Source organism: Lolium perenne, chromosome 2 (genome assembly GCF_019359855.2).
Source record: "Lolium perenne isolate Kyuss_39 chromosome 2, Kyuss_2.0, whole genome shotgun sequence".
In the NCBI taxonomy this organism is placed as follows: domain Eukaryota; kingdom Viridiplantae; phylum Streptophyta; class Magnoliopsida; order Poales; family Poaceae; genus Lolium; species Lolium perenne.
In genome coordinates, this window is record NC_067245.2 from 223,222,200 (window position 1) to 223,287,935 (window position 65,736).

Sequence of the window (65,736 nt, forward strand, 5' to 3'; positions counted from 1 at the left end):
TTGTTAACGGATTTCATCGGGGTCCTTCTAGACCCCTCACTTGTTGAAAAATAAAAAGCTCTCAAGAGTGCTCGTTGTCGGTGAGGTTGATTTGACGCATTGTGCATGGTCAATGACAAGGTCATTTTTTTGGGATTTACCGATGTTGCATATGATGTTATGATTTGCTGCAAACTTATTTATTTTTTGGAGTGTATCCACATGTAAAATGTTGCAATGTTAATTTTGATTTACGCTAGAATAGTTTTCTAATGTTGGATGCCTTAATCATATATGTTGGATGCATTAATATATTTTGTTACTAACAATGGCACACCTTACCAACATTTTTCCTGTAACCTTGTAATTTGTTGGATAGCCTTTTTTTGCTACATTGGTGTGTTTAAAATGCTACAACAATTTTTCGCGGCCTTAATCGAGCATGGTGTTATCTCCATGGATATGGTATAGAGAGATTTGCACCAATATTACATATGTTATCGTGTCATGTTGGATAAATTAGACCAATATGTTGGATGCATTGCAAAGAATGTTGTATAAAAATATTAAGTTTTTTAAAATATTACATACATGGAGAAAAATATTGCACTCAATATTTTTTTGTACCATTATTTCGCGAATAAATGAAAATTTTGGGGACCGGTGTTACATACTATGAAAAAAAAGATACATACGAATCATTTTTGTACCACGATTGGATGCGTCGAGTTCGCTCACCTAAGTTGATCCGACGGTCGTAAAGGCGGTTGATGGTGGCTTTTTATAGTCGGCTCATGCCTAGCGCTGGTTTTTTATAGTACACGGGAAAACTATTAAGCTAGATATTTTTCGCAGCAATGATATGGGATCTTCCAACATTTGTAATCAAATAATGGTCTTTTGTTTTTCTACATAAATGTGTCAAAAATGTTGCATCATTTTTACACAATTCAACACTTTAACCTAAAAAACTGTTGCCACTAAACAGTACTTACATACTAAAAATTGTTACTACATCTGATCTTAATTAATTGTCGCGGATTGAATAAATTTAGGTTGCCTAAATCCACGACAGATAGTTCAGATCACAGGAGTACATACTTCTTTACTACATATTATGTCTCAATAGCTAGTGCTAAGAGCAACTCCAGTCGTGTCCCCCAAAGGTTTTTGGGGCGCGCCGGACATTTCTTCCGCTTCAGACGCGTGCCCTGACGAGGCGGTTCCTCGGCAATGCCCACCATGAGGGGCTTGGGTTTTAGAGAAAGACGACGACGGAAGTTCCGGGAGCGAGGCGGTACACGACGTACCCAGGTTCACGTCCCCGCGGTGGAGGATCGCTACGTCCTGCTAGCAATCCAGTATATGAATATAGGTGTACAGGGGGCCGCCATAGGCGGAGTTGTTGGATCTAGTCTAGATCTAATCCGCGGGTTGCGGTTTCTAGGCGTGTCGCCTCTATGACTTATGTTTTTGATTGTGTCCGTAAGGGGTGCCCCTGCCTGGCTTTATATATCAGCCAAGCTAGGGTTTACAAGAGTCCTAGTAGGATTCATATTGGAGTCTTCTTTCCTTGTAGTCCAAGTTGAGGCGCGTGCCGGTCTGGCTTGTCGAGTCCTCGTGTTGGTCCAGCTTCATAGTTTGCACCGGGTATGGCAATGTCGAGTACCTGAAGGGTTATGCCCACGACAGTAGCCCCCGAGTGTCTGGCCGAAGTGAAGTTTCGGGCAGGGACTCAAGTTGTCTTCATCGAATGTCTTGATTATCTGCTGAATCTTGTGCTTGATGTAGAGTCGAAGTTGCTTTCTGTCGGGTGCGCGAAGCGCTCCCGATGGGAGTAGCCCCCGAGTCTATGGGCGGGTGCTTGCAGCCACGCATAGACTCAAGTTGTACTACTCGAAGATCTTGATTGCTGATGTCTTCAACTTTATTCTTCTTTGTTGGCGAAGTTGCCATATTTTTTATCGGGTGCGCGAAAAGCGCTCCCGATGGGAGTAGCCCCCAAGCCTGTAGATAAATATGAAATAGTTATGTATAGGGTAAAAAATGCTAAGTTAAATACCGTACACATCCTCGAGTTCCGAGAACATGATGCTGATGACTCTGATGATGTCATCGATAGAGGAGTTGATGATTTGGCCCATAGGAGCCGATGATTCAGATGATAGCCCAGGAGAGCCGATGATTGGGATGATGGCCCAGAGGAGCCGATGATTCAGATGATAGCCCAGAAGAGCCGATGATTCAGATGATAGCCCAGAAGAGCCGATGATTGGGATGATGGCCCAGAGGAGCCGATGATTCAGATGATAGCCCAGAGGAGCCGATGATTCAGATGATAGCCCAGAAGAGCCGATGATTCAGATGATAGCCCAGAAGAGCCGATGATTGGGATGATGGCCCAGAGGAGCCGGTGATTCAGATGATAGCCCAGAAGAGCCGATGATTGGGATGATGGCCCATAGAAGCCGATGATTTTTATCGGGTGCGCGTCCAGCGCTCCCGATGGAAGTAGCCCCCGAGTGTGGGCACTGATGCTTGCAACCGTGAATAAACTCAAGTCGAAATAGGTATTTTGGCTACTTCATCCAAGTGTTTGGATTGCGTAGTCGAGACCTTTTGTTCGGTAGATACATGTATATGTACTTTTACCGTGTTAATGCCGTTGGCAAATTTTGAAGGAGCAAATCTTAATTGCCCGTTAGATGTATGTATACTAGTTGGTCAGCAAATCATTATGAGTGATCAGCTCGTGTTGCAGGTTTTGCTAAACCTGTTGTATGCGCAACTTTGCTTTCAACCGATGTATGTCCTTGACAGCAGCTCCCGAATAGATCGGTGGCACTAGATCTGTCGATGACTCCGTCGCTCTTTGATACTTCTGTAACGTAAGGCGTGGGTCGTTTTCGTATGTGTTTCATGATCCTTGCTATCTGCGGCACTCTTTGAGGCATCTATAGCAAAGGAAAAGAGCAAGGTCCCCGTTGCTTCATGATCCTTGCTATTTGCGGCACTCTTTGAGGCATCTATAGCAAGGGACAAGAGCAAGGTCTTCGTTGATTTTACATCATAGCACTCGTAATTTCAGAGGCTTTTTCATTATCCTTGCTATCTGCGGCACTCTTTGAGGCATCTACAGCAAAGGACAAGAGCAAGGTCCTCGAAATAATCTTCAGGGGACCGTGAGCCCAGTCAAATCTTCAAGGGACCGTGAGCACAGTCGAATCTTCAAGGGACCGTGAGCACAGTCGAATTTTCAAGGGACTGTGAGCACAGTCGAATTTTCAAGGGACTGTGAACACAGTCGAATCTTCAAGGGACCGTGAGCCCCGAGGTTCGTTGTAATATACGAACAAGGTTCCTGACGATGCAGTTCGGGTGTCCCGAATTACTGCAATTCTTCAAAACTTGAGTCTTCATATCTTCTCGGGTTCCAGCGAACCGGCGCTCCCGATGGGAGTAATAGTCTTCATGTCTTCTTGGGTTCCAGCGAACCGGCGCTCCCGATGGGAGTAATAGTCTTCGTATCTTCTTGGGTTCCAGCGAACCGGCGCTCCCGATGGGAGTAATAGTCTTCATGTCTTCTCAGGTTCCAGCGAACCGGCGCTCCCGATGGGAGTAACCGCAATAGCTCGAAGATATTCCAGGAGCCCCCGTGTAATTCCAGCGCTCCCGATGGGATCGCATCGGGTCGATATAATATGATATCCATTGAATATTCCAGATGATGAATCCACCGACCCGAGAGTGCATCGGGAGAAGATATATCCAGAGCCAAAGAAGATAAGTCCATCGAGTAATCATAGGTGATGGAGAAAATAAATCCACTCATTCGGGGAAAATAAATCCACCGAGTAATCAAGAGTATTGGAGGTAACGATGTAATGGCGCCTCCCCGATCATCGGGTGTGGCGAAAGAAAGAGGAACACTTAGTTCTGCGGGCGCAGTCGAAATAGTTGCACGGCAAAAGATAGTCCGTGCGGCGGGCGCAACCGAAATAATTCCGCGGACAGAGACAGTCCATGCGGTAGGCGCAGCCGAAATAATTCCGCAGCCAGAGATAGTCCATGCGGTAAGCGCAGCTGAAATAATTCCGCAGCCAGAGATAGTCCATACAGCAGGCGCAGCCGAAATAATTCCGCAGCCAGAGATAGTCCATGCGGTAAGCGCAGCCGAAATAATTCCGCAGCCAGAGATAGTCCATGCAGCAGGCGCAGCCGAAATAATTCCGCGGACAGAGATAGTCCATGCGGCAGGCGCAGTCAAAATAATCCCGCGGACAGAGATAGTCCACGCGGCGCCTGGCTGACGTGGCCGATGAAGAGGACGCGGTTGACATAGCCGATCCGCTGTGGGTGAGCATCCGAATATATCGGGTCCGTAATATCGGGTCCGCGGCAGGCGAGCCCCCGAGTAAGAAGACTGCGCGATGGCGGGCGCGGTCAGCCGAGCAGAGCAGTCGACGGGCGAGCTCCCGAGCGTGGCGACTGCGCGCGGTGAAACAGTCGAAGCTTGTTCCGATCTGCAGTCATATTACAGTGCAAAAAACTGTACACAAATAATAGTACGAGCCAAAGAATATTTGGCGAAATTAAATTTTGCATGTAGTAACTAATTGAAAAGGTAGCACCTGATATTTTTGTATCGGACGCTCGTGGCTGATGAGTTCGGATGGCTTGATCCATATAGGGTAGTAGCAATCGATGTAGCAGACCCGCGACAGGTGAGCACCCGAATATATTTAGTCTGTAACATTGGATCCGCATCCGTCGTTCGTTTGGTCGTCACGGCCATCAGATCGCGGATGCGTTTCATCAATGATCGACTGAACCTTAGTAGCTTAATCATGCTGCAATCTTCATGAAGCCAGAGCTAGTCCGTAATCAAGCCCTTTTACTCCTTGCCGGCTCCAAGCGCGTGTATGGATGATCCTTTTTCTTCTTCACAGTCTGAACTCCACAGTACGGATGCCGGCCGTGCGATGACCTCGGTGGGGCCTCTAGCTGTATTATGAATTCGCGTACGCGTCTTCATTGTTTTTTCTCTTTGGAACTTGATTCAAGAGCTTCTCAATGCCCTGCTGCCATTGACTTGATTGTCTGATCTTCCCTTTTCTCTAAGCGTTGGAATCTCCTGAGATGAATTAACTTCTTCTTGTCTTTCCGTACGGAAGTTGGACGTTTGTTGTTTTTTACCAATCGATCAGCTTAACTGAATTTTCCCTTTGACTGATTGATCCAATCCAGGCGTAGTGCATACATACAAACCCGAATCAAGCTAGGAGGTTTGATTGATTTTGCTTCTTCTTTTTGATCTTGATGACTGAGTCACGTGCATAAGGAGCACCTGCTGCCGAAGCAAACAACTGACCGGTCCTGCCAAATCTTCGGCTGCTGATTCAGGCTAGGTAACGAACACGCAGCGACAATACACGGAACTGTCTGGCATCTATCGACCCGGCGGAAGGAAGACTTTCGACGAAGCTGCGTTGCTTGTAGATGATAACGTACGTTTCATGGCGTGTAAATTGGCCAGATGCAATCTAGCCATTGTCGATGGAATATATCCCGCCCAGATGACAAAATCCAGCGTCGCTCTTCCCACAGACGGCGCCAATTGACGAGGCGGTTCCTCGGCAATGCCCACCATTAGGGGCTTGGGTTTTAGAGAAAGACGACGACGGAAGTTCCGGAAGCGAGGCGGTACACGACGTACCCAGGTTCACGTCCCCGCGGTGGAGGATCGCTACGTCCTGCTAGCAATCCAGTATATGAATATAGGTGTACACGGGGCCGCCATAGTCGGAGTTGTTGGATCTAGTCTAGATCTAATCCGCGGGTTGCGGTTTCTAGGCGTGTCGCCTCTATGACTTATGTTTTTGATTGTGTCCGTAAGGGGTGCCCTGATACGTCTCCAACGTATCGATAATTTCTTATGTTCCATGCCACATTATTGATGTTATCTACATGTTTTATGCACACTTTATGTCATATTCGTGCATTTTCTGGAACTAACCTATTAACAAGATGCCGAAGTGCCGATTCTTTGTTTTCTGCTGTTTTTGGTTTCAGAAATCCTAGTAACGAAATATTCTCGGAATTGGACGAAATCAACGCCCAGGGTCCTATTTTGCCACGAAGCTTCCAGAAGACCGAAGAGGAGACGAAGTGGGGCCACGAGGTGGCCACACCCTAGGGCGGCGCGGCCCCCCCCCCTTGGCCGCGCGGCCCTGTGGTGTGGGCCCCTCGTGCCGCCTCCTGACCTGCCCTTCCGCCTACTTAAAGCCTCCGTTGCGAAACCCCCAGTACCGAGAGCCACGATACGGAAAACCTTCCAGAGACGCCGCCACCGCCGATCCCATCTCGGGGGATCCAGGAGATCGCCTCCGGCACCCTGCCGGAGAGGGGAATCATCTCCCGGAGGACTCTACGCCGCCATGGTCGCCTCCGGAGTGATGTGTGAGTAGTCTACCCCTGGACTATGGGTCTATAGCAGTAGCTAGATGGTTGTCTTCTCCCCATTGTGCTTAATTATCGGATCTTGTGAGCTGCCTAACATGATCAAGATCATCTATCTGTAATTCTATATGTTGCGTTTGTTGGGATCCGATGAATAGAGAATACTTGTTATGTTGATTATCAAAGTTATGTCTATGTGTTGTTTATGATCTTGCATGCTCTCCGTTACTAGTAGATGCTCTGGCCAAGTAGATGCTTGTAACTCCAAGAGGGAGTATTTATGCTCGATAGTGGGTTCATGCCTCCATTGATATCTGGGACAGTGACAGAAAGTTCTAAGGTTGTGGATGTGTTGTTGCCACTAGGGATAAAACATTGGTGCTATGTTCAAGGATATAGTTACTGATTACATTACGCGCAATACTTAATGCAATTGGCTGTTGTTAGCAACTTAATACTGGAGGGGGTTCGGATGATAACCTGAAGGTGGACTTTTTAGGCATAGATGCATGCTGGATAGCGGTCTATGTACTTTGTCGTAATGCCCAATTAAATCTCACTATACTCATCATAATATGTATGTGCATGGTCATGCCCTCTTTATTTGTCAATTGTCCAACTGTAATTTATTCACCCAACATGCTGTTTATCTTATGGGAGAGACACCTCTAGTGAACTGTGGATCCCGGTCCAATTCTCTATACTGAAATACAATCTACTGCAATACTGTTCTACTATTTTCTGCAAACAATCATCTTCCACACAATACGGTTAATCCTTTGTTACAGCAAGCCGGTGAGATTGACAACCTCACTGTTTCGTTGGGGCAAAGTACTTTGGTTGTGTTGTGCAGGTTCCACGTTGGCGCCGGAATCCCTGGTGTTGCGCCGCACTACATCCCGCCGCCATCAACCTTCAACGTGCTTCTTGGCTCCTCCTGGTTCGATAAACCTTGGTTTCTTTCTGAGGGAAAACTTGCTGCTGTGCGCATCATACCTTCCTCTTGGGGTTCCCAACGAACGTGTGAGTTACACGCCATCAAGCTCTTTTTCTGGCGCCGTTGCCGGGGAGATCAAGACACGCTGCAAGGGGAGTCTCCACTTCCCAATCTCTTTACTTTGTTTTTGTCTTGCTTAGTTTTATTTACTACTTTGTTTGCTGCACTAAATCAAAATACAAAAAATTTAGTTGCTAGTTTTACTTTACTTGTTATCTTGTTTGCTATATCAAAAACACAAAAAAATTAGTTACTTGCATTTACTTTATCTAGTTTGCTTTATTTACTGTTGCTAAAATGGCTACCCCTGAAAATACTAAGTTGTGTGACTTCACAACTACAAATAATAATGATTTCTTATGCACACCTATTGCTCCACCTACTACTACAGCAGAATTCTTTGAAATTAAACCTGCTTTACTGAATCTTGTTATGCGAGAGCAATTTTCTGGTGTTAGTTCTGATGATGCTGCTGCCCATCTTAATAATTTTGTTGAACTATGTGAAATGCAAAAGTATAAGGATGTAGATGGTGACATTATAAAATTAAAATTGTTCCCTTTCTCATTAAGAGGAAGAGCTAAAGATTGGTTGCTATCTCTGCCTAAGAATAGTATTGATTCATGGACTAAATGCAAGGATGCTTTTATTGGTAGATATTATCCCCCTGCTAAAATTATATCTTTGAGGAGTAGCATAATGAATTTTAAACAATTAGATACTGAACATGTTGCTCAAGCTTGGGAAAGAATCAAATCTCTGGTTAAAAATTGCCCAACCCATGGACTGACTACTTGGATGATCATCCAAACCTTCTATGCAGGACTAAATTTTTCTTCGCGGAATTTATTGGATTCAGTTGCTGGAGGTACCTTTATGTCCATCACTCTTGGTGAAGCAACAAAGCTTCTTGATAATATGATGATCAATTACTCTGAATGGCACACGGAAAGAGCTCCACAAGGTAAGAAGGTAAATTCTGTCGAAGAAACCTCTTCCTTGAGTGATAAGATTGATGCTATTATGTCTATGCTTGTGAATGATAGGACTAATGTTGATCCTAATAATGTTCCATTAGCTTCATTGGTTGTACAAGAAGAACATGTTGATGTAAACTTCATTAAAAATAATAATTTCAACAACAATGCTTACCGGAACAATTCTAGTAACAACTATAGGCCATATCCTTATAATAATGGCAACGGCTATGGTAATTCTTATGGGAATTCTTACAACAATAATAGGAACACACCCCCTGGACTTGAAGCCATGCTTAAAGAATTTATTAGTACACAAACTGCCTTTAACAAATCTGTTGAAGAAAAACTTGGGAAAATTGATATACTTGCTTCTAAAGTCGATAGTCTTGCTGCTGATGTTGATCTTTTGAAATCGAAAGTTATGCCTAATGAAAATCATCATAATAAAATTGTTACTACAGCAAATGCCATCCAAGTTAGAATTAATGAGAATATAAGATTGATGGCTGAACTGCGTGCTAGGTGGGATAGAGAAGAAAATGAAAAACTAGCTAGAGAAAAGAATGTAGCTAAAGTTTGGACTATTACCACCACTAGTAATGCTAATGCTACACATGTTGCTGCACCTCCTACTATTAATAATAAAAGAATTGGTGTTAGCAATGTTTCCACTTCTAATGCAAAGCGTGAGAAACCACCTGAAACTGCTAAAACTGCTGAAACTGCCTGTGATAAAGCTGCTGAAATTTTTTCCAACATTGGGGATGATGATCCCATTGCTTTAGATTATAATGGTTTGAATTTTGATGATTGCCACATCTCTGAAGTTATAAAGTTCTTGCAAAAACTTGCTAAAAGTCCTAATGCTAGTGCTATAAATTTGGCTTTCACGCAACATATTACAAATGCTCTCATAAAAACTAGAGAAGAGAAACTAGAGCGCGAAGCCTCTATTCCTAAAAAGCTAGAGGATGGTTGGGAGCCCATCATTAAGATGAAGGTTAAAGATTTTGATTGTAATGCTTTATGTGATCTTGGTGCAAGTATTTCTGTTATGCCTAAGAAAATTTATAATATGCTTGACTTGCCACCGCTGAAAAATTGTTATTTGGATGTTAATCTTACTGATCATTCTACAAAGAAACCTTTGGGGAAAGTTGATAATGTTCGCATTACCGTTAACAATAACCTTGTCCCCGTTGATTTTGTTGTCTTGGATATTGAATGCAATGCATCTTGTCCCATTATATTGGGAAGACCTTTTCTTCGAACTGTTGGTGCTATCATTGATATGAAGGAAGGTAATATAAAATATCAATTTCCTCTCAAGAAAGGTATGGAACACTTCCCTAGAAAGAGAATGAAGTTACCTTTTGATTCTATTATTAGAACAAATTATGATGTTGATACTTCGTCTCTTGATAATACTTGATACACACTTTCTGCGCCTAGCTGAAAGGCGTTAAAGAAAAGCGCTTATGGGAGACAACCCATGTTTTTACCTACAGTACTTTGTTTTTATTTTGTGTCTTGGAAGTTGTTTACTACTGTAGCAACCTCTCCTTATCTTAGTTTAGTGTTTTGTTGTGCCAAGTAAAGTCGTTGATAGTAAAGTTCATACTAGATTTGGATTACTGCACAGAAACAGATTTCTTTGCTGTCACGAATCTGGGCTGTTTTCTCTGTAGGTAACTCAGAAAATTATGCCAATTTACGTGATTAATCCTCAGATATGTATGCAACTTTCATTCAATTTGAGAATTTTCATTTAACCAAGTCTGGTGCCTCGATAAAATTCGTCAATACGAACTGTTCTGTTTTGACAGATTCTGCCTTTTATTTCGCATTGCCTCTTTTGCTATGTTGGATGAATTTCTTTGATCCATTAATGTCCAGTAGCTTTATGCAATGTCCAGAAGTGTTAAGAATGATTGTGTCACCTCTGAACATGTTAATTTTTATTGTCGCTAACCCTCTAATGAGTTGTTCTAAGTTTGGTGTGGAGGAAATTTTCAAGGATCAAGAGAGGAGTATGATGCAACATGATCAAGGAGAGTGAAAGCTCTAAGCTTGGGGATGCCCCGGTGGTTCACCCCTGCATATTCTAAGAAGACTCAAGCATCTAAGCTTGGGGATGCCCAAGGCATCCCCTTCTTCATCGACAACATTATCAGGTTCCTCCCCTGAAACTATATTTTTATTCCATCACATCTTATGTGCTTTTCTTGGAGCGTCGGTTTGTTTTTGTTTTTTGTTTTGTTTGAATAAAATGGATCCTAGCATTCACTGTATGGGAGAGAGACACGCTCCGCTGTAGCATATGGACAAGTATGTCCTTAGGCTTTACTCATAGTATTCATGGTGAAGTTTCTTCTTCGTTAAATTGTTATATGGTTGGAATTGGAAAATAATACATGTAGTAAATTGCTATAATGTCTTGGATAATGTGATACTTGGCAATTGTTGTGCTCATGTTTAAGCTCTTGCATCATATGCTTTGCACCCATTAATGAATAAATACATAGAGCATGCTAAAATTTGGTTTGCATATTTGGTCTCTCTAAGGTCTAGATAATTTCTAGTATTGAGTTTGAACAACAAGGAAGACGGTGTAGAGTCTTATAATGTTTTCAATATGTCTTTTATGTGAGTTTTGCTGCACCGGTTCATCCTTGTGTTTGTTTCAAATAAGCCTTGCTAGCCTAAACCTTGTATCGAGAGGGAATACTTCTCATGCATCCAAAATACTTGAGCCAACCACTATGCCATTTGTGTCCACCATACCTACCTACTACATGGTATTTTCCGCCATTCCAAAGTAAATTGCTTGAGTGCTACCTTTAAAATTCCATCATTCACCTTTGCAATATATAGCTCATGGGACAAATAGCTTAAAAACTATTGTGGTATTGAATATGTACTTATGCACTTTATCTCTTATTAAGTTGCTTGTTGTGCGATAACCATGTTCACTGGGGACGCCATCAACTACTCTTTGTTGAATTTCATGTGAGTTGCTATGCATGTTCGTCTTGTCTAAAGTAAGAGCGATCTACCACCTTATGGTTAAGCATGCATATTGTTAGAGAAGAACATTGGGCCGCTAACTAAAGCCATGATCCATGGTGGAAGTTTCAGTTTTGGACATATATCCTCAATCTCATATGAGAAAATTATTAATTGTTGTTACATGCTTATGCATAAAAGAGGAGTCCATTATCTGTTGTCTATGTTGTCCCGGTATGGATGTCTAAGTTGAGAATAATCAATAGCGAGAAATCCAATGCGAGCTTTCTCCTTAGACCTTTGTACAGGCGGCATAGAGGTACCCCTTTGTGACACTTGGTTAAAACATGTGCATTGTGATGATCCGGTAGTCCAAGCTAATTAGGACAAGGTGCGGGCACTATTAGTACACTATGCATGAGGCTTGCAACTTGTAAGATATAATTTACATGATACATATGCTTTATTACTACCGTTGACAAAATTGTTTCATGTTTTCAAAATCAAAGCTCTAGCACAAATATAGCAATCGATGCTTTTCCTCTATGGAGGACCATTCTTTTACTTTCATTGTTGAGTCAGTTCACCTATTTCTCTCCACCTCAAGAAGCAAACACTTGTGTGAACTGTGCATTGATTCCTACATACTTGCATATTGTACTTGTTATATTACTCTATGTTGACAATTATCCATGAGATATACATGTTATAAGTTGAAAGCAACCGCTGCAACTTAATCTTCCTTTGTGTTGCTTCAATGCTTTTACTATGAATTATTGCTTTATGAGTTAACTCTTATGCAAGACTTATTGATGCTTGTCTTGAAGTGCTATTCATGAAAAGTCTTTGCTTTATGATTCACTTGTTTACTCATGTCATATACATTGTTTTGATCGCTGCATTCACTACATATGCTTTACAAATAGTATGATCAAGGTTATGATGGCATGTCACTCCAGAAATTATCTTTGTTATCGTTTTACCTGCTCGGGACGAGCAGAACTAAGCTTGGGGATGCTGATACGTCTCCAACGTATCGATAATTTCTTATGTTCAATGCCACATTATTGATGTTATCTACATGTTTTATGCACACTTTATGTCATATTCGTGCATTTTCTGGAACTAACCTATTAACAAGATGCCGAAGTGCCGATTCTTTGTTCTGCTGTTTTTGGTTTCAGAAATCCTAGTAACGAAATATTCTCGGAATTGGACGAAATCAACGCCCAGGGTCCTATTTTGCCACGAAGCTTCCAGAAGACCGAAGAGGAGACGAAGTGGGGCCACGAGGTGGCCACACCCTAGGGCGGCGCGCCCCCCCCCCCCCTGGCCGCGCGGCCCTGTGGTGTGGGCCCCTCGTGCCGCCTCCTGACCTGCCCTTCCGCCTACTTAAAGCCTCCGTTGCGAAACCCCCAGTACCGAGAGCCACGATACGGAAAACCTTCCAGAGACGCCGCCGCCGCCGATCCCATCTCGGGGGATCCAGGAGATCGCCTCCGGCACCCTGTCGGAGAGGGGAATCATCTCCCGGAGGACTCTACGCCGCCATGGTCGTCTCCGGAGTGATGTGTGACTAGTCTACCCCTGGACTATGGGTCCATAGCAGTAGCTAGATGGTTGTCTTCTCCCCATTGTGCTTAATTGTCGGATCTTGTGAGCTGCCTAACATGATCAAGATCATCTATCTGTAATTCTATATGTTGCGTTTGTTGGGATCCGATGAATAGAGAATACTTGTTATGTTGATTATCAAAGTTATGTCTATGTGTTGTTTATGATCTTGCATGCTCTCCGTTACTAGTAGATGCTCTGGCCAAGTAGATGCTTGTAACTCCAAGAGGGAGTATTTATGCTCGATAGTGGGTTCATGCCTCCATTGATATCTCTGGGACGTTGAGAAAGTTCTAAGGTTGTGGATGTGCTGTTGCCACTAGGGATAAAATATTGGTGCTATGTTCAAGGATGTAGTTACTGATTACATTACGCGCAATACTTAATGCAATTGTCTGTTGTTAGCAACTTAATACTGGAGGGGGTTCGGATGATAACCTGAAGGTGGACTTTTTAGGCATAGATGCATGCTGGATAGCGGTCTATGTACTTTGTCGTAATGCCCAATTAAATCTCACTATACTCATCATAATATGTATATGCATGGTCATGCCCTCTTTATTTGTCAATTGCCCAACTGTAATTTGTTCACCCAACATGCTGTTTATCTTATGGGAGAGACACCTCTAGTGAACTGTGGACCCCGGTCCAATTCTCTATACTGAAATACAATCTCTTTGCCAATCTTTGTTCTCTGTTTTTCTGCAAACAATCATCTTCCACACAATACGGTTAATCCTTTGTTACAGCAAGCCGGTGAGATTGACAACCTCACTGTTTCGTTGGGGCAAAGTACTTTGGTTGTGTTGTGCAGGTTCCACATTGGCGCCGGAATCCCTGGTGTTGCGCCGCACTACATCCCGCCGCCATCAACCTTCAACGTGCTTCTTGGCTCCTCCTGGTTCGATAAACCTTGGTTTCTTTCTGAGGGAAAACTTGCTGCTGTGCGCATCATACCTTCCTCTTGGGGTTCCCAACGAACGTGTGAGTTACACGCCATCATGCCCCTGCCTGGCTTTATATATCAGCCAAGCTAGGGTTTACAAGAGTCCTAGTAGGATTCATATTGGAGTCTTCTTTCCTTGTAGTCCAAGTTGAGGCGCGTGCCGGTCCAGCTTGTCGAGTCCTCGTGTTGGTCCAGCTTTATAGTTTGCACCGGGTATGGCAATGTCGAGTACCCGAAGGGTTATGCCCACGACATGCCCCAAACGCCCCTTCCGCCCTGCGCGGCCCAATATGTTGGCCGGCGCCCCGAGCCCGTCCACGCTCCACGGGGGACGCTCCGGCCGCACCGGACAGAGCGAGAAGCGAGGCGGGAGTAGCAGGCCCGACGCATCATTGACCCATTGAAATTTAACCAGTATCCCTCCACATCGCACCCTCCCGCCACTTCCCGCCGCCAGCCGCACATATCTCTACCCTGCCAAAATATTTCACCCCCGCCGATTCATTTCTCCCTCCCATCGCTGCTACTCTCTCCCTCCCGCCGCCGCTACTCTCTCCCAGCGAAGGCGCCGACAGGCCCCAAAAAACTGGCCAAAATCGGCCACCAAGCCCGTGGGCAAGGAGACAGTGACGAAGGGGCCGATGGCGCCCTTCGCGAAGCCGCGAAAGGCGCCGGCGGCAAAGATGAAGCCGGACGACTAGATCGAAGAAAGGTGGCAGGAAGAATGCATGCGGCGCAAGTTGTCGACGGCGGAGCGGATGGGGCAGCGGGTGGTGGAGCGAAGAAGACGGTGGCGTCGCTTGCGCATCAGAAGGCCGCGTTAGCCGTGTGTGTAGCTGCGACGAGGTCGTTGTGCTCGACGGGCCTACGTCGACTCAGGACGCACAGTCGATGTCGCCGAACCCCTTCTCTTAAATTATGTTCAATTTGCAACCTGGTCTAGAATATGATCACGTCAAGTACTTTGATCGCGGCTAATTTGATCGCGACTACTTCGACGGAAACAATCTCTTTTGAATGTAAACTATTTAAATTTATGTTTGAGGTGGTTTTAGTGAGCGCGGTTGGAAACGACGCGGCGCGAAAAAACAGCGTTCCTAAACGCTCTATGCGGAGGCGTTTTAGAAGACGCGGCCGAAGATGCTCTAATAGCATAGAGATGGGATAGAATGAGCGCCTACCCTACATCGTCGGGTGAATAGGAATAGTCACGTACGTCCGAAGAAAGGAAACATCACTCGGCCGGCCGGAAAGCAAACAACTCTTTACAGACTGGCAAAGCCTCAAAGCAACGCGGAGCGCGCAACATCCGAAGAAAGAGATCGCATCGAGCCGAGTCTGTCAGCCCGGCTAAGGCAAGACGCGTAAGTTTACTGTAAAAAGAAAGGGTGAGTCTAGGTCTCAGGCGGCTCAGTCATCTATGTCATATGACAAATCTCAGTTTCAATATAGTTGTAACTTATAAAAATAGTATGAGTACTAATTATCAGTTTCAACCTAGTTGAAACTCATTAAATTCTTAGTTTCAACCTAGTGGAAACTCACTATGTTCTCACACTGCACAAATCGCGAGGTAAAATCCAAAGGCTAAAACCATCGACTGATACATACTAAAAATCAGGCGCCTGATTTCTAGCCATTCCGAAAAAGAAAACATGTCCAACATGAATATCACTGATTCCCTTTTTCTTTTCTGAACGAAGACTATGATTACAGTCACGAATTCTCGATGATGCGTTGATCAGAGCTCCCCGCCGCGCCGGTCTCGAGATTCACATACCACAGACACAGGCCCCGATGAGTTTCGGATCCAGGGCATCTCCAACCGGGCGACCTAAATGGACGCGCTGAGTCGTCCGTTTTGGGCCGTTTGGGTGGCCGCGTGGACGCGCGGATGGAGCCCCGCGTCCGCGCGTCCGTTTGGGTCGCGCCCTGCGCCCAACGCAGCGGCCACCCATTTGGCCATTTGGCATATTTCTTTGAGAAATAGGCCATCTGGCCACGCATACTTATACTTATAAATAGTATCTCACAAATATAGAATAATATCTTGAAATTATAGAATAATATCAAATAAACTGTTGCATGATGAAGAAATGAAATGTGGCATAGTTCGAAGAAATATAAAAATTACAAATTGAGATTGTCAACTCAATTTGGGCGCTCTAGGATCTCCTTCTGCCTCTTCTCGAACCAAGCTCTCTTCGTCTCGCTCATGTTGGTCAAGTCGGCGTTCATGATCAGGTTGTCCTCGGCTTGCCGTTTGAGCTCAACTTCCTTCGCCTTCAACTCCACCTCTTGGGCCCTTGCCATTGCTATGAGCTCAATTTCTCTCTCTTTGAGCTCAATTTCTCTAGCTTTGGTCTTGGCCTTGACCTCTTCAATCTCAAGCTTCTTCTTTTGGACATCGAAGTAGTTCTTCATGTCCTCATCTTTCTCCCGGCGCCTTCTCTCATCCCTCTTGTCCGTGGACACCTCTCTGTCGGCATGCATCTCCTTCAAAGTGCCAAACAATAGCATGGACGAGGCATCACGCTTCAAGTCGGCTTTGGTTGCCTTGTGGCCGCGAGGACGACTTGCACGAGAAGCGGAGCTACCGCAAGGCTGCCCTCCATCAAGGTCAATGACCGTGGGATCTTTGGCGGTCTTGTTGCCAGTCAAGGTCGCCATGTACCCCTCGAACCCCTCCTGGAACTTGGGGGTGCCTTGGAGTTGCTTCCAACAATGAGGGAAGGCAAAGTTCTTGTCTCCATTGTTGCCTTTGTACCATTCCAAAGCTTGCCACACCTAGAGCAAAGCAAGATAACAATGATAAACATATGTGCAAACATTGGATGACTAAGTTGAGGTTTAAGAATCATACCAAGTCCTTCACACCCATGCCACTAACTGGGATCCGCTTCACGTGTTCATATGCCGCCTGAAACTTGTTGCATTCCGTTTGAATTGCTCCCCACCTCTTTTGGAGCGATATCTCGCTGCGGTCGCTCTCAAATGGCTCCTGTCCGTATTTGCGATGTTCATGGAAGTAATCATAGATCCGGCGCCAGAATGCGGTCCCCTTCTGCTCGGCACCCGTCAATGCATCTTGCCCGATGGTCAACCATCCATCGACGAGCACCTTGTCCTCCTTCTCCGTGTAGTTGCTGGTTCTTTTTCTTACGCGGCGACCTCCAGCTTGTGCAGCTGTGGCTTGCGTGAGCTCCTGACCGAACAACGGCTCGTCGTCGATGTTAATGCTGCCGGGACGAGCAGGTCTTTGTCTGGTGTGTCAATGGGAGGTGGCTGGGGAGCCTGCTCGGTTGAAGCATAGGGCATGGTGGTCGGCATTGTCTGCGTGTAGGACGGAGGGGCCTACATCGGAGGCGGCGCGCGCTCGGCCGACAAATCGTCGAGCAGGTTGCGTGCTCCGGCCATCGCTGCTGATCCCATGTGCTTGGGGCCTTTGGAGTTCGCCGGCGCACGGTTCAGGTCAATGGACGAAGGAGACGGCCCCGTGAAGGACTCGCCCACCTCCGGTGACCCATCCCTTGATGGGTACGCGTACCGCGCCGACTGCGCCCCCAATTCCTGCGCGCCAGGCGTGTACCCAAACGGGGCAGTCGGCAGGGATGTCGACCTTGGAGGAAGGGGCCGGGTCACGGACGAGGCCGAGCTCCCCCCGAGGCCGTGCCGGCGCCCGGGAGGATCAAGTGCTGAGTGAGCGCTGCGTGGCCGTAAAAGAGCATGGCATGCTCTTGCATGACGTTCGCCTTCGCCTCCGTCTTGAGTTGGAGGAGCTGCTCCGCCGCCCGCTACCGCTCCTCCGCGGCAGCGACATCCCTCTTCCGTTGCTCGAGCGCCCTGTGGCGGTCGCCCCGCTTCTTGCTCTCGATCTTCCTCTGCTCCGCGGTGAGGTCGAGCTTCGCCTTCTTCGTCGCCTGCCCAGGCTCCACGACCACCGGAGCGTCCAGTTCAGGAGCCTCCGACACGGGAGGAGCGGCAACGTCCGCGAGCTGTGCCTCGTCTCCGATGGTGGCGGTGCTGGCGGTGGCGGCGGCAGTCGGCAGGTCGGCCATCTCTAGGTTTTGGGACTGGAGTGGAGTGTTTCTGTTTTGGGAGACATACAGGCGGGCCAGGGGCGGAACAAGGGGGATGCGAGCGACCAGCATTCGGCATCCGCGGCCACGCAAACTCGTCCCAGATTTGGGCCGGGTTTGGGTCGTCCCGGACGCCGCGGCCATCCATTTTAGGGATGGGTCCGCGCGCTGGGCCGCGTTTTTGTCCGGTTCGACCCATCCGGACGCGCGGGCGCGGTTTGGGTCGCCCCGTTGGAGATGCCCTCAAGTGTAACACTCCCCACACAAGATCTAAAGAAAACAAGGCCCATTAGAGGATTCGTGCAAGCCTTGTGTCCAAGAGCCGCTTTCCAGAAGCACTAATCATCACACCAAACCCATTTAGACTCTATAGTTGAGAAATGTCAAAAAAAAAAAAATACTAGTTGAAAAAAAATACGAAAAAAAATCAATGTGATAGCTGAATCTGGCTCTCCCGTGGATCTAACTCTTTGCTTCAGCACACGTATTGCTTCTAATCTAGTAGTATACACGAGTTTTCTTCAAACTTCATTCGTCAATTATGAGACTTGCACTCTTACAGAGACACATCAGGCAGATGAAGGGCCAAACAACTCTTCAAGTTTCCTTCAGCGGGTGGTTGCTTAGCCCCAAAGGCTCGGTTAGTAGAGTTTCTCAACCATTCCTGTTGGGATCTCTTGGCTACAGCTATACTAGCCAGAAATAGTTGACAACGTTGCATGGCCCCTGTTCACCTTTCCTGTACACAAATAGTTGTAGAGTTAGGCAAGAGAATCTTCAGGTTAGGCATTTCATGCCGAAGCTTTGAAGTTTATGTTACAACAAAAGCACACAGCAGCTTTACCATGTGCTTCACCGACGTTCCAGCCTTCCAGGTACAAAAGGAGGAGATTCAACGATTCAACAACTAATGGTTCATGTTAGTTGAGACTAGTTCGTCATTGAAGAACTGAAATATATCAAGGAAGAACAATTATATTCCTTCATTGTACAGATCTTCCATAGGCCACCAGAAAATACTAGTGAACCAGCAACAGAGTATGATGTTTCCTTTTCATCTCAAGTTAGATTTGCATCAAGAATAGGGCATAGTGTACCTTTATGCGCTTTACCCCACAAATCAAGGTCAAGGATCCAGAGATTCAACAACGCCAGTCAGCCTAACTGATTGCATGAAAGGGACCTTCATATGAAGGGAAAACGTGTCAACAACAACAAAAGAAGCAGCCAAATAAATAAATAAAAATATTAACATATGGAGCACACAATGACAACATGCAAAAATATATAATTGTTTACAATACGAAAGATCTCAACATATGCAAACAGAAATATACGCAATATTTCACTGTACTTCTAACAGTTGTGCTCAAGGGACCTACACTAGAAAGAGATGAACTCTCATAAAGTTCACAATAATACAAGCGGAAAGATAGGCATCAACAATATGACAGTAACAAGATGTGAAGCTTCCAGTATACTCTCATGCTTCATTTGGCAGTTTTCCTTGTATAGGTATAGCTTGATCAGCCATACTTCTGCTCATTATGTATTGCCTGCCAAAAATATCTGCTTGCCCTTATGCATGACCATTGCCCAAACTTTTTCTTTCTGTTGGCCGCCCAACACTTGGCAGGCTGACAGCTTGCATGTTAATCCACAATGTTGGCTTCTTTTAATTGTATACGCAATGCTTCACCAATCCAGAGATTGCCAACATCCCTGACAGGATGTTAATTGCTGAACAAAATATATTCATAAAATATGCTATCAGATTCTACCATAGTAATGGATGAATCTTCAAGGAAGAAAAATAAAAGCATAATTGTAGGTCACTTGGGATTATGATTGCTGGTATAATACAGCATGCATGTACCCAGAGACCAGAAGTGCTTTCCCATGTACTCCCTCTGCTTGGATATGTAAGATGTTCGGGAATTTTCTTTGGTTCATCCACTTTAGTTTGTATCTATAGTCTATTTTTAGTGTGTAGGTTCACTCACTTTAGTTTGTATTGATGCACGGAGGAAGTAACATGGATACACAAGGCTAACTTTATCCAGAAGTGGAACCTTATAGTCAAATATTAACTTGCCCATATACTTCCTTGCATGGTCCTCACACCATCACACGCATAGTCACCACTCAGTACACACTTAGGAAAGATCATTAGAGATTTATACAAAGTTCTGTTAGAGTGGTAGCAAACATGTACTACCTCAGTTCTGTTTTAATCGACGCGTGAATCAACTAGCACCATGCACATACTCAACTAAGGCCCGTGTCGATTAAAAGCATCTGGAGGGAGTAGTAGTTTGAGCTGAAAAGAAACAAAAGAAGTGTAGTCCACAATGATCTGCATTACGGTGTACATGAGAAGCGCAACAAAAAAGAAGCATAAAAATGGACATTGTTTGAGCAAGAAGAAACTTCTGAGGACTGTCACCAATGATGATGCTTTAGAAAAGTTAGACAAGGTCTGTTCAGTCAGACCAGGCTTTCAGGAATCACTTTATGCGGGGAGAACTTGCTGTGACTTGATTGTGGAGAAACTCTTGAACCACCCACCTACTTAATGTCCTTGCTTCTTAGCTTGGGTGACTGTCTTATGTAAAACAACTGTCTGTGCCCCATTATAAGTACTCACCAGCTGGCCACACAAATGCTAGAGGCGAGGTAGACACAGAAACAGGAGTTTAGACTGAGTAATAGGGTCATCTCTCTTTGTTCTGTGAACAGTATTAAGTGAGATGGACGACAGCATGCCTGTAGTTAGCAAGATGTATTGCTTAAGCACTCCAGCTGTGCTGATGATCAGGAGGAGACCCATGGTAGTGAATGGTGGTGGCTTTGTTGTTACTGACCTAAGCCATAATGTTGTCTTCATTGTGGACGGTTGTGGTATACTTGGATCTAAGGGGGAGCTCATGGTGAAAGACGGTGATGGAGAACAAATACTGTTCATTTCTAGAAAGGTAATGGATCATAACTTGCGCAGTAGTAACCCCTGGATAGCTTTTTACTCTCTATTAAATGTTTTTAGTGCTTGCCTGAACTAAAAGTTAATTGATTAGGACTACAACTATTTGCTTATGAAGTTATTCTGATTCCCCTGTGCTTCTTATGTTATTCCAAATCTTTTGTGCCCAATCTTGCTCTTTAATTTTGTGAAGAGACTAAATAAACAAGGGTACGAATACAATTAACTTCAAATAAGTTGATAGTGAAGAACTTAACTGTCGACAGGCAAGAAAACAAACACAAACGATCTCCCCTCACATATCCTTGCATCCTATATTTCTTTGGAAATCTCCATAATAGAACTCTCCGGTCTCCACTGCAGGGAGGAATTGTCCAAGCTCTAAGCACTCGGAACAAATGGAATGGGTACTCAATGGACTATCAAGGGAAAAACAAGTTGGTCTTTAGCCTAACTGATCCAAAATCATGCATAGCAAAGGGTGCACCGGTTAGAATTCACATTGAACCAAAGAGGCACTGCAATAATTGGGACTTTGAGATCTGTGGATCTTTTGCAGATAGAAACTGCAGAATAATTGATTGTACTGGCAAAATAGTTGCACAGGTATGCCACCCCATACATTTGAAATCCCCTGCAAGCAAAAGTTCTACTACCTCCGATTCATATTAAATGTCACTAAATTACAAAGTGCATGAATCTTTCTTTCATGTGCATAAGTCAGTTGTGAACTACAGATGGCCCATGAGTTCTTCTGTAGAGTTCCTTTGTGTTACCACTAAATTACAAAGTGTGTGCATATATATCTTTCTTTCATGTACATAAGTCAGTTCTGAACTACAGATGGCCCATGACTCCATGAGTCATGAATCATCATTAACAGAATTACTCCATGACAGCAGGGGAAAAAAGCAAACACTATTCTAAAGTGCTAAAGTGATGCTGGTTAAATGGGTGTTATTTAACTATTTCCAGTGGTTCTGCTTATTGTGGTTCTACGCGTGTATGCAGGTGTGTTGTGCCTAGTAAAGTTGCATAAGCATTTCCCATGCACGCCACAAGCACATTACATATCTTTTGCAGATAGATACTGCCCAAGTGCACAATGATTGCGCTGGCAAAACAGTAGTGCAGGTCTGCAAGAAAATTTCTACATGTGCTTTTGCAACAAATTGTATTTATTTTGTAAAATACTTTTGCATTATCACTAAATTACTACACCCATATTTCTTTTTCTTTAGATTACAAGGGCGAGCACTCACACGCACACCCCACTCACACCACCACACCTATACACACACATGTGTGCATTTCCTGCCAAAACACAAGCTTGATCTAGAGCGGAGACACGCCAAAGCTTGATCGAAGGACTGAACCCTTTTCAAGAGTTCATGTGTGTTATCACAAACTAAGTGCATGCGCATCTTCCTCTCATGGATCACAATTATCAAGGATTGCTCCATGACAAAGGAAGAACAAATATGCTATTCTAAAGCGAGATGTTGGTTAAGAATGGTGTTTGATTTTTTTCCAATGATTTTGCTTGATTGCTAGTTTACACGTGTGTGCAAGTGTGTCTGGTAAAGTGTATAAGAATTTCCATGCATACAACAAACATAGGGATCTAACACATATTCTTCAAACTGTAGATGGGGAAGAAAGAGCTGATAGGGAGCAATGACTTCTACCACGTGACAGTGCAGTCAGGATGCGACCAGGCTTTTATCATTGGGGTGATGGCAGTTCTTGACAACATCTATGGAGAATCCACCAGATGCTAATAAAATGAATGGGTGAATTTGCTCACTTACAGGCTACAGCACCTACTTTAGTCTTGAAGTAGAGATCAAACCAATACATGTCCACTCACACCATTCCACTGTATCAGCTTCATTGTACATCAGATTTAGCCGGGTTTTAGAGGTTAGTGAGGTATTAATTGATGATGTATCAGTGCCAAGAGTTTGTCAAATGAGCTTATGTCTTGTGACTCAATTAGTAAAATATGAATTGTAACCGGAGCAAAGCAAAGAAGAAAACAAAACACAGGCTCACATAACATTCATGTGTCAACTTTATGAACCTACATTGACTATTGTATTTATTGACTAACGAGTCACTGAGTCACGAACTACTTACCCATTGAACTTGGGCAATGCAACGGGGTATGCTTATTTTTCGAGCTACCATGATCTTTTTTTTTTTTTTGCGAATTTAGCTACCATGGTCTTAGCTCTTAAATCTTACAAAATAAGGTGTTATTCCAAAGGTTTAGCAGATAAGCTGACAATATAAAAAAAAATCTTGTTAGATTTTCTGGTACCTCGTTTTATAAGACTTCTAAGCCAAGCTGCTAATCACCTCAACATGTCATATATTATGTTACGGAAACTAAAAAATTGCTACTCAATAACAAGTATGGTTAAGAAACGAGATAATAAGAATCACAAAAAAAATGCAACTGCCAAAACTGTATGCTCATACTTGTATTATTGTGTCGACATGGTTGTAGGAAAACAGCACACAATGTGCATGCCAGTCGAAATGATCAACTACCCTTTCCTAAAATATCTTCTGTACTGGAGTGAACAATGAACAAAAAGACGCAATACAAGTGAAGTACCTCTGTTAGAGGGTAAATTACTTCCATCACGTACTTCAGGTGTTGAGTCTTCAACAGCCGATTCCCCCTCATTCAGGTAACAGCTCCTCCAAAACAAAGAATGTTCTTCACAGGCAGACCAAAGTGACTTGAGGACCTTATGATCTGAAACCCAGGGGGTCAACAAATCATACATGAGGTGTTTAGGAGTGTGTCAAGTATCCATGGAGCAATTGCTGCAACATTACTGCTGCAGATCAACAGGTCCCTTGAAATTTGCAGATCCACCATTTGCTTCTCTTCATGGTATTCATCGAACCACTTCAGTGAATACATGCACACGGAGCACCAAACTGCTTGTCCTTTCCTTTCTTGGCATGAAGTTGCTTTGGATTAGTCTCTCGATAGTTCTGTAGCCTTAGTGAACCCAAGATCTTTACAGTTACAATTGAGTTCTTTTCGACTGAATGTTCTGCAAAACAACTATGTAAAACAAATCAGTATAATTTATTCAATTATATTTTAATCTAATACAACTGTAGTTGAGTTCATATGACTAGGCATGTATATAGAAATCAGGGATTTTGCCAGTGAGGCATCGAATGTCGATATCAGAATAGCAGGTGTGCGGTAAAATCTTGTTGGCAGTCTGTATTGACTCCAATAGACTATTAAACACAGCCACCGTCTCCGATTAACCCTGCTACTATGTCTAAGATGAATTAAAATGTAAAGAGGGCAATAAACAGGCTACTAAACCTTTTAATCAAACACATTTAGGAGAACTGAGATGATAAATATGAAGTTATACAAGTTTATATGGAAATGGTTCAAATGAAAATATATACTACTTAGTATAGTTGATGCAAGAGGCCTTCAAAAGAATAACTCACCAGAGCTTGTTCGTCTTATTTGGACAAGCACCAGATGCCCCGTCAACCACATCAGAAACATTGAAGATGATCTCCTTATATTCTCCATCGTATCATTCAGCTATACAGCTACTGAAATGTCTACTCTTCGGGTTATAGGACAAGGGTCTCTCCAACTCGATGAAGTACCCCCTGATGCAATACGCATTATGTGATCCACCTCACTAGCCATTCCAGACTTTAAAAGGCAGCTAATAAAAGAATTGACTGTAATACTGTCAGGGGTACACCCAGTCTCTACCATTTTATGGAAAAATGTGATGGCTTCTGCTATCCTTCCCTTCATGCAGTGTCCAACTATTAAAATAGTATAGGTATACTTGTCGGGACGACACCCTTTCCCTTCCATCTCCATTAGAACTGTGTTTGCTTCATCCACCTTTCCAGCCTTGCACAGTACATCAATCACAGGGTTATAGATGAATGCCTGTGGTGCAATGTCTGTTCTCATGTTCAATTCTTTCAGAAAGCGAAGTGCTTCCGCTGCTCTGTTCTGCTTACAAAATGTGTGTATTATGATAGAGAACGTGTGTGCGTTTGGTTGAATGTGACACTGAGCCATCTCAGTCCAAATCTTCATTGCATCATCCAGCTGACTGCACCGACAATACCCATCAATCAATGAACTAAATGTCACAACGTCAGGAGGGCAGCGACGCAATATCATTTGCTGATACACTGCGACCGCAGACCCCATATTTCCAGCCTTGCCATATCCATTGATAAGCACATTGTATGTGACAACATTGGGTGCTGTCCCACAGGCAACCATGTCATTGTATACTGCCACCGCATCCTCAATCCTGCCAGCCTTACAGTAACCTGAGATTACTGAGGTGTATGTCACTACATTGGGCGGGCAAACACCATCTCTTTGAAGTCTCCTCAACACCTCACGACCTTTACCCACCTCCTTTACCCTGCATAGCCCATTCACAAGAATGTTATGTGTGACAGTATCCGGGAAGCAACCAAACTGATGCATCCTTTCGACCAACTCAAGCGCCTTCTGAACATCCCCCACCTGGCACACACCCTTGATGACGACATTAAAGCTCCACACGTCCGGAGAATAAGCTCCCCCTTGGATCCACCCCTCAAACAACGCTACAGCGTCCTGCACCCGGCCGCAGCCGATGAACGAGCCCATGAGCTTGTTATATGCATACGCTTCTATGGAGCAACCAAACTGCGATGCCTTGGAGAGCAATGCTGCCGCGGCGTCAAGAAGGCCTGCGCTGGCGCAGGAACCGGCCAGAAACGAGAGGAAACGGGCGTTGGGTAAGTACCCAGACTGGTCCGTCATTCGGTCGAACAGTTGGAGGGCATCGACTTGGCGGCCGGACTGGCACATCAGCGAGATGACGTAGCGGTAGGAGTGCGCGGACGGGGGGATGGCGAGCGGGAAGGAGTGCAGGGAGGAAAAGAGTTGGAGCGCGGAGGAGGCGCACGGCGCGTGGCGGAGCGCGGCGGCGGCGGCGAACTGGGACGGAGCGAGGCGGCGGAATGCCGGTAGGCAGTGTGGCCGGAGGAAGGCCGCGGACGCGAGCGCCTTGGCGATCCAGAGCTCGGGGTCGTGCGGGGGCGGGTGCTGCGGCGGCGGCGGGCGGTCGTTGGGGGTGTGGGAGTGGAGGAGGCGGTGGAGGGGGTGGCGAGGGGGCAGCCGCAGCCTGAGGAGGGTGTGCAGGTCGAGGGGGGGACGCATCGGAGAAATCCGCGGCGGAGGAAGACTTTCGGAGGAGGTGGCGGCGGCGCGGCGGCGGTCATGGACTCACGCCGATGGGACGAGGAGGGGAGGCACAGGCTGCATCTCGCACATAGGAGTGCGTGGGAGGGAGAAGGGAATTGAGGGGTTTTGGGGTCAAATTCATGTTCATATTCTTGAATTTGAAACAGAAAATTTAGTTTATTTCGGTTGAATTTGAATATCTGTATACCTTCTTCTCAATTTACTATTGAGATTAATGTTACTCGCGGTTATCTGGTCTAAAAAAATTATATAGGAGTTTCAAACCCTAGAGAGCACCGCATTCTTTCGATGGTGAGGTCATCAACATCGAAACTCTACGACTTAGAGTCTTGTTAGGCATTGTGCGAGTGAGTGTGTGTGGTAATTGGGTGCTAAAGGCTCGGATATTGCCCTTATCACCTCCATTTTCATATTTTCAAAATAAATACAAATACATATGTTGCCAAGCATGAATGGAAAAGGTATGTTAATTCAATGCGAATCAGGTGCTCACTCAATTCGAAATAGAGGAGAATAGAATGTCGCTCTGCTCGTTAGGTGTGCGGGAGCGCACGCCAACCACCCAGGTTCGATTCTTGACAGCAACCCAGGGCTCCCGGAGTTTTCTTCTATAAAGAAATGCCAACGGAGGCTAGTGTCTGGGTTGGTCTCTTTTTTTAATTCGAAACAGGGATGAATATAACAATATAGATTTGTGTATTTTAAGTCAAATATAGGCTGGTATAGAGATAAATGTACTAATTTAGTGCGCAATGGCTTGTAGTTTGATTTAAGAAAACATGTAACCATATGTTAATGTTTTTGTTGGACAACTGTTGGCATTACTGAAATTAGCTACTCCATCCATTTCAGTTTACTAGTCGTACGCGTATCCATATATCATCAATTTGACCAACTTAATATAAGATATATATTACAAAAAATATACCATTATAAACTTTAGGTTTTATACTTTTAATGGTACAATTTTTGTGTTATATAATTTATATTATATGATCAAATTGATGACCTAGGTACACGTGCATGCCTAGTAAATTGAGATAGAGGGAGTAACTTATTTTATTCATATATGAATATGTTTACTTCAAAATTCAGTGTATTCATATTCTATTCGTATTTTTCAAGCAAATTCGAGTATTTTTTTTTCACACCCATTTATTTAGTTTGGAACTTTGGATGCAAATTTTCCACGAGAAAACCGAGGATCGAATGTTTTGGATTATCCACTTCCACTTCCCTACCCGTGGTAGTGTAGCTGTGTATACACCTGCTTTGTAAATGGTGCTTCAGAGAATACACCTGCTTAGAATTCGAGGCGAATTTACCAAATGGATGGAGAAAAAAGAAACGAGCCATTGCCGGCAGTATACACAGAGGTGAGGGTGCGATGTGCAAAAGCAGCACTCTACTAGATTACGGCCGGGTCCCGGGTGGGCCGGTCGATCGCTCCGCCCACCTCGCTGCCGCCGCCCCGCCGCCCAGCAATCCACCTGCGAAGGAAAGAGGAGCCCTCTCTCCTCTCTCTCGCGTCCGATGGCCTCGAGCTCGGGCGCCGGCGGCGGAGGGCCGCCGGACGGGGGCGTCGGGGAGGGGCCGACGACGCTGGACGAGCTGTACCACATCAACGTCGTGCCGGCCGAGCTGCACTTCAAGTTCCGCAAGGAGCTCCAGGGTCTCCGCGTCGGCCTCAACCTCGAGGTCCGTGCCTCATCCTGTAAACCCTAGTAAACCTCAAGCGTCGGGCAGGCTGCCCGTAGATTTCTCCCCAAACTGTTTTGCTAATTTCGGGAGATTTCGAATGGCCAAACTTTCAGTTCTACAATCTTGAGGTGAATGATTTCGAGGCGAAGGTGGTTCTGAAGCCCCTGGACTTCGACCGGAAGTGGAAGTTCCAGTACAAGCCCATCAGTGGTGACGTACAGCTGCTTTCCAAGAAGATACCTCTCTCCAAGTATCTCAACCTTCAGGTTCTTTGCGCAATTCAATCATGTTGTTCAAGCATCGTTTATGTGGTAGCAAGAACTGGTTACTTATCTGACACGGTTTTCTGAGCTAGTCCGCATTCGCACTATTCCTTGCAATAGGTCATGTAATGCCGCAAGTAGATAATAGTAATATGTTCAACTGGTCATGCGGGTTCTAATTATGCATTTTGGTGGTTGATAATAGTATGGCTGGTGATAGTTCCCATGGGAGAGATGTCAATATATTGATACACTACATACCTGCTTGCTTGATGCACAGAATTAATGCAAAAGGAATTTAGAAATGAGAACAGAAGTTGGGCCAGTGCATACATCGGGGTATTTGACAATTTGCCACACTTTTCTTTGCAATTTGATTATTTCGACACCCTGTGTCACTGACATGTGGTGGTCCTGTGGCAAATCATCAAAATTCAGAGAAAAGTATGGCAAATGATCAAATATCCCGCATACATCAGTAAAGTGGTCAAAAGGTATAACATTATGCACTTCTGCAATGGTTCTGATAGTGGAATGTTGAAGGCAGATATTTTGTTATAACACAATTATACCTACTTGTTTTCTATAGAACGTGCCGATTGCATATATCTCAGCTTTAATCCCAGTATTCTTCAGAAATGGCTTCTTGGACTCTTGGTACAACTTAATTGAAAAGAGCACATGTTGATTTCTTAGTTTATATGGAATACACAATTATCTAGAATGGAGTAGACCTTCTCTTTTGTGATGTAGAGATGTTGGGCAGATAAGAGTATATAAAAAAAACGAGACCAACCAGGACGAGCCCTTGTTGGCATATTTTCATAGAATAGGACTCCTTAGTGAGAATTCCGGAAATTCGCTCCCGACGGGAGTCAAACTCTGGTCGCTGGGTGCGCCACTGTGACCCTAACCACTGGGCTACGGCCCTGTTCTCGGCAAATCGGGTATTTAAGAATGTCATTTCCCCGCTGCATGCTTTAGTTTGGAACAAAAAGGCATGTACGAAGTATGGCAGTCAAGCTCAGAAAGGCTATATTGTTTAGAAACAAAATGCTCCTTTTTCAAAGTTCACTTCAATTATATGAGATTTCTAATAACAAATGTAATACAGGTTGGAATTGGTCACAATTTCCAACTGAAGGCAACTGGATGGAAATGGAAGCTTTCAACTTGCTTGGGGGGAGATGGTGTTTCTCAGATAAGAAACAAATCAAAACTCAGCGTGTTTCCAGGGTTTGATCTGAGGCTTGGATGGAAAGCTGAATATGTGCTTCCTGAGATTCATGGGTAAGTCTGAGTCAACACTAAAAAGATCCTGTGAGACAAGGATATTTATCAAGAAACATGCTAACATGACCATTGGAACTCGCTGACACTACGAGTCAACTCTTTTTCATCTTTGCTGCATGCAGGGCCGTTGGCACAGGAGAACCTGCCTTCAGTATGAACTATGGGCGATTGCAAGCATCCATAGACCGGATTGAGGCTATTGTGACCCATTCAGATCGGTACTGAACTTCGTAGGATGGTGATGCAGATATGGTCGCGTAGCAGTATGTTCTTTGATTGCAATTATCTCATCAGAATCCCATGGTTCACTCAGTGTCTTTTGAGGCTCTGCATCTGATGTACAGAAATGAGCAAAAACAATAATTTTGAGTTTCTCCGGGCTGTTTTGTGGCATTTCTTGTTGTGGAGGATATGATGAATAATACTCTTGCTGCTTGTGGGTTGGCACATTAAGTCTTTTCAGAATTCAGACTCTGAAGCTCATATTGCTCACTGGATTTCACATTTACATAGTAACCTAACGTGACTCTGAGATACGCCTGAGTAACATCTGATGTGAAGCTGTATGCTCTTAACACATGACCACTCAAAAAGTACCTGACTACACAGCTTGCATATAATCGTAGGGTAGAAAGGAAGTCTACGGAAGGTCGAAAAAGCCATCAGAAATCCTGGATAAGACAAGAATTTAAGTATAGTACTAGAAGAAACCCAAAATGCTTGTATACGCATCAATTATTTGATTTAAGTAACCATTATAGATAGACTTGTATACGAAAACGACTGAGATGGTGTATAATCTTAACGACACTTCATTCATCAGTCAAACAGTACTGTCATCAAAAACATTGTCTATTTCCATTAGACTAAGCTTTATCCTCATAATCAAAGACAAGAGTCACTAATTCATTTGCTCTTGCGCTCATTGTTGTAGTCATCAACCAGTCTCTCAACATCCTTCCAGAACAGGCCCTCCACAAGAACACCGTCCTTTGTAAACCTGCCCAAGAAAGCAAGAACGCTGTTAGTGCGAACAATGAAGCAAGAGTTATGATACAAAGGATGCCAATACGCAATAAAGACAAACTGTGAACATACAAGCTTATGTGCACACTTAAACTCATATGTTTTGCCAATACACTTGCAACATACATCTAACATCTGATAGTCAAAATAAACATTTACTAACTTCGTTCTTTCTAAAAAGGCTTATATTTTGGAATGGAGGTAATATCTAGTATTTGCAGACTAGGTGATATCTAAACATAGAAGGGGGTCTATAAAATGCACCGAAGCTTGTATGTTTTTTCCAGGTCATTTTCAGACTAGTTTGGATACTATGTGAACAATGTTCCATAACTAAAAGAAGGTGCCTTCTATATGGTTTAGACTTAATCATTTAAATAAGAAATGCATATTGGTGGCCTAAATTAATTCAATGTACAATACCATTTTGTAACACTCTTAGTGAATTGGACGGTCTTATGAGCAGAAATTGATTGTGGATCCGCACTGGCTATTGAAAGATTGTACATGTCCGAGAATCTTGGTAACTTTGAAGAAATAACAAGACCAGTGCTATTGAAAGAGCCCTGCAGTAAATAGAATCATAAGTTAACAAAAGCTATACACATGATGGCAACAAAAGTAAGGAACACGAATCGTAAAGAACATCTGTTTGCCATTAGGCTTGTTCTAATATAAGATGTGTTCATTTTCCAATGAGTAAAACATTCACTAAAGCATCCATCTTCATAAGCTAGGAACTCACATAATTGGTTTCTCTGGACCAACAACACTACAAGTACTTGACAAGTTTTATGCTTCAGTGACTACAAGTAACTGAATAGACAGGCACATTTGGCATTATGGTCAAGATGTAAAATAGTTGAACACCGTGCTGTTGCAGTTACAGTATCAAAATCTGAAACTCAAACTTCGTTTTAATTTCTTCTATTATGGACAATTTGTGAGCTGCAACAGCACATACTAGTGCTTGCGCGTTCAGTAGAAAATAATATACAGTAGCAAGTAAAAAATATTGCAAATATTCACTATCATATTAAAAAAAAACTGCAACTAAACAAGTCAACATAATGTATCTTGAATGACACAGGGTTCAGGCTTTCAAGCGGGATGCAACACAACATACTAAGTGGACAAACTGTTCCCACAGAGGCTTCATTTGCAACAGGAAAATTTTATGGCTCCTGAGAAAGTGCAATGTGGAAAAATTCTAAAGCATTGTTCAGATTTTACATCCGTAAGAAACATCATCGCATGAACATTTAACTGTAACAACTTCGCCGGGGGGGGGGGGGTGGATGAGGGGTCATATTTGATTAAAATGTAACCTATAAGTCATAATTGGGTATACGTCACATGTATGACATGCAACTTCAACAATTTTCATCTAATTCGGTGTCAAAACAGCTTCCTAATCGTATGCAACCATACTAAATGATGTAGCTACAAAAACTGACATAAGAGACCGATTTTTATCAGAAATACTGAAATCAGGACTATAGTAATTCATGAGATCGACAACTGAAATTCAGGAGCAACAAAATCAAATGAATATAAAACTCACCGCGGGAGGGTGGGTGAAGATGATGGCATCCTTCTCCTTGGTGTAGCTAAGGATCAGCAGCACCACATTCATCACCACATACGTATCCACCATGAAGTCAAGGACCAACAGCCACAACCAACAAACTCCAGGCAATTCTTAATAAAATACAGATCTAACGCCAATTCAGTACAACAGGGAAAATAATCACATCAAAGGATATAGCGCGATGCAGCCGAGCAGGAACTCGCGGTTCTGGGGGAACTTCTTCGGGTAGAACTGCGCGAGGAGCGCGACGCCGATCACGGCCGTCCCTATCAGGAGCTTCCAGTTGCCCAGCCGGTTGTCCTCCGCGTAGCCCTTGCTCTTCACGACCTGGACAAACCGAGGAACTGACCGAATCAAGTGGGGAAAACAGAGCGGGAGAGGGACGTAGATCTCGAGCGGGAGAATGGGGTAGGGTTTAGCGTGCATAGCCAGTAGTACCTCGGAGATGGTCTCGTCGAGGAGGTGCTTGATGGAGTGGGGGTCAAGGAGGTTGGCCTTCTTCGGGGTCACCTTCGCCGGCGTGGCCGCCGCGCCGTCGCTCGCCATCTGCGCCGTCGTCGAGGGGGAGGAGGTGGGCGGGTGCGGATCGATACGGTGGAGCGGGCGACGAGACGCCGGGGCAGGCCTGTCAGTTTATGCGAGATAGGTCGATGACGAGTGGGCCCTGTTTGTACAGGGGCCCGCTTGTCAGTAGCGTGTCGGGAATGGACCTTTGGTTGCCACGTAGATAATGGGCGGAGCCAATGGGAGAGAAGCAGCGCGTCACCAGAGTTCCATGTCAGCACTGAATAACTGAATGCAATGTGAAACGCAAAAAGGCATACGCAAAAATTTGTACCTCTCTTGATTAAATTTTTAAAAAATGAAATCCTCTGTCCTAAAAGATGAATCTACCGAGTTTTGTTTTCACTTGAGTTTCTGTTTGAGAAAGAGTATTCTAGCTCATCTGCTCATGCACATATATGACCGATACTAACTCTCGGCGAGCTTCAGAGCCTCCACGTTATTTGAACTTCTAAAGTGGGATAAACTTTGCCACATATGAATATTAATGGGTCTGAACTAAGTTTCAAAAAAATGGGTCTGAACTTGCAAGAAATCACGGTGTGACCAATAGGCTTGTAGATCAAACCTCTTAATAGCATAATATCGATCACTCTTTTTACACTATCTATGTTCTCTCGGTTTTATCTACTTACATATCAACTCTTCCATATGAATTTGGTGTTACGACTTAAGCTATGATCTCTTTGATTTGCGCGAATGCCATTCCTTCTTTCTGATTTGCATTGTGAATGGTCTAGGTATAATGAATTTTGTTATTTAGTACCACCTCCGTTCTTTTTTAATCTTTTGGGAGAAGCTATCCTAGAAGACAAAAAGAAGTCGTCCTAAAGCTAGAACAAAGCAACCGAAGAAGGTGTAAATCAAGCATTTGTTATAGGAGACCAAACGACCCACTCTTTTTAGACAATGTGGGTAAGTTTGTTGTGAATCTGAAGTTGTGATGGATTCTCAGGGCATTTTTGGTTCACATGATTCTACAAACATGGGAATAAGGAAAACCCATGAAACATACATGAACACATACACAAATAGTTGATTAGTGAAAACTATAGTTCCACAAACTTGTGTGCTTGGTTCACGGGATTAGAAAAACAACATGAATCATGATAAGCATAGCAAAATCAAAGTCAAACCATCTGAGATGGTATGATTAGGGATATAACTACGTTGTTAAAGACTTCAGTGTCGCGGTTTGTGTGTATGGGGTATAAAAATTGTCCAAGTGGATTGCAAAATTCGTGTTTTTCCTGGGAAGAGATCCCAAAGTTTTCTTATACTATCTCTGTCCCCGTGGGGTTATTGACACGATTGACAAGAGGCGTCGTGCTTTCTTCTGGACCGGGAAGGATACCTGCTCTGGTGCTCGTTGTCTTATCGCGTGGGACAAGGCAGTGTTGCCTGTGCAGGAGGAAGGCTTCGGCATCAAGGATCTCCACCGGCAGAACAGGTGCTTGCTGCTCAACTTTATACATGCCCTCCATACACCTAACCCCTTGCCTTGGAAGCGTTGGTTTTTCCCTGTTACAGGTCGTGATTTGGGGGAAACCTCCAAATCCCCCTCCTTCCTGGAGCGGATCGTCGACGAGTGCCTCCCACTCTACAGGGGCATTACCAGGGTCGAGGTTGCTGACGGTTGCACCACGTCCTTCTGGTTGGACAAATGGCAGCCGCCCCCCCCCCCCCTCGCCGAGCGCTTCCCCGTGCTCTTCTCCCACTGCACCCGTCGGCATGCCACGGTGGCTACCGTTGCCGCGGATGGCCTAGACCTGCAGCCTCGGCTCTCTTCGGCTGCGGAAGGGGAGCTCCTGGAGGTCTTGCGCATTATCGGCGCCTCGCCCCTCTGCCCCGGCCACGACATACGCTTCATCGACTCTCCTTCGACACCTCGGTTCTCCTCGCGGGAGGCCTACTGCATGCTCTCCCCTGCGCGCCCCAGGGACCAGTCCGCTTGCGTGGCTTGGTCACTCCGGCTCCCTCGGAAGCTGAAGATCTTTACTTACTTGGCGGACATCGACCGGCTGAGCACTAGGGCAAACCTCTTCCACAAGAGCTGCGCCCCCTCTGCGCTTTGTGTTGCCTGCCCGGATGTCGAGACTGGGAGGCACCTCTTCTTTGAGTGCCTCGTCGCTGCTGAGGTTTGGTCTCGGTTGGATGTCCCACTCCCAACGGGGCGTTTCTCTGTCTGGACCATCCGAGGCCCTGCAGATTTTTCTCCCACCTCTTGGCACATGGGAGTTGTGGCTATCCTGTGGTCCATCTGGAAGGCTCGCAACAACCTTGTGTTCAATGGTGAGCGCTCCCCTGCTCGCCTCATTCTTACTCGAGCCGGTGACGAGCTATCCCTCTGGCGGTGGCGGCTCTCGGTGCGTGACCGTGCTGAGGTGGATGCTCTTCGTTGTTATTTCATGAGTAGGGCTAGGTAGAGGCGTGTGCCTCCTCTTCCCCCCCCCCCCCCCCCCCGCGCTGTACCTCTCACATTTGGACATGTTGACTGGCTTCTTGGCCTCTTCGAGTTTATATACAAACGGTGGGGCGTCTTGCCCCCCCCCCCCCCCCCCCCCGTCATCCTCGAAAAAAGAAAAAAAGTTTGTCTAAATTCAAATGTACCTAGACACTTTTTAGTACATAGATACATCTTAATTTAGACGAATCATCTGACATCATCGATTAATAGACGGAGGTAGTTTTTTACTCTGTTGTTTCTTTGACAAAACAGACTAATGGAGCTATTAAAGAAAAGAATATTATATGTTCTTCCACTTTTCTATAAACTAAGTAGGGCCTTAACATGCAAATGATTTACCGTAGTGAACCAGGTTCCTTAGAGACCAGATTACTAATTTCGTTTGGAAGGATTCTTGGCATGTGAATGGCCTCTTATGTGACCAATTTCCTCGGCTATTTTCGTTTGCTCTTGATGAAGATATCAACGTTGCTGAGCTTGCCCACGCCCAAGACTTGAGCTCTAAGTTTTATCTCCCTGTGCTTGTCCAAGCGTATGAGGAGCTACATCAGATTCTATCTCATTTGGATGCACTGGTCTCTGGTCCACGTGTTAATGATTCAAGGATCTTCCCATGGGGCAACTCCATATACACGTCGGTCAGATACTACAACTTTGTTTTTGAACAAGCTCCTAAAGATCCTACCCTCCAAATCGATTTGGAAATCAAAAAGCCTGTCCGAGCTCAGAGTTTTTGTGTGATTGCTAGTCAATGACCATTTGAACACTAAAGATTTGATGCTCAGAAAACAATGGACTTTGAGGATGGTCCTGAGCATGTTCTCTGTTCACTTGTTCAGGTCAAGTTTTTGAGACACGAGATGACCTATTTTTCCAGTGCTCTTTTGCAGCTTCTTGTTGGGCCTATATTGGTATCCTTTAGGACTGCTCTCAGGCAATCTCCCAATGCTTCAATGTGGCAAGAAATGCATTCACAAATCCTTGCTTTATGGAAATTGTTTCATGTGCTGTGAAATATTTGGAATGAAAGGAATGACCTTATTTTCAAAGTTCAGAGACCATCTTTGGGGCAATGGAAAATTGGATTTCTAAGTGATTTATTACTTCATCAGTACATTTAAACCCTTGATGGTGCAACATCTGCTTCCTTGGATCCAGTGTACTTTCACCTAGAAAACTGAAAAATGTATTTGTCCTACATTGTACAATTCTTCCCTCGGTAGATTGCTTATAACCTTGTGCTTGGGGCTTTTGGCCACTTTCATTTTTATATAAAGAAAAATATATACCGTAGGTGATTCCCCTATGATCATGCTCTTAAAAAAATATTACTGTACTATTCGCAGTAATATGTGTCATATGTGTCAGATGTTTACGTATATAAGCTGTTCACTGAATGTATGAGGTATGACTTAATAAGTTGATTACTTAGAGAAGGCCACATGATCATACTGAAACTGAATGAATTAAACTTCCCGTCTGTGAGAAAATTATCTAAGCTACTCCACATCTTGCTAGTCAGAATACAAATGCCGAGAAGAACATTCCAACTCTTGGTCAAGTTGGCACACATTACCACTGTCAAGTCCTTCGGGGCTTGGATCTGATGCCTGAGGAATAAAATAAGATCAGATTTTCCCAGTTGTCCAAGATGCATATTACGGCATACTGACCATCTGGCTCTCACATGCATGACTAACGATCCATGTAGCATTTCAGATGCAAAAATCATCTGACCTGATATCTATGCTTCTTTTTTTCTCTCTCGAAGGAAACAAGCAAGAGATGATTTTCCTTATCCGGCGACATGCCCTTTCGATTGACTCTCTTTTTATGTACTCCGTATCACAGTTACACATGCTATGTCTGCCGGGAAGTACTTGGTCAGAGGAAGTTGACAGGTGGTGATAACATGAACAGCTGGTGAGTAATGGAGGAAATGGTAGCACGTATGAAAATGGATTTAGCATGTTATGCAGCAAGGCATGACAGATGTACGTACATCACTTCCTGCAACGAGTACAAATCTATTCTACCTATCATGTTTGCTGCATCTCATTTTGTAAGAATTTGCATGGGGATGTACATAACTTGGATAGGTGAAATGTAACATGGTTCCAGGGATAGCAGAAATGCTCCATAATTGACAACGCTGGATCATTCAGCCATTGTTAAGTCCTAGCTATAAGCGTTTGGGTTTGATCGAAAATAGAATTAAGATGCAATTCTGCAAAGAGATATCACCGTTATGTTCCATACATGCTTTGAATTGTGGTAAATATGATCTCATAAGTGAAAGGCAAAGACACCACAACTAAAATTGCAACTTGCACTAAACCATATGTCAAGAAATTCAGTGTGCAAGGCAATGTGCCCTTTTGTCCCCAAAGAAGCAATCTGAGAATTCCATCAACTCTATCACTTGGTCGTCGAGTGTTTGTAACAGCCTTAAACAATAACATCTGAATTCGTTGTTTTCTACGATGGATGGATAGTTTTCACCTCTGAATCTTTGATACGAATCGAGTGGCTAAGTGTAGAGCCATAGGCTAAAAGAGTACTAGAAAACAGAAAGTAGAAGCAGCTTGTTTATTTCCTAGGACAGAACCTTTACAATCAGCTTGCTGGTCACTAAGTTATCATAGCGGCAGCTTGGAGTGAGGTAGTGACTCATAAGTGCAACTTCATTGTGTGATCGTTGGCTCAATCATTCCACATGAAGCAACATTGATGCGCCATGAAGTGCTGCTACTCAATCGCTTTGTGCATTCGTGCATGCCCATCTATCGATCGACTGATCCATCTAGGATTTGGAATCTGATTCAATCAACGCAGCATCATCTCGGATTGGAATCTGGATCAGCTGGTAACAAAACAAAATAGACACACACTGCCTACATCTCTGATATCAGTACGTCACATGGCCTGTCTGTCTACTAGCCTGGACTCGGCAGAAGCAAGTTGTACACCCCAGTACAGCTAGGCACTGGCGTCGAACACATGCGATGCGAGCGAAAAGAACTCCCTCAAAAAAAAAAGTGCGAGCGAAAAGAATGGCGTGTAAAAATGGAATTAATGGAGAAGAATAATACTGTATGTTCATTGCTTTCCTTCCTTTACAACGACGACGAATTCTCAGATCGCGGACGACGGTTAACAGCAGATCACGGACCTGACGGGGTCAGGTGAGGGGCGTGGAGGAGGAGACCTCGGCCCGGTCGAGCCGGCGCAGCTGCCAGGCGCGGAGGGCGAGGAAGGCGGCGAGGAGCAGCTGCATTGCGGCGGCGACCCCGGCGAAGGCGATCCCGAGCCTCTCGCCGAAGTTGAGCCGGCGCTTCGGCGGCGGGGGCGGCGGGTGCCGGTGGTGGTGGTGGTGGTGGTGGCCGCCGTGCCGCGGCGGCGAGGGGAGCTGGTCGGCGTCGTCGGACGCGACCTGCGCGTGGCGCGGGGCCGGGGTCGACGGCGGCGAGTCCGCGGAGGAGAAGGGGAGGGACGGGGAGGAGAGGAGGAGGAGGAGCAGGAGGAGCGTCAGGGTCGCGGGGCGGCGCGGCGGCCGTGCGGTTGGCGCCATGGGCATGCGGGCGTCGGCGGCATAAAGGTGGAGGGCGGCGTGGTGTGGCGAGGCAAATCTGGTGGAGAGTGGAGAGGGGGAGAGAAGTGGTGTGGAGGGGAGGAGGAAACGGAGTAGACGGAGACGAGAGAGAGGTGAGCTGAGGGACGCGTGTGGCGGTGTGGGGAGTTCTTGCTCTGTGTCTGTGGTGTGGGGAGTTCGGTTTGGTGGGAGGAGGAGGAGGACGGGGATGGCTGGCTGGCGGTTGCGTGGCGTGTGCAGGGGTTTGGGGCCACGGAGAGCCACTCGCTAGCTCGCTCGTCCTACAATAACAAGACAAGGTTACGGCAGGTAGTCAGGGTACCAGCCATGGACAGCGAGGTGTAATTATTGGCAAGATCTGCAGTTTTTTTTTGAGGTAAAAATAAATATATTAAGCCAGCAAGTCGCCTCGGCAAATGGTCGTTCAGCGACCGTTTTCGTTCGTCGTGACCGGAAATGCGTTTGGGCCTGCTCCAGCGGGGCGACGCAAAGTGACCGACCCGTCCGCGGAGACGCAAACCTGGCCCAAATATGCGCTAGGTTTGCGTCTCCGCGTTCGCGCCGAGTGTCCGCCGAAAAAGACGTAGGACCCGCGCGTCAGTGACAGGGAGGCCGATATTATTCCCACCACTGGCCATTCCCCGCGCGAAATATCAAACTAGACCGGCGCGAGCAGTCCAGAAGCGATGGACGTCCTCGCCGCCGCAGCCACCGCCATGGATGCGGAGCAAACCCTGGCACCCGCCGCCGCCCCACACTCCCCCGTAGCCACGACCATAGCCACAATGGAGGGTGCAGCTCCGGCGGAAGCAAAGCTGGCCGCCACCGGTGGCGGCCGGGAGGCAAAGCCGAAGGCGGCAAAGAAGGTGCTCTCCAAGGAGGAGAAAGTCATCGAGGCCGCGAAGCGTCGCGGCCGGCGCAAGAACCAGAAGGACAAGACTGCCGCGGCCGCGAACCAGCAGGCCTGGCAGATGCATATCAAAGTCGGCGTCGCGCAAAAAGCCCTCCATCCGACCTTAGCGGAGAGCTGCATGCTCGTCATGAGAGAGGGGATCGCCGACGTCGCTCCTCCGGCCTCCTCGGTGAGCTCGGTAAGTTCCCAGCTGCGTCCTGGAACTCCCGCTCCCTTGCAGGCCCACCCAGCGTCGCGGTTCGCCTCCGGCCTGCCGCCGGTGCAGTTGACCGGGGCGGCGGAGCAGTTCAACGGGGCGGCGGTTCCCGACCTCAATCGGACGTCTAGAAGCGGTGACTCCTGCCCGGGCGCGACACAGAAGACGCGCCAGGTGTCGAAGGAGAGCATGCCACAGCCCCGCATCCTGTTCGACGAAATGGTGCCGCCTGCCCCGACGATGGACGACCCGGTACGTGAGCTCTGTCAATGTATGCGACTGTCGTGTATCATGCGTCTGATGTCCGGTCATTCGTAGAACTATTGGAAGGACCACCATGATTCAGACATCCAGGCCATTATCTTCGGCGGCGGCTTCGTTCGCGGTGATCGGGCCGGGACAGGCCCGCATGATGACTGGGAGGCAATGCAAGATGCGGAGGACATCGAAACCACACGACTGTTCGCCACCCAGCAGACGCAGCTGCTTGTGACGGTAAAGCACACGTCCGTTGGGAACCCCAAGAGGAAGGTATGATGAGTACAGCAGCGAGTTTTCCCTCAGTAAGAAACCAAGGTTATCAAACCAGTAGGAGATGAAGATCACGTGAAGGTTGTTGGTGAAGGAGTGTAGTACGGCGCAACACCGGGGATTCCGGTGCCAACGTGAAACCTGCACAACACAATCAAAATACTTTGCCCCCCCTTAACAGTGAGGTTGTCAATCTCACCGGCTTGCTGAAAACAACGGATTAAACGTATGGTGTGGAAAATGATGTTTGCTTGCAGAAAATAAAAGAGAACAATGATTGCAGTAGGTTGTATTTCAGATGTAAAAGAATGGACCGGGGTCCACAGTTCACTAGTGGTGTCTCTCCAATAAGATAAATAACATGTTGGGTAAACAAATTACAGTTGGGCAATTGACAAATAGAGAGGGCATACCAATGCACATACATATCATGATGACTACTGTGAGATTTACTTAGGGCATTACGACAAAGAACATAGACCGCCATCCAGCATGCATCTATGCCTAAAAAATCCACCTTCGGGTTAGCATCCGCACCCCTTTCAGTATTAAGTTGCAAGCAACAGACAATTGCATTAAGTACTGTGCGTAATTTAAATAATACAAATATCCTTAGACAAAGCATTGATGTTTGGACACGGCTAGGGAGCACTCGGATGCTAGATGGTCCACCAAAGCACTCGTCCTGAAATAGAAAGTCGGCATATAACACGTGCATTTAATGTCATGCTTTTTTAAAAAAAAGTCATAACTTTCAAACCATTTGTCAAAATTGCGATCCGTTTTTACCGTTGGGTCTCTCGCGACTAGATCTTCGAAACTGGATCCCATTTGTATATGTTTTGACAAACTTTTTTTCCGAAAACCAATTCAGATGTTGCGGAAAAGCAACTCTAGTATTATGGCGAAGCAACTTCGTACAAAGAGGAAGTTGCACTAATTTTTTTGTATATATTGTACAAACTTAATTTTTAAGATACTCAGTTAGCAACAACCGTCATCAACACTTGTATTGAGACATCAACTTTGCTCTACTAGCTGCTAGTCATACTTTCTAACATTGCTAGTAACTTGATTTTTGATGTATACAACTTAGTAGCAACAAAATACAAGTTCATATCAAACAGTGTGCAACTTTGATGCATCGGCATGCAACTTCACGATAATGCATTTGATAAAGAGTGATGCTAGCTGACTTAGTACTAGCGGTAGCAAGTTAGACATGATGTTATGAAAGTTCACGATAATGCAGCCCAACTTCACAATATTATTCCTAGCCAACTCAGTATTAGTGGTACACAACATATTTGTGGTGCTAGCAGATTTAGTGCTAGCGGTAGGCAACTTAGACGTGGTGTTAGGCAACTTAGTGATAGTGGTAAGCAACTTCAGTGCAGTAGTAGCCGTTCTCACTGTAGGAAAATTACGTGAAAATGCAACTTCAATGCAGGGTAGCCGAAGGCGGCAAAGAAGGAGAAGGCGGCAAAGAAGGTGCTCTCCAAGGAGAAGAAAGTCATCGAGGCCGGGAAGCATCGCGGCCGGCGCAAGAACCAGAAGGACAAGACTGCCGCGGCAGCCAACCAGCAGGCCTGGCAGATGCAGATCAAAGTCGGCGTCGCGCAAGTAGCTCTCCATCCGACCTTAGCGGAGGGCTACATGCTCGTCAAGAGAGAGGGGATCGCCGACGTCGCTCCTCCGGCCTCGTCGGTGAGCTCGGTAAGTTCCCAGCTGCGTCCTGGAACTCCCGCTCCCTTGCAGGGCCACCCGGCGTCGCGGTTCGCCTCCGGCCTGCCGCCGGTGCAGTTGACCGGGGCGGCGGAGCAGTTCAACGGGGCGGCGGTTCCCGACCTCAACCGGACGCCTAGAAGCGGTGACTCCTGCCCGGGCGGGACACAGAAGACGCGCCAGGTGCCAGAGGAGAGCATGCCACAGCCCCGCATCCTGTTCGACGAAATGGCGCCGCCTGCCCCGACGATGGACGACCCGGTACGTGAGCTCTGTCAATGTATGCGACTACCGTGTATCATGTGTCTGATGTCCGGTCATTCGTAGAACCATTGGAAGGACCACCATGATTCAGACATCCAGGCCATTATCTTTGGCGGCGGCTTCGTTCGCGGTGATCGGGCCGGGACAGGCCCGCATGATGTGTGGGAGGCAATGCAAGATGCGGAGGACATCGAAACCGCACGACTGTTCGCCACCCAGCAGACGCAGCCAACACCCGTGTCCGTCGACGACTTCGACGACGCGCCAACACAGCCTGTCCCCCACGGACATTGCTACGAAGAAGAAGGGGGAGAGCCGCAGGACACAAGGCTTCGTCGACGACGAGGATAAGTGTTTGTACGAAGCGTGGCTGGCAATGAGCCATGATTGTATTAATGGCGCGCAGCAAAAGGGCAAGGTCTATTGGGCCAAGGTCTTGCAGTAGTACAACGAGACCAGGATGCACCCGCCCTACCATATCACAAGCCCTCGGACAGAAGAGACCCTCCGAAAAAGATGGAAATACATCAAACAAGAGACAAGCAAGTTCTGCTCGGCGGTCGAACATGCTAGGAACCACCCTGTAAGCGGCACTGGCATCGTTTCAGTGGTAAACACGATACAACCATCATCATTCTACACTATTTGCATCATTATATGTACATCATTGGCGGCTATGATTGCAGGTACCCCGCGCCTTGGAGAAGTTCAGGGCGACGCATAAGAAGGGCTTCCATATGGTCCATTGCTGGGACGTGCTCAAGGAGACGGAGCAGTGGAAGACAAGCTTTGCGTCCTACAACGAAGCTGTGAGGAATGGGACAGCGGTCAACCTCGACGGCGAAGATGACGATCAAGGACGTCCATCCCTTCCACCTCATCCCCGAGGCTATAAGGCTACCAAGGCCGATCTAGCCCGGGAGGCGCAGGCCATTGCGTTCACGCTAAGCATGGAGAAGATAATGGTCGGGAATCTTGCCGCCTTGGCTGCTAGGGACGAGAAGAGGCGTCTGGAAAAAGAGGCCACAGCTGCCATCTACCACAACCTCGCGAAGGAGGTCATTGAGGTCCAAAGGTTGGACGTCGAGACCAAAAAGGCTGACGCCGAGGCCAAATTGCGTGCAGAAGACACAATGATCATGCTTGCCGACTTGAGCGGCATCGACGACGACACCAGGGCATGGTTCATGAAGAGGCGTGCCGAAATCCGCGCGCGAGACGCCTGATCGCCATCGCCATGCGCCCAACACCTTGGCCTCCTTTTGGACTTTTTTTATTGCTGTTCAGGCCTTGTTGTGCCCCTTTTGCTCCACTTTGCGCCCTACCTTGTGCAAAGTGTGATGAACATATTGCAGACCTCAAATTGCGGATGTAATTTCGTGCAAAGTTGATGCTAGTTCATCTTTTTTGAAATCTGGCCTGCGCCGAAAATGCGTCGCCCCGCTGGAGCAAGCCTTGGACGCAAACAGACGCGCGACCATTTCAGCGTACGCCAGGCGACGCAAACGGTCGCTCGCGGATATTTTGGATGTTTGAAATTCATCGCGTCGCTGGAGATATCCTTAGATCACGCAGCTGGTTCTGCGTGGAACACTAAAAACCGGAACAGCCAGCTTGACCGACACACGGGGAGGCACCGGAGCGCGCCGGCAGCCCGGCACCTCGAGGAATTGGTTGGCTGCTACGACCGAGAAGTCCTTTTTTTAGAGCATCTCCAGCCGCGTCCCCCAAAGCGTCCCCCAAAGGGATTTGGGGCGCGCCAGACAAAAAAGCCGTTCCAGCCGCGTCCCCCAAAGCCCATTTTTGTCCGGCGCGCCCCGATACGGTGTCCGGCGCCCCGAGCCCGTCCCCGTCCCACAGCGGACGCACCGGGCACGCCGGACAAAAGGAAAAGCGAGGCGAAGCGACGTGGGCCCGACGCGTCAGCGGCTCGGAAGCCTAAAACCCCGTCGCCTACCTTTGGTCAAGCGACGTTAATGGCGTCCCTGTTTTCCCAGGCGACGCAGGGACGCGTCTCGTCGTGCTAATGGCCGCGTGGCCGTCCGCGCCGGCGTTATTGCGTGCAACCACCCGCTGCCGCCGTTGTTTAAAGACGCCCTGCAGTTCTCACCGCTCACAAACCTTCTCGTCGCCGCCGCCTCCCCCCTCCCAGATCTTCTCATCGCCGCTCCAAAAATGTCGAGCTCGTCCTCCTGCAAGATCGTCGCGGCGAACGGCTTCGGCCGCGGCAGCCTCACCGTGTCGGAGGCGTGGGCGATGTACAACGCCCGGTATCCAGTCCCGCCGGACATGCGGCTACCAAGCAGCGGCGGCTGGAGGATGGCCGTGAACGGCGTTGGCGTTCCGCCGCCGCCGAAGCCGCGCACGGACCAATGGAGGGACGCCATCAAGGCCCGTCGGGCTCAACTCTCCGCCGAGGAGCGGTTGGATCCGACGTGGGCGGCCAACAACAACGACGCCTGGTGGACGACGTACTTCAAGGCGAAGTACGACGTCGAGATGCACAGCACCGACGGGCTCGTCGGCGGCCCCAACAGCTGGAACAAGGACGGCCGCGCCCTGTTCTGGGGCGTTCCGGGGCGTGATACGTCCAATTTGCATCACTATTTTATATCATAATTTGCTGTTATTCATTGATATATTTCACATTTGTAGATGATACTTATGTTATTTCATCTATTTTGCATGTTTCATGATTATTTGGGGATCGCGCACCGGAGCCAGGATTCTGCTGGAAAAAGCACCTTCAGAATGCAATATTTCGGAAGATCAACAGTTGAAGGAAATTATACCAAAAATCCTATTTTTCCAGATGATGAAGGAAGCCAGAAGGGGGAGCCGAGGGGACCCGAGGAGGGCCCACACCATGGGCCGGCGCGGCCCAAGGCCTGGCCGCGCCGCCCAGTGAGGAGGGGGGCCCACAGCCCCTCTCGCCTCCTTTTCTTCGCGTACGCCTTCGTCCCGAAAACCTAATCCACAGAGGGTACCTCGCGAAGAGTTACAGCCGCCTCTGCGGGGCGGAGAACACCAGAGAGAAAAGAGCTCTCCGGCAGGCGGAGATCCGCCGGGGAAATTCCCTCCCGGAGGGGGAAATCGACGCCATCGTCACCGTCATCGAGCTGGACATCATCTCCATCACCATCATCTTCATCATCATCACCGCCGTCTCCACCGCTGCACATCGTCACCGCTGTAGCAATTTGGGTTTGACCTTGATTGTTTGATAGGGGAAACTCTCCCGGTGTTGATTTCTACTTGTTATTGATGCTATTGAGTGAAACCGTTGAACCAAGGTTTATGTTCAGATTGTTATTCATCATCATATCACCTCTGATCATGTTCCATATGATGTCTCGTGAGTAGTTAGCTTAGTTCTTGAGGACATGGGTGAAGTCTAAATGTTAGTAGTGAAGTATGGTTGAGTAATATTCAATGTTATGATATTTAAGTTGTGGTGTTATTCTTCTAGTGGTGTCGTGTGAACGTCGACTACACGATACTTCACCTTTATGGGCCTAGGGGAATGCATCTTGTACTCGTTTACCAATTGCGGGGTTGCCGGAGTGACAGAAACCTAAGCCCCCGTTGGTATATCGATGCAGGAGGGATAGCAGGATCTCAGAGTTTAAGGCTGTGGTTAGATTTATCTTAATTACTTTCTTGTAGTTGCGGATGCTTGCAAAGGGGTATAATCACAAGTATGTATTAGTCCTAGGAAGGGCGGTACATTAGCATAGGTTCACCCACACAACACTTATCAAAACAATGAAGATTAATTAGCCGTATGTAGCGAAAGCACTAGACTAAAATCCCGTGTGTCGTCGAGAACGTTTGGTCATTATAAGTAATCAAACCGGCTTGTCCTTTGTGCTAAAAAGGATTGGGCCACTCGCTGCAATTGTTACTCTCGTATTTTACTTACTCGTACTTTATTCATCTGTTACATCAAAACCCCCTGAATACTTGTCTGTGAGCATTTACAGTGAATCCTTCATCGAAACTGCTTGTCAACACCTTCCGCTCCTCGTTGGGATCGACATTCTTACTTATCGAAGATACTACGATACACCCCCTATACTTGTGGGTCATCAAGACTATTTTCCGGCGCCGTTGCCGGGGAGTGAAGCGCTATTGGTAAGTGGAATTGGTAAGGGAAACTTTTACTGTTAGTGCTGATTTTATTTCTGCCTGCTGCCATAATTCATTATGGAGAGATCATCTCTTGAGTGTTTATTTGGAAAATCTACTACTACTGAAAAGGTAGTGGATAAGGCGCCAGGTGAGGAAGAGATACCATACAAAATACCTATGAAAATTATTGAACGTGTAGTGAATAACCGTTATACAGGAGATGGAACTGTCCACCCTGGAGATCATTTACTGTTCTTACATGAATTATGCGGTTTATTCAAGTGTGCAGGTATTGCTATGGATGAAGTGAGGAAGAAACTATTCTCTATATCGCTGTCTGGTAAAGCGGTGCATTGGTATAAATTACTGGATAATGGGGATTCTCTTGAATGGAATGATATTGTGCCCCGGTTTTATTCTAAGTTCTATCCTCCAAGTGAAATTCATAAGGATCGGAACCGCATATATAATTTTTGGCCTCATGATGGAGAGAGTATTGCCCAAGCGTGGGGAAGATTGAAGTCTTTAATGCTCAAATGCCCCATTCATGAGCTTCCTGGTAATGTTATTATTGATAATTTCTATGCAAGACTTTCTTTTGAAGACAAGACCTTGCTGGATACTTCTTGTTCTGGATCATTTACGCGCAACAAAGAAGAGTTTAAAAGGGACCTTCTTAATCGGATCCAGGAAAATACTGAAGGATGGGAGAACGACAAAGATAGAGAATCAGGTATAAATTATGATTACAAATGCATTGAAGCTTTTATGGATACTGATAAATTTCGTAATATGAGTGCTACTTATGGTCTTGATTCTCAAGTTGTTGCAAATCTTTATAAAGCTTTTGCCTCTCATTATGAATTGCCTAAGAAGAATTTTGATAAGTTTCATGAACCGTATAAAGATAAAATTGATTCATCTATAAATAAATGTGTTGTAGTTGAAACTGTGGATCATGTTATTCCTGAAGCTTATATTGAAAAAACTCCTTTTCCTGCTAAAATGAAGGAGTACTCTGTTATAAATAGTGCAGTTCATAAAAGTGAAAAGAAACCTATAGAACCTGAAGAACAAATAAAAGTTGAACCTGCTGTTGCAATAGTTAAAGATCTTGTGACTGAAAATTTGGAGGATGGGCATATTATTTTCTGTGAAGATGCTTCTAATATTGTCTCACATCCTAATAAACCCAAGCAAGCTAGTGTTCCTATGCTATCTGTTAGAATTGGTGATCATTGCTATTATGGTTTATGTGATATTGGTGCAAGTATTAGTGCTATTCCTTATGAGCTTTACACGGAGATTATGCACGAAATTGGTTCTTGTGAACTTGAAGATATTGATGTGGTTATTCAGCTGGCTAATAGAGAAACTATCTCTCCAATTGGTATTGTTCGAGATGTGGAAGTTCTATGCGGTAAGATTAAATATCCTGCTGACTTTTTGGTACTTGGTTCTGCTGCTAGTGAATATTGTCCTATCATTTTTGGTAGACCTTATCTAAATACTTGTGGAGCTATTATAGATTGCAAGAAGGAGAAAATTTTGACTAAATTTGCTGGTGAATCTTATGAGTTTAACTTCTCTAAATTTACCAAAACTCCTTATAAAATTGATCCACCTAATGATGATTTTAAAATGGAACAGTGTGCATCTATTGTTCTTGTTCCTAATAATCCTTTGCAGCAACATTTGGAGAATAGCGAGAGTGAAGTTTTTAGGAAAGAAAGAGATGAGCTTGATGAAATTTTTCTTCGCCAACCTATTCTTAAGCATGATCTACCGGTGGACGATCTGGGTACAACACCGCCACCAAAGGAAGATCCTGTCTTTGATTTAAAACCTTTGCCTGATAATCTTAAATATGCTCATATTGATGATAAGAAAATATATCCTGTTATTATTAGTTCTAAGCTTACAGAGTTTGAAGAAGAAAGGTTATTGGAAATGTTGAAGAAGCGCCGAGGAGCTATTGGCTACACTCTTGATGACTTGAAGGGGATTTCTCCCTCTATTTGCCAACACGCCATTAATATGGAAGATAATGCAAAGCCTGTTGTTGAACCTCAGCGTCGTCTAATTCCTAAGATGAAGGATGTGGTAAGAAATGAGGTATTAAGACTTCTTGAAGCTGGTATTATATATCCTATTGCTGATAGTAGATGGGTCAGTCTTGTGCATTGTGTTCCTAAAAAAGGAGGAATGACTGTTGTGCCTAATGATAATGATGAGCTCATACCTCAAAGAGTAGTTGTAGGTTATAGAATGTGCATTGATTTTCGTAAAGTTAATAAAGTTACTAAGAAAGATCATTATCATTTGCCTTTTATTGATCAAATGTTAGAAAGGTTATCCAAAAATACTCATTTTTGCTTTCTTGATGGTTATTCTGGGTTTTCACAAATTGCTGTTAAAACTAAGGATCAAGAGAAAACCACTTTCACTTGTCCCTATGGAACTTATGCTTATAGACGTATGCCTTTTGGTTTATGTAATGCTCCTGCTACTTTTCAAAGATGCATATCTGCTATTTTTCATGGCTGTTGCGAGAGTATTGTAGAGGTATTCATGGATGATTTTTCTGTCTATGGAAATTCTTTTGATAATTGCTTGCGGAACCTGGATAAAGTTTTGCAGAGATGTGAAGAAACTAACCTTGTTCTTAATTGGGAGAAATGCCACTTTATGGTTAATGAAGGAATTGTATTGGGACATAAAATTTCCGAGAGAGGTATTGAAGTTGATAGAGCTAAAGTTGAAGCAATTGAGAAGATGCCCTATCCTAGGGATGTTAAAGGTATTCGTAGTGTTCTTGGTCATGCTGGGTTTTATAGGAGGTTTATTAAAGACTTCTCTAAGATTTCAAAGCCTCTTACTAATCTTCTTCAAAAAGATGTACCTTTTGTTTTTGATGATGATTGTAAGGAAGCTTTTGAAACTTTAAAGAAAGCCTTAACAACTGCTCCTATAGTTGAGCCTCCTGATTGGAACTTACCATTTGAAATCATGTGTGATGCTAGTGATTTTGCTGTAGGCGCTGTTCTTGGACAGCGAGTAAATAAAAAATTGAATGTTATTCATTATGCTAGTAAAACTCTTGATGCTGCTCAAAGAAATTATGCTACTACTGAAAAAAAATTGTTAGCTGTAGTCTTTGCTTGTGATAAATTTAGATCTTATATTGTTGATTCAAAAGTTATGATTCATACTGATCATGCTGCAATTAGATACCTTATGACAAAGAAAGATGCTAAACCGAGGCTTATTAGATGGGTACTTCTTTTGCAAGAATTTGATTTACATATTGTAGATAGGAAAGGTGGTGATAATCCTGTTGCTGATAACTTGTCTAGATTGGAAAATATTGCTCATGATCCTGTTCCTGTCAATGATAGTTTTCCAAATGAACAATTGGCTGTAATAAAGGTGAGCTCATGAGACAAATTCCTTGGTATGCTGATTATGCTAACTTTATTGTTTCCAAGTACTTGCCTCCGACCTTTTCAGCTCAGCAAAGGAGGAAATTCTTTTATGACTTGAGGCATTATTTCTGGGATGACCCACACTTATATAAAGAAGGAGTGGATGGTATTCTGCGAAGATGTGTTCCCGAATATGAACAACAAGAGATATTGAGTAAATGTCATGGGAGTGCCTATGGAGGACATCACGCCGGAGAAAGAACCGCGCAAAAGGTTCTACAATCAGGTTTTTATTGGCCGACTCTCTTCAAGGATGCAAGGAAGTTTATTTTATCTTGTGATGAATGCCAAAGGGTTGGTAATATCTCCAGACGCAATGAAATGCCTATGAATTATACTCTTGTTATTGAACCGTTCGATTGTTGGGGATTTGACTTCATGGGACCTTTTCCCTCTTCAGAAGGTAACACTCATATACTTGTTGCTGTTGATTATGTTACTAAATGGGTGGAAGCCATACCTACAAAAAGTACTGATGGTGAGACCTCTTTAAGAATGCTTTTAGATATTATTTTTCCTAGATTTGGAGTTCCTAGATATATTATGACTGATGGAGGTTCTCATTTTATTCATGGTGGTTTTAGAAAAACTCTTGCTAAATATGGTATTAATCATAGAATTGCTTCTGCTTATCATCCTCAAACTAGTGGGCAAGTAGAACTATCAAATAGAGAAATTAAATCTATCTTGCAAAAGACTGTTAATAAAACTAGAAAGAATTGGGCTAGTAAATTGAAGGAAGCACTATGGGCTTATAGAACTGCTTATAAAAATCCCATGGGAATGTCACCTTATAAGATTGTTTATGGAAAGCTTGTCATTTACCTTTAGAACTAGAGCACAAAGCTTATTGGGCTGTTAGAGAATTAAATAAAGATCCTAAACTAGCTGGTAATAAGAGGTTGCTGCAATTGAGTTCTCTAGATGAATGGAGAAGTGAAGCTTATGAAAATGCTAAACTCTTTAAAGAGAAAGTTAAGAAATGGCATGATAAAAGGATTATCAAAAGAGAATTTAATATTGGGGATAAAGTCCTATTGTATCGGTCTCGTCTCAGATTCTTTGCAGGGAAATTACTCTCGAAATGGGAAGGACCATATGTTGTCGAGGAGGTGTATCGTTCAGGAGCAATTAAAATTAGCTCTCTCCAAGGCAATGCCACACAAGTGGTGAATGGACAAAGACTCAAGCATTATATCTCAGGTGATTCTTACAATTTAGATGTTGATGTTATTCGAGTGGAAACACCGGAGGCTTTCATCAAATGACAAATTGACAGTCCGCCAGAACTCGACTTTGAATAGGTAACAGTACTGGTAATAAAAAGTTCGCAATTTACTTTCCGAACAATATTTTTGCTGTTTTTGGAAAATATGAAAAATTACGAGATCGAAACGGAGTGGAGGAGACGCACGAGGGCGTGCCCCCATAGGCCGGCGCGGCCTGGCCTTGGCCCGCGCCGCCCTATGAGCTGGCCGCCTCGTCACCCCTTTCCGACTCTGGTTCGACCTGGTACTTTCCTTTTGTCGTGAAATTTTTTGCTATATAATCCCCCGGACCCCTGGAGGTCCGTATATCGTTTTCTCGACGTGTTTTGTTTCGAGCTGTTTCTGCCAGGATCTGTTTTCAATCTAGAAGCACCATGGTTTCCAACAACAAGGGCAAGGGGCTTTCAAATGAAGATAATCAAGATCCCGAGTGGAAAGAGGTGGACGAGGGCGTCAAGGAAGAAGATGAAGAAGAAGTGGAGGAAGACTCGCGTGTGCACCCGCGTGCTACCATCGCAAGCATCAGGGTGGTGGAGAACCCTTTCAGTGCCAGGAGGGGCGCAAGAATTCGCACCGGAGGAAATGTCCCACGTCACTACCTAGCTCCAAAGACATCCTCTCCAGGCACCTACAATCCCTTCCGCAATCTAATTTACAATAGTCAAATTGAAAGGACTCCCAAGGCAGCATTGCCTAGCAATTGGGATATAGATCGTTCTAACACTGCAGGAAGGACGAAGCCTGAAGCTGAAGAGTGGGGAGGTAACTCCAAGAGTTGGGACTCGCCATCGGACATACTTCTCAACCGTGTCGAGCACAATTCGGAGATGATCCGCAACCTCATGTACAAGATTGATGAGCTTCAGGAGCTTGTTGAGAAGCTTGTCGAGAATTCATCACCACCATCGCCGAAGGAATAATTCATCATCGGTATTGGCATCCCCTTGGTTTGTTCCAAGCTTGGGGGAGTGCCGCGGTATCACATTATCACTACCTTTTACTTTTTACTATCAAGTAGTGTCATATCATGAGTAGGGAAGTTATCATATAAAATGGGTTGCAGTGTGGAAGTATCTCTCCTTTAGTTGGTTATCTATGTATCCCTTGGTGTGAGTTATCGTTATGGAATATTAATAAGAAGTCTTATCATTTACATATTGCACATCTTATTTTAGTTTGCAATCCTTATTATATGATTGATCTTGTTATTAGTATTGGTATCACTTTGGGAGCACTGAATAAATCTATTTGGTTTTGGCAAACTTAGCATTGGTCAATAGCAACAAGACTTTGAGGTTTAAGTAGAAAAGAGAAATACATGTAGTTGTTTCATTATCTTTCTTTCTTGTTAGCTCATAGCTTATTATTCTGAAGTTAAAATTGTTTGTGCTTACAAGGAAGCTACATGATTGTTTCTATCACATGTATATTTGTTTGTTTCCCTCGACTCTTATGCTTGCTAATTAACCTTGCTAGCCAAAGACCTGTACTGAGAGGGAATACTTCTCGTGCATCCAAACCTTAACCCAAAACCTATGTCATTTGTGTCCACCATAACTACCTACTACATGGTATTTCCTGCCATTCCAAGTAAATACTTCGTCTGCTACCTTTAAAACAATTCAAAATTTATTACCTCTTATTAGTGTCAATGTTTTATAGCTCATGAGGAAGTATGTGGTGTTTTATCTTTCAATCTTGTTGGGCAACTTTCACCAATGGACTAGTGGCTTCATCCGCTTATCCAATAATTTTGCAAAAAGAGCTGGCAATGGGATTCCCAGTCCCAAATTAATTAACCTGAATAGACACTCCTCCATGGTATGTGATTGATGGACGGCACCCGAAGGATTCGGTTAGCCATGGCTTGTGTAAGCAAAGGTTGGGGGAGTGTCATCATAATAAAACTAAAATAAAAGGGCACTCCTTCATGGTATGAGATTGTTGGCAGGCACCCGAGGATTCGGTTAGCCATGGTTTGTGAAAGAAAGGTTGGGAGGAGTGCCACACAAAAATAAAAATAAATGGGAGCCGCTCTTTGAAGGTTTGTTTGGCAAGGGGGTTAGAGTACCCGCTACCAGTCGTTGACAACAACAAACACCTCTCAAAATGTTACTTTTATTCTCTTTATATGATATCAAAACTGAAAAGCTCTAGCACATGATGTAATCCCTGCTTCCCTCTGCGAAGGGCCTGTCTTTTACTTTATGTTGAGTCATTAAACCTATTTCCATCCATCTCAAGCAAGCATTTGAGTTGTTGTGATCAAACCATTATATTGTGATTTGTTTCATCATGTCTTTACTCTTCCCTGTTTAGTACAAGTTTTATCTGAATGAATATAGCTTTGCAAGTTATCAATGATCATTATGATTGAGTATGCAAGTTTATCATAAGCTTTAACATAAGAGCGCTGCTCAATAGTTAAGTATAATCTGTTAACTGTTCTCTGACCAAGAACGAAGTTTGCCATCACCAACTATGATTTCTTATGCACCTTTATTTGTGATTACCTTATACTTGTTTCAAGTTGAATTATATGAGGAAGTTGTTTACTAGAATGTTTTGTGTGAATGAATATGATGCTTCTTGTCCGTATTTTATTTATCGACTCTTCACTCCATAAACATGTGGTCCTGTTTACCGAGTTCAGTTTCGCTTGGGGACAAGCGAAGTCTAAGCTTGGGCGAGTTGATACGTCCAATTTGCATCACTATTTTATATCATAATTTGCTGTTATTCATTGATATATTTCATATTTGTAGATGATACTTATGTTATTTCATCTATTTTGCATGTTTCATGATTATTTGGGGATCGCGCACCGGAGCCAGGATTCTGCTGGAAAAAGCACCGTCAGAATGCAATATTTCGGAAGATCAACAGTTGAAGGAAATTATACCAAAAATCCTATTTTTCCAGATGACGAAGGAAGCCAGAAGGGGGAGCCGAGGGGACCCGAGGTGGGCCCACACCATGGGCCGGCGCGGCCCAAGGCCTGGCCGCGCCGCCCAGTGAGGAGGGGGCCCACAGCCCCTCTCGCCTCCTTTTCTTCGCGTACGCCTTCGTCCCGAAAACCTAAGCCACAAAGGGTACCTCGCGAAGAGTTACAGCCGCCTCTGCGGGGCGGAGAACACCAGAGAGAAAAGAGCTCTCCGGCAGGCGGAGATCCACCGGGGAAATTCCCTCCCGGAGGGGGAAATCGACGCCATCGTCACCGTCATCGAGCTGGACATCATCTCCATCACCATCATCATCATCTTCATCATCATCACCGCCGTCTCCACCGCTGCACATCGTCACCGCTGTAGCAATTTGGGTTTGACCTTGATTGTTTGATAGGGGAAACTCTCCCGGTGTTGATTTCTACTTGTTATTGATGCTATTGAGTGAAACCGTTGAACCAAGGTTTATGTTCAGATTGTTATTCATCATCATATCACCTCTGATCATGTTCCATATGATGTCTCGTGGGTAGTTAGCTTAGTTCTTGAGGACATGGGTGAAGTCTAAATGTTAGTAGTGAAGTATGGTTGAGTAATATTCAATGTTATGATATTTAAGTTGTGGTATTATTCTTCTAGTGGTGTCGTGTGAACGTCGACTACACGATACTTCACCTTTATGGGCCTAGGGGAATGCATCTTGTACTCGTTTACCAATTGCGGGGTTGCCGGAGTGACAGAAACCTAAGCCCCCGTTGGTATATCGATGCAGGAGGGATAGTAGGATCTCAGAGTTTAAGGCTGTGGTTAGATTTATCTTAATTACTTTCTTGTAGTTGCGGATGCTTGCAAAGGGGTATAATCACAAGTATGTATTAGTCCTAGGAAGGGCGGTACATTAGCATAGGTTCACCCACACAACACTTATCAAAACAATGAAGATTAATTAGCCGTATGTAGCGAAAGCACTAGACTAAAATCCCGTGTGTACTCGAGAACGTTTGGTCATTATAAGTAATCAAACCGGCTTGTCCTTTGTGCTAAAAAGGATTGGGCAACTCGCTGCAATTGTTACTCTCGCATTTTACTTACTCGTACTTTATTCATCTGTTACATCAAAACCCCCTGAATACTTGTCTGTGAGCATTTACAGTGAATCCTTCATCGAAACTGCTTGTCAACACCTTCTGCTCCTCGTTGGGATCGACATTCTTACTTATCGAAGATACTACGATACACCCCCTATACTTGTGGGTCATCGGGGCGCACCCTCGAGAACGTCATCCGCGGCATCCGCAACGGCGCTCCGAGGTTGGAGATTCCGTCGTCACCGCCGCCGTCTCCTCAATGGCAGCCGAGGAGGAGGACGTACTCGTCCTCCTCGCACTCTTCTTCCTCAGGACCGGCGCGGTCGACGCCGTCCTCGTCGTACAGGTCGGCGCCCTACACCGTCCCCAAACGAGGGGTGAAGGAGGAGCCGGCGACGCCTGTCAACACGAGGCGTGGCGGCAGCGGCAGCCGGCGGCAGCAAGGGAGGCGCGGCGGCGCCCTACTCATCCCGAAGCCGGAGGTGAAGGGGGAGCCGGAGGAACCGTCGCAGGCGGCGCTGCTGGCGGAGTACGAGCGGCAGCAGCGACGACCCCGAGGACTGCCCAGGTCTGTGGGCGGCGTTCTTGGCGTCGCTCAATGACAAGAACGCCTGGAGGGGCGACGTCGAGACGGCGATCGCCATATCCATCCGCGACTCCGGCAAGCCGCTGGTGGACCTCACCGACGACGGCGAGGCAGGACCGAGCGGCTTGGTGAAGGACGAGCCCGTCGACGAGCCCGTCGACGAGCGCGTCAAGCAGGAGGTCGTCACCGACGAGATGTACAACTTCCAGCAGTACTACGACGCCTCCGGCCGCCGCAAGTGGTTCTAGATTAGGTTTAGTTTAAATTTAGTCAAATTTCGTTCGAATCTATGTAAGTTTGGACGAATCTTAATCGATTCTATGTAAGTTTAAAATTTCCGAAGTTTTGTTTGGGGGACGCGACTGGGGAGCGACGTCCCCAAACGCGACACGAACGAAACACGTCCCCCAAACGCTCAATCCGGCGCGGTTTGGGGGACGCTTTGGGGGACGCGGCTGGAGATGATCTTACTCGCTGCATATTACAAAATTCGATATTTAAACGTTTCATAAAATGGTGAAAAAAATGTAAAAGTTACTGATGATGTGTCTCACAAAGATGATGTGTCTCACAAACGTACAAAATCTTAATTCGAAATGTTTTGTATTTTATATCCTGAGCTACGTAAAAATTATTAAGTCTAATTTTTTGGAGTTTTGTAATCGGTAAATTACAACACTCAAATAGTTTCCACGCTTGTGAAATACTTTACTGGATACATCCCGATTTTTTCAATTTATTTTAAAACTCAAAATAATATTCTTTATTTTTTTGTTAAAAAAGCACTGGTGTCCAAGTGCGTCAGATCTCCACTCCTGCTACAACCGCTATACCATGTTTTTTTATCAATTCAAGTTCACGATCTCTTCTATGTTTGCTAATGTTTCGCACAAGGTTGGGGCTTAGTTGGCCGATTGATTCATGCACGTTTTCTTGCTTTACTTTTGCCGTGTCTCAAGTCACCGTCTCCTTCCGTTCTTTGCAAAATGTTTGGCAGAGTAGGACGACGGGAAGAACCAGACAGACACACGCTTGGACGACAAAGACCGTAAGCCAAGTCAGGTTCATTTGGAGTGTTCTAGCAGCAAACCAAACAAAGCCTTGCGGTGGAGAAGAAAAAGAATGCGCAGAAGCATGATTGAGTTATGCTCCACAAACGTTCAAATTCATACAGTAGCTCAAAGGGTATCTACACGATTTCACTTTCCGCAAATCGCACAAATGTCTAAGTTGGAAGCACAAACAAGCTCTTGCCCAAGTTTAATGTCTCATTTGAACTCCTCTCTTTACAAAACATTTTATACTCCCTCCATTTCTTAAAAAAATGGCTTAACTTTGTCTTTTTTTTGTAGAGATGGATATAGAGGGAGTAGGTGTTTTTGTGGGAGAATATTGTCAATATTGACATGTCATCATCGTCAACGGCATAAACATAATGCATGACAGACATATAAGAGACAAACAATTCTTTCTCATCAGGGCCGGTCCTGAGATTTTCAGGGCCCGGGGTGAAATTAGAACCCAGGGCCCCATAAAACAAACATGGTAAATAATTAATATATAGGATGTTTTACATTTAAAGTGCATCAAAAATCTATCCAACAATTTATACATATCGTGTTCAATTTTCGTAAACTCGCTTGTAATGGTATATCAATATATCTCTTACGGGTTATCTCATCAACTCAGACTATTCGTGTTGTCAAGGTGCCCCATGGGCGCTATGATGTCTCCTCTCGACGTGTCTATGTTAAGGCTAGTGATGGGGTGCTACCAAGAACGATCGAACAAAACCAAAAAAAAAAGATGGAAACTTAGATTTGTTGTTCTCTCTCCGAATTGTTATCTCAACTGATCATAAACTTCAATTCAAATCAGGCCATGCAGTCATTATCGGACTGTCATATGCCGCCACCACTATGGGCACTCGACCATTCATTGTCTCACTCGCTGACAAGGGATTAACTTATCAATGCCTACAGATTGTAGACTAGGGTTTAGTTGGAAGTAGAGGGCAAGTAGATCTCGAAGGTTTCAACCGAAAAGTACTCGACGATTATGAAAACTAATGTTTCATGAGACAATGATTCGATGCTTTCTTTGTCCCTCGACTCCCCTTATATAGGAGGCGGAGCCGAGGAATTCGTGATACACAAGTTACAGAGTCCGGAAGGGTTTCTGACCCGTCCCGCAAGATTACAAGTCTATGTTTCCTAATATAACTCTAGCTTTCCTTAATTCTACCTTGGGCTTCCGAACTTCATATTCTTAGAGTCATGGGCCTTCAGTAAACCCCGGGTACCATCTTCGGAGGCCCATTGGGGATGCCTATGTCAGTAGCCCCAGAGATTTTGCTTCAATCGAAGAGTCAGGGAAAATCTCCAATCTTATATTTTTGCCAAGCTCATCACATATCTTTGAATATGCAATTCTATATTGTACAGGGATACTGGTAGTTGGGGCTAGTTCATCTGACGGATCAGATACTAGTTAACTGCTCTAGTGGCAATCCGCAAAAACCTACTTCAAGATCACGTCCCTGGACATGATCTCGGGATACTGGTGTAAACTTCGACAGGTGCCGCTTAAGGTCTTACCATTCTGTCGAGTCCCAGTCATATTTTATCGGGTACCTAACGCGTTCGTTAGGATTTTTCTTCGTATCTGTTGATACGGAAAAAAGTAGTCTGACGTTAGAGACGGTGCCACGTCGCTCAGAACGGATCTGGGGTCTTACCTTCGCAAAGTTTTGCGGCATTCAGAGATTATTCGCGACTTTTAGCGCACTGAGAATATATTGTCGAGTGCTTTTTGGGCTGTTGGAATACCACATTTTATTGAGTCACGGATGACTTATATTGACTTCCCGATTGGAGTATATGTCGAGTTATTTGTATAACTCGAAATATGCTCACTTCTTATATTATTTCATCTGGCACGCGAACAGCGTTCCCGATGGGAGTAGCCCCCGAGGCTACAGCCAAGGACTTGTACTTGGTTGTAGCTCCACACTTTATGCCGCTATATTGTCATTCTTTCTCGAACTTTTCACATCTATCGGGTGCGCGAACAGCGCTCCCGATGGGAGTAGCCCCCGAGGCTATGAACAAATGTTTGCGTTTGATCATAGGCTCCCGCAATTTCTATTTTGTTATACTCGAATTTTACTTTTTTCCAAAGTAGCCCCCGAGCATTTGGGCAATAACTTGTGTTTGATCAAAGGCTCCCGAAATAGTCCATAATTTTTCATGCCGCCAATCTCCTTCATCTTCACTGTCGAGATTTTTTCCCTTAGTCAAAGTGACCTCATAACTGACGATAGCCACGATCGCCGCATCCGGAAACCGCTGATACGTCTCAAACGTATCTATAATTTCTTATGTTCCATGCTACTTTATTGATGATACTCACATGTTTTATACACACTTCATGTCATATTTATACATTTTCCGTCACTAACCTATTGACGAGATGCCGAAGAGCCAGTTGCTGTTTTCTGCTGTTTTTGGTTTCAGAAATCCTAGTAAGGAAATATTCTCGGAATTGGACGAAATCAACGTCCAGGATGTTATTTTTCCACGAAGCTTCCAGAAATCCGAAAGGGAAACGAAGTGGGGCGACGAGGCGCCCACACAACAGGGCGGCGCGGCCAGGGCTTGGACCGCGCGGCCCTAGCGTGTGGGGCCCTCGTGGCGCCCCCTGACCTACCCTTCCGCCTACTTAAGCCTCCGTCGATAATAGTTCCAGTACCGAGAGCCACAATACGGAAAACCTTCCAGAGACGCCGCCGCCGCCAATCCCATCTCGGGGGATTCAGGAGATCGCCTCCGGCACCCTGCCGGAGAGGGGAATAATCTCCCGGAGGACTCTTCATCGCCATGATCGCCTCCGGATTGATGTATGAGTAGTTCACCCCTGGACTATGGGTCCATAGCAGTAGCTAGATGGTTGTCTTCTCCTCATGTGCTATCATTGTTGGATCTTGTGAGCTGCCTAACATGATCAAGATCATCTATCTGTAATGCTACATGTTGCGTTTGTTGGGATCCGATGAATATGGAATACTATGTTATGTTGATTATCAATCTATTATCTATGTGTTGTTTATGATCTTGCATGCTCTCCGTTGCTAGTAGAGGCTCTGGCCAAGTTGATACTTGTAACTCCAAGAGGGAGTATTTATGCTCGATAGTGGGTTCATGCCTCCATTAAATGCAGGACAGGTGATGAAAGTTCTAAGGTTGTGGATGTGATGTTGCTACTAGGGATAAAACATCAATGCTATGTCTAAGGATGTATTTGTTGATTACATTACGCACCATACTTAATGCAATTGTCTGTTGTTTGCAACTTAATACTGGAAGGGGTTCGGATGATAACCTGAAGGTGGACTTTTTAGGCATAGATGCATGCTGGATAGCGGTCTATGTACTTTGTCGTAATGCCCAATTGAATTCCACATTACTCATCATAATATGTATGTGCATTGTTATGCCCTCTCTATTTGTCAATTGCCCAACTGTAATTTGTTCACCCAACATGCTTATTCTTATCGGAGAGACACCACTAGTGAACTGTGGACCCCGGTCCAATTCTTTTACATCGAATACAATCTACTGCAATACTTGTTTTACTGTTCTTTGCAAACATCATCTTCCACACTATACATCTAATCCTTTGTTACAGCAAGCCGGTGAGATTGACAACCTCGCTGTTAAGTTGGGGCAAAGTACCTGGATTGTGTTGTGCAGGTTCCACGTTGACGCCGGAATCTCTGGTGTTGCGCCGCACTACACTCCGCCATCAACAACCTTCAACGTGCTTCTTGGCTCCTACTGGTTCGATAAACCTTGGTTTCTTACTGAGAGAAAACTTGCTGCTGTACACATCATACCTTCCTCTTGGGGTGCCCAACGGACGAGTGCTTTACCGTCACAAGGAAGCTACTTTCTGGGGCCGTTGCAATCCAACTCCCACGTCGTGACTCTTTTTTAAAGCGCCGTTGCCGGGGAGATCAAGACACGCTGCAAGGGGAGTCTCCCACTTCCAATCTCTTTACTTTGTTTTTGTCTTGCTTTACTTTACTTTGTTTACTGCTTTGTTTGCTTTCTTATATCAAAATACAAAAAAATTAGTTGCTAGCTTTACTTTATTTACTATCTTGTTTGCGTTCTCTATATTAAAAACACAAAAAATTAGTTACTTGCATTTACTTTATCTAGTTTGCTTTATTTACTATTGCTAAAATGGGTACTCCTGAAAATACTAAGTTGTGTGACTTCACTAGCACAAATAATAATGATTTCTTATGTACACCTATTTCTCCACCTGCTACTACAGCAGAATTCTTTGAAATTAAACCTGCTTTACTAAATCTTGTTATGAGAGAGCAATTTTCTGGTGTTAGTTCTGATGATGCTGCTGCCCATCTTAATAATTTTGTTGAACTTTGTGAGATGCAAAAGTATAAGGATGTAGATGGTGACATTATAAAATTAAAATTGTTTCCTTTCTCTTTAAGAGGAAGAGCTAAAGATTGGTTGCTATCTTTGCCTAAGAATAGTATTGATTCATGGACTAAATGTAAGGATGCTTTCATTGGTAGATATTATCCTCCTGCTAAAATTATATCTTTGAGAAGTAGCATAATGAATTTTAAGCAATTGGATAATGAGCATGTTGCTCAAGCATGGGAAAGAATGAAATCTTTGGTTAAAAATTGCCCTACCCATGGACTGACTACTTGGATGATCATCCAAACCTTTTATGCAGGATTGAATTTTTCTTCACGGAACTTATTGGATTCAGCTGCTGGAGGTACTTTTATGTCTATCACTCTAGGCGCCGCAACAAAGCTTCCTGATGATATGATGATTAATTACTCTGAATGGCACACGGAAAGAGCTCCACAAGGTAAGAAGGTAAATTCTGTTGAAGAAACCTCCTCCTTGAGTGATAAGATTGATGCTATAATGTCTATGCTTGTGAATGGTAGATCTAATGTTGATCCTAATAATGTTCCGTTAGCTTCATTGGTTGCCCAAGAAGAACATGTTGATGTGAACTTCATTAAAAATAATAATTTCAACAACAATGCTTATCGGAATAATTCTAGTAACAACTATAGGCCATATCCTTCTCATAACGGTAATGGTTATGGTAATTCTTATGGGAATTCTTACAACAATAATAGGAATGTACCCTCTGGTCTTGAAGCCATGCTTAAAGAATTTATTAGTACACAAACCGCTTTTAATAAATCTGTTGAGGAAAAGCTTGGTAAAATTGATATTCTTGCTTCTAAGGTTGATAGTTTTGCTGCTGATGTTGATCTTTTGAAATCGAAAGTTGTGCCTAATGAAGATAAAGATATTAAGTCATTTGCTTCTGCAGCAAACGCCATCCAAGTTAGAATAAATAAAAATATTAGATTGATGGCTGAATTGCGTGCTAGGTGGGAAAGAGAAGAAAATGCTAAAGAGAATAATGTAACTAAAGTTTGGACTATTACCAACACTAGTAATGCTAATGCTTCACATGTTGCTACACCTCCTACTATCATTGGTAAAATAATTGGTGTTAGCAATGTTTCTACTCCTAATGCAAAGCGTTCAAAAGCTACTGAAAGCATTAAATCGTGATAAAACTGCTGAAATTTTTTCCAACATTGGGGACAATGATCCCATTGTTGTGGACCATAATGGTTTAGATTTTGATGATTGTCACATCTCTGAAGTTATAAAGTTCTTACAAAAACTTGCTAAAAGTCCTAATGCTAGTGCTATAAATTTGGCCTTTACAAAACATATTACAAATGCTCTCATAAAAGCTAGAGAAGAGAAACTTAAACTTGAAACTTCTATTCCTAGGAAGTTAGAAGATGGTTGGGAGCCCATCATTAAGATGAAGGTCAATGATTTTGATTGTAATGCTTTATGTGATCTTGGTGCAAGTATTTCTGTTATGCCTAAGAAAATCTATAATATGCTTGACTTGCCACCATTGAAAAACTGCTATTTAGATGTTAATCTTGCTGATAATTCTACAAAGAAACCTTTGGGGAGGATTAATAATGTTCGCATTACTGTTAACAATAACATTGTCCCCGTTGATTTTGTTGTCTTGGATATTGAATGCAATGCATCTTGTCCCATTATATTGGGAAGACCTTTTCTTCGAACTGTTGGTGCTATTATTGATATGAAGGAAGATAATATTAAATATCAATTTCCTCTCAAGAAAGGTATGGAACACTTCCCTAGAAAGAGAATGAAGTTGCCTTTTGATTCAATTATTAGAACAAATTATGATGTTGATGCTTCATCTCTTGATAATACTTGATACGCACTTTCTGCGCCTAACTGAAAGGCGTTAAAGAAAAGCGCTTATGGGAGACAACCCATTATTTTAATTCTGCACTTTTATTTTATATTTGAGTCTTGGAAGTTGTTACTACTGTAGCAACCTCTCCTTATATTTATTTTATTGCATTGTTGTGCCAAGTAAAGTCTCTGATGATAAAGTTGATACTAGATTTGGATTACTGCGCGGAAACAGTTTTCTTGCTATCACGAAATTGAGTCACTACGTCTGTAGGTAACTCAGAAAAATATGTCAATTTACGTGCGTGATCCTCAGATATGTACGCAACTTTCATTAGTTTTGAGTTTTCTCATTTGAGCAAGTCTGGTGCCCCAGAAAAATTCGTCTTTACGGACTGTTCTGGTTTGACAGATTCTGCCTATTATTTCGCATTGTCTGTTTTGCTATGTTTGATGGATTTCTTTGTTCCATTAACATTCAGTAGCTTTGTGCAATGTCCAGAAGTGTTAAGAATGATTATGTCACCTCTGAACATGTGAATTTTTGATTATGCACTAACCCTCTAATGAGTTTGTTTCGAGTTTGGTGTGGAGGAACTTTTCAAGGATCAAGAGAGGAGGATGATACAATATGATCAAGGAGAGTGAAAGCTCTAAGCTTGGGGATGCCCCCGTGGTTCATCCCTGCACATTTCAAGAAGACTCAAGCATCTAAGCTTGGGGATGCCCAAGGCATCCCTTTCTTCATCGACAAATTATCAGGTTCCTCTAGTGAAACTATATTTTTATTCGGCCACATCTTATGTGCTTTACTTGGGGCGTCTGTATGTTTTTATTTTTGTTTTTTTTGAATAAAATTGGATCCTAGCATTCATTGTGTGGGAGAGAGACACGCTCCGCTGTTGCATATGAACACATATGTTCTTAGCTTTATTCTTAATGTTCATGGCGAAAGTTGAAACTGCTTCGTTCATTGTTATATGGTTGGAAACAGAAAATGCTACATGTGGTAATTGGTATAATGTATTGAATAATTTGATACTTGGCAATTGTTGTGCTCATGATTAAGCTCTTGCATCATATACTTTGCACCTATTAGTGAAGAAATACTGTAGAGCTTGTTAAAATTTGGTTTGCATGATTGGTCTCTCTAAGTCTAGATATTTTCTGGTGAGGGTTTGAACAACAAGGAAGACAGTGTAGAGTCTTATAATGCTTGCAATATTTTCTTATGTAAGTTTTGTTGTACCAGTTCATACTTGTGTTTGCTTCAAACAACCTTGCTAGCCTAAGCCTTGTATTGAGAGGGATTACTTCTCATGCATCCAAAATCCTTGAGCGAAAAACTATGCCATTTGTGTCCACCATACCTACCTACTACATGGTATTTCTCCGCCATTCCAAAGTAAATTGCTTGAGTGCTACCTTTAAAATTCCATTCTTTGCCTTTGCAATATATAGCTCATGGGACAAATAGCTTAAAAACTATTGTGGTATTGAATATGTACTTATGTGTTCTATCTCTTAATAAGTTGCTTGTTGAGCGATAACCATGTTCCTGGGGACGCCATCAACTATTTCTTTGTTGAATATCATGTGAGTTGCTATGCATGTTCGTCTTGTCTGAAGTAAGGGTGATTTATCATGATCAAATGGTTTGAGTATGCATATTGTTAGAGAAGAACATTGGGCCGCTAACTAAAGCCATGATCCATGGTGGAAGTTTCAGTTTGGACAACAAACCTCAATCTCTTATGAGAATACTATCTGTTGTTGAATGCTTATGCATTAAAGAGGAGTCCCTTATCTGTTGTCTATGTTGTCCCGGTATGGATGTCTAAGTTGAGAATAATCAAAAGCGAGAAATCCAATGCGAGCTTTCTCCTTAGACCTTTGTACAGGCGGCATAGAGGTACCCCTTTGTGACACTTGGTTAAAACATATGTTGTGCAATGATAATCCATGTAAATCCAAGCTAATTAGGACGAGGTGCGGGCACTATTGGTAATCTATGCACGAGGCTTGCAACTTATAGGATATATTATACATAACACATATGCTTTATTATTACCGTTGAGAAAATTGTTTCTTGTTTTCAAAATAAAAGCTCTAGCACAAATATAGCAATCCATGCTTCCCTCTGCGAAAGGCCATTCTTTTACTTTTATGATGAGTCAGTTTACCTACTTCTTTCTATCTTAGAAGCAAACACTTGTGTCAACTATGTGCATTGATTCTTACATGTTTACCTATTGCACTTGTTATATTACTTTATGTTGACAACTATCCATGAGATATACATGTTACAAGTTGAAAGCAACTGCTAAAACTTATATCTTCCTTTGTGTTGCTTCAAAACTTTCTACTAAGAATCTATTGCTTTATGAGTTAAATCTTATGCAAGACTTATTGATGCTTGTCTTGAAAGTACTATTCATGAAAAGTCTTTGCTATATGATTC

The 65,736-nt window shown here is 44.5% G+C and overlaps 6 protein-coding genes across 12 annotated transcripts; 3 read left to right on the top strand and 3 right to left on the bottom strand.

Moving 5' to 3' along the window:
• Positions 1 to 18,303: 18,303 nt before the first annotated feature.
• On the bottom strand, positions 18,304 to 26,412 carry LOC127335009 (uncharacterized). 7 transcript variants are annotated; one of them, XM_051361592.1, is made up of 7 exons: positions 24,536 to 26,412; positions 23,664 to 24,125; positions 20,279 to 20,380; positions 19,443 to 19,782; positions 19,158 to 19,243; positions 18,905 to 19,009; positions 18,304 to 18,799 (listed from the first exon to the last, which is right to left on the bottom strand). In XM_051361592.1, the coding sequence occupies exon 1, from the start codon at positions 26,277 to 26,279 to the stop codon at positions 24,636 to 24,638; it is 1,644 nt and encodes a 547-aa protein (XP_051217552.1). In that variant the 5' UTR covers positions 26,280 to 26,412; the 3' UTR covers positions 18,304 to 18,799; positions 18,905 to 19,009; positions 19,158 to 19,243; positions 19,443 to 19,782; positions 20,279 to 20,380; positions 23,664 to 24,125; positions 24,536 to 24,635. The 7 variants fall into 7 exon arrangements, with proteins under 7 accessions (XP_051217552.1, XP_051217551.1, XP_051217550.1 ...); XM_051361591.1 differs by lacking the exon at positions 20,279 to 20,380; XM_051361590.1 differs by lacking the exon at positions 20,279 to 20,380 and having other exon boundaries at positions 19,443 to 19,800.
• Positions 20,423 to 23,012, top strand: LOC127335010 (protein LURP-one-related 6). Its single transcript, XM_051361595.2, has 3 exons — positions 20,423 to 21,035; positions 21,404 to 21,646; positions 22,690 to 23,012. Exons 1-3 carry the CDS (start codon positions 20,811 to 20,813, stop codon positions 22,819 to 22,821), a joined length of 600 nt encoding a protein of 199 aa, XP_051217555.1. The 5' UTR covers positions 20,423 to 20,810; the 3' UTR covers positions 22,822 to 23,012.
• A 1,303-nt stretch (positions 26,413 to 27,715) lies between the features above and the next one.
• Positions 27,716 to 30,064, top strand: LOC127335012 (uncharacterized). Its single transcript, XM_051361596.2, has 4 exons — positions 27,716 to 28,022; positions 28,139 to 28,291; positions 29,403 to 29,578; positions 29,704 to 30,064. The coding sequence occupies exons 1-4, from the start codon at positions 27,858 to 27,860 to the stop codon at positions 29,804 to 29,806; spliced, it is 597 nt and encodes a 198-aa protein (XP_051217556.1). The 5' UTR covers positions 27,716 to 27,857; the 3' UTR covers positions 29,807 to 30,064.
• Positions 30,065 to 30,377: 313 nt separating this feature from the next.
• Positions 30,378 to 32,818, bottom strand: LOC127335013 (signal peptidase complex subunit 2). The gene is made up of 5 exons (XM_051361597.1): positions 32,637 to 32,818; positions 32,374 to 32,525; positions 32,172 to 32,253; positions 31,031 to 31,173; positions 30,378 to 30,581 (listed from the first exon to the last, which is right to left on the bottom strand). Exons 1-5 carry the CDS (start codon positions 32,742 to 32,744, stop codon positions 30,488 to 30,490), a joined length of 579 nt encoding a protein of 192 aa, XP_051217557.1. The 5' UTR covers positions 32,745 to 32,818; the 3' UTR covers positions 30,378 to 30,487.
• Positions 32,819 to 33,671: 853 nt separating this feature from the next.
• Positions 33,672 to 35,188, top strand: LOC139835739 (uncharacterized). Its single transcript, XM_071825602.1, has 2 exons — positions 33,672 to 33,677; positions 34,154 to 35,188. The coding sequence occupies exons 1-2, from the start codon at positions 33,672 to 33,674 to the stop codon at positions 35,186 to 35,188; spliced, it is 1,041 nt and encodes a 346-aa protein (XP_071681703.1).
• Positions 35,189 to 38,296: 3,108 nt separating this feature from the next.
• LOC127335014 (uncharacterized) lies at positions 38,297 to 38,871 on the bottom strand. The gene has a single exon (XM_051361598.2). It carries the CDS (start codon positions 38,804 to 38,806, stop codon positions 38,411 to 38,413), a length of 396 nt encoding a protein of 131 aa, XP_051217558.1. The 5' UTR covers positions 38,807 to 38,871; the 3' UTR covers positions 38,297 to 38,410.
• Positions 38,872 to 65,736: the final 26,865 nt, after the last annotated feature.

Coding starts and splice junctions, on each gene's coding strand:
- LOC127335012 (XM_051361596.2), top strand. CDS start 27,858: ATGGCCTCGAGCTCGGGCGCCGGCGGCGGAGGGCCGCCGGACGGGGGC. Junction 28,023..28,138: donor GCGTCGGCCTCAACCTCGAG/GTCCGTGCCTCA, acceptor CCAAACTTTCAG/TTCTACAATCTTGAGGTGAA. Junction 28,292..29,402: donor CCAAGTATCTCAACCTTCAG/GTTCTTTGCGCA, acceptor AATGTAATACAG/GTTGGAATTGGTCACAATTT.
- LOC127335010 (XM_051361595.2), top strand. CDS start 20,811: ATGGACGACAGCATGCCTGTAGTTAGCAAGATGTATTGCTTAAGCACT. Junction 21,036..21,403: donor TACTGTTCATTTCTAGAAAG/GTAATGGATCAT, acceptor TCTCCACTGCAG/GGAGGAATTGTCCAAGCTCT. Junction 21,647..22,689: donor CTGGCAAAATAGTTGCACAG/GTATGCCACCCC, acceptor TTCAAACTGTAG/ATGGGGAAGAAAGAGCTGAT.
- LOC127335013 (XM_051361597.1), bottom strand. CDS start 32,744: ATGGCGAGCGACGGCGCGGCGGCCACGCCGGCGAAGGTGACCCCGAAG. Junction 31,174..32,171: donor TCTTCACCCACCCTCCCGCG/GTGAGTTTTATA, acceptor TATTTACTGCAG/GGCTCTTTCAATAGCACTGG. Junction 30,582..31,030: donor ACTAAGAGTGTTACAAAATG/GTATTGTACATT, acceptor TTTCTTGGGCAG/GTTTACAAAGGACGGTGTTC.
- LOC127335009 (XM_051361589.1), bottom strand. CDS start 26,279: ATGCGTCCCCCCCTCGACCTGCACACCCTCCTCAGGCTGCGGCTGCCC.
- LOC127335014 (XM_051361598.2), bottom strand. CDS start 38,806: ATGCCCATGGCGCCAACCGCACGGCCGCCGCGCCGCCCCGCGACCCTG.